This window comes from Helianthus annuus, chromosome 11 (assembly GCF_002127325.2).
Source record: "Helianthus annuus cultivar XRQ/B chromosome 11, HanXRQr2.0-SUNRISE, whole genome shotgun sequence".
Classification (NCBI taxonomy): domain Eukaryota; kingdom Viridiplantae; phylum Streptophyta; class Magnoliopsida; order Asterales; family Asteraceae; genus Helianthus; species Helianthus annuus.
In genome coordinates, this window is record NC_035443.2 from 136,348,584 (window position 1) to 136,420,672 (window position 72,089).

Genomic DNA, 72,089 nt, shown 5'->3' on the forward strand with positions numbered 1-72,089 from the left:
ATATGCTTAATTACCAATTATGTATGAAAAGGGGTATTTTGGTAATTTACCAAAGGCATATAACTACCTATCATGCGACTAATTAAACCTAAGTGACCATAAGGTATAATCTTGAAAGGTTATTCCCTATGCTACTATGGTCACTAAACATGTTTGGTCTTGAAAGGTTATTCCCTATGATACCCTAGAGTAGTTTGGTTACAAAAATACGCATAAACACGCATTTTGGCCGAAACTGCGACTCGTCACTACGCCTAGTCAACGTGGTAATCAGTAGGTATAGTCACAAGGGACTATAACCATCGTGATTACGCTCACGTTGCAAAGTTCAACGGAACTTTGTGTTGACCATTGACTTGGTCCAAGCTGAAAGTCAAAATTGTTTGACTTTCATGCTTGAAATACAAGAACAAGCAAGAAGAGGACTTACAAAGGGTCCAAGAGGGTGTTTTGATTCAAAATTACTCAGGTATGAGGTGTTAAAACCTCAACTTAGAGCAGAGATTGAATCAAGTTGTGAAAAACCCAAATGAGGAATCTTGCTATTTATAGGAAGTTAGGATCAATAGGATGATTCCAAGTGTTTAGAGGGTGAAATCTTGGCCATACATGTGGGTTAATGGAATTAGAATACAATGGGAGTCGAAAACCAGCTCCAGGTATTGCAAATATTACATTAAAACCCCTGAATTTAGCCCAGATTGCTGAATCTGAAGTTTCTGTCTGACAGGCTCTCGCGCCCCGCGTAAGAATTAAGCTTGGCTTACGTGGGCCGCCTGGCCAACTTTGGCAGATTGTCAAAACAGGTCCCTGCACATCAGAAACTTGCATTTCGGCTCATTTTTGACACGTTTAAGCCCCGTGAACCTCATTTCAAGGCTCTAAAATGATGTTAAAGTATAGGGAACTCAAAACATGCTCAAAAATATCTCAGATGTCGGTTTGTTTGGTCGTACGATCGCGTTGTTCGGTTAATTACGACGGGAGTCGTAACGAACGCAAAAACGATCCAAATTAAGCGACGAATGGAATTTTATCATGCCACACACTAAAACATAATATTTTAATGATTACATGAATTTTTGGATGTCCGGATATATTCAGAACGTAAAATATGCGCGAAAATGCAAACTTGTGCACTTTTTGACGCTTTTAGTCCCTATTGATCAATAAAGTTTATTTTAGCATACCGAATCCCTCAAAGCCTATTTCTAAGCTATGTAAAGGATATTTAGGGTATGTTTAACTTATGATCAAGTTCTGGAATGTTCGTTACTATACAAATTGGTATAGTTTCGCAGTTTGACACAAATAGTCCCTGCGATCGAACAAAGTTGATTTTAACAGACCAAACCATCCAGAACTTATTTCTAAGTTATGTGGAGGTTGTTTAAGGTATGTTAAGCCTATGTCACTATTCCAGAATGTTTGTTGCATTATACTGACTGCGTTTACGCACCAGTTCGCATATAACTTTCCAGAAAGCGATTTAAAGCTTGAAATTTGAATCGAATCGAATTGTAAAAATCACCAAACACAAATATACACATAATACATCAAAAAACATATAATAACACCAAAGCACATTGTTTTATTAATAATCAACATTGTTTTACATCGTACAACGATTACAGAGCACAGTTGTCACAGTCTCCCCTACTTCAGGAAATTCGTCCCGAAATTTTAACTAGAGGAAGCTTGTGAAAACAAATGTGGATATTTGGTTATCATTTGGTCCTTACGTTCCCAAGTAAATTCTGGGCCACGTTTGGATTTCCAACGAACTTTAACCAAATGAATATGTTTGTTCTTCAACTGCTTGAATGTACGGTCCACTATCTCCACGGGTTTCTCGACAAAGTGCATCGTTTCATCGATTTGGATCTCGTCGAGAGGTATGTGAAGATCAGCGTCAGCTAAACACTTTTGTAGATTGGACACATGAAAAGTCGGATGAATATTTCCAAGCTCTGGAAGTAGCTCTAGTCGATAGGCAACTTTCCCAATTCTTTCCATAATCTTGAATGGTCCCACATATCGAGGTGCAAGTTTTCCTTTCTTTCCAAATCTCACGACTCCTTTCCAAGGTGAAACCTTGAGCAGGACACGATCTCCGACTTGAAATTCTAAGGGCTTGCGTCGCATATCCGCATAACTCTTTTGACGGCTTCGAGCTGTCACAAGATTATCACGAATTTTCTTGATTTTATCTGTTGTTTCTAGAACGAGCTCAGGTCCAGTATGCTGAGCTTCACCGGTCTCGTTCCAACAGACAGGTGAACGACATTTTCGACCGTAGAGAGCTTCGAATGATGCCATATTGATGCTAGCATGATAACTATTGTTGTAAGAGAATTCGATCATTGGTAGAAGAGAATCCCAATTACCACCAAAGTCTATCACGCATGCTCTAAGCATATCCTCCAAAGTTTGAATCGTCCTCTCGGATTGTCCATCTGTTTAGGGATGATAAGTAGTGCTTAGATTTAGTTGGGTTCCCATAGCAGATTGCATGGTCTCCCAGAAATGAGATGAAAATCGAGCATCACGATCGGAAATGATATCCAAAGGAACACCATGTCTTGAAACAATCTCATCAACATAAATCTTTGCAAGTTTATCCGCAGATAGATCCTCGCGAATCAGAAGAAAATGAGCTGACTTCGTTAATCGATCGATAACAACCCAAATAGCATCGTGACCTTTAGATGTACGCGGTAACTTAGTGATGAGATCCATCGCAAGGCTCTCCCACTTCCAAACCGGTATTTCTGGTTGTACAAGCAAACCAGAAGGTCGTTGATGTTCAGCCTTGACTTTGAGACAAGTTAGGCATTTCGATACACACAAGGCAACATCTTTCTTCATACCAGGCCACCAGAACTTTGTACGAAGATCCTTGTACATTTTATCAGCACCAGGATGGATAGAATATCGAGACTTGTGAGATTCGTCCATCACTAGGGTGCGAAGATCGTCTTGTTTCGGAATCCACAAACGATCCTTGAACTAGAGTAAACCATCGCCTTTCCTTTCGAGCTTAAGCTCAAGTTGAAGCGGTAGCTCATCTTTCAATAAACCCTTGATCACACAGGATCGTTGAGCTTGAAGGATACGAGATTGGATATCGGATAGAGCTTGGATAGAGTGAAGCTTGACTCGCTCTTTTCGACTAAGCGCATCGGCTACGACATTCGCCTTACCAGGATGGTAGCGAATCTCGCAATCGTAATCATTCGAAAGTTCAACCCAACGTCGTTGCCTCATGTTCAGCTCTTTCTGATTAAGAATATGCTGGAGACTTTTGTGGTCTGTGAAAACCACACACTTCGTTCCATAGAGGTAGTGTCTCCAGATTTTAAGCGCGAAAACCACAGCTCCTAACTCAAGATCATGAGTCGTGTAGTTCTTCTCGTAAATTTTCAGCTATCTAGATGCATATGCAATAACTTTACCTCGTTGCATGAGGACGCAACCAAGGCCTAAGTTGGACGCATCGCAATAGACAACAAAATCATCGCTTCCCTCGGGCAAAGATAGAACAGGAGCATTACATAACTTCTGCTTCAGCGTTTGGAACGCTTCTTCTTGCTTGGGTCCCCACTCAAAAGGCTTATTCTTCTGACGCATCAATTCAGGGTCTTGGTTCTGTATTGATACAACGGGATAAAGTCATTGCTTACGCCTCGCGCCAACTTAAGAAACACGAAAGAAACTACACTACGCATGACTTAGAGCTGGGAGCTGTTGTTTTTGCGCTCAAGATATGGAGACATTACCTGTACGGTACCAAGTGCACCATTTACACCGATCACAGGAGTCTCGAGCATATCTTCCAACAGAAGGAATTAAACATGCGGCAACGTCGATGGGTCGAGCTATTGAATGATTACGAATGTGCCATCAAGTACCATCCGGGTAAAGCCAATGTTATGGTCGACGCCCTCAGTCGAAAAGATACCACACCTAAGCGTGTGCGAGCATTACAACTCACCATTCAATCTAGTCTTCCTTCCCAGATACGAGATGCTCAGGTAGAAGCATTGAAACCAGAAAACGTCAGGGCTGAAGCCTTACGCGGCTCAAGGCAGCGGTTAGAACAAAAGGAAGACGGCGCTTACTATGTAATGGGACGTATTTGGGTCCCACTCTATGGAAACTTACGCGAGCTTTTGATGGATGAAGCGCATAAGTCTCGCTACTCCGTACATCCTGGTTCAGATAAGATGTACCACGATCTCAGAACTACATATTGGTGGCCTAGCATGAAAGCACACATAGCAACCTACGTTAGCAAATGTTTGACTTGTGCGAGAGTCAAGATCGAATATCAGAAACCATCGGGCCTACTCCAACAACCAAAAATACCACAATGGAAATGGGAGGAAATTTCCATGGATTTTGTTACTGGCCTGTCTAGATCTCAACGTGGAAATGATACTATTTGGGTGATCATGGATCGACTCACAAAGTCTGCACACTTCTTGGCTATCAAGGAAAAAGACAAGTTCTCTACCTTAGCCGACATATACTTGAAAGAAGTGGTTTCGAGGCACGGGGTGCCAACCTCCATTATTTCTGATCGTGATGCACGTTTTACTTCAGAACTGTGGCAAGCAATGCACAAATCTTTTGGCTCTCGATTAGACATGAGCACAGCTTATCACCCTCAGACGGATGGGCAGTCTGAGTGCACTATTCAAACTCTAAAAGACATGTTGCGTGCATGTGTAATCGATTTTGGCAACGGCTGGGAAAAACATCTCCCTTTGGTGGAGTTTTCGTATAATAACAGTTACCACACCAGCATTCAAGCCGCTCCATTTGAGGCATTGTACAGGCGTAAATGCCGATCACCTCTTTGTTGGGCAGAGGTGGGTGATAGTCAGATCACGGGTCCAGAACTTGTAGTAGACGCAACGGAAAGAATTGCACAGATACGACAACGAATGGCGGCAGCTCGTGACCGTCAGAAAACCTATGCTGATAAGCGCATGAAACCACTCGAATTCCAGGTTGGGGATCATGTGCTACTCAAAGTCTCACCTTGGAAAGGTGTAGTTCGTTTTGGCAAACGAGGCAAACTTAACCCACAATACGTTGGACCTTTCGAAATCACAAAGAAAATAGGCAAAGTAGCCTACAAACTAAACCTACCAGCAGAACTCAGTGGAGTTTACAACGTTTTCCACGTGTCAAATCTGAAGAAGTGACTGTCAGATGAGACCCTCATAGTTCCTTTGAAGGAGCTCACTATCGACGATCAGCTGCGATTCGTCGAGGAACCAGTAGAGATTACGAACTGAGACGTTAAGGTCCTCAAGCACACCAGAATACCCCTTGTTCGAGTCCGTTGGAACTCCCGTCGTGGCCCAGAGTTCACCTGGGAACGCGAAGACCAAATGAAACAAAAGTATCCCCAATTGTTCGCAAACAGTACAACCACTACTGAGGCTGAAGCTACTGCGGAATTTCGGGACGAAATTCCAAACCAACGGGGGAAGGATGTGACACCCCAGGAAAACCAGGAAAACCATTCAACTTAACTAGCTTCCTCAGTGAGTACGTACCAAATTTCGGGACGAAATTTCTTTCAACTTGGGGATAATGTGACAACTCGTAATTCAAACCTCTCTTTGTACTGTGATGTAACCAGTGAGAATGTTATGTGATTATATGAACTTGGTTGATTAATTGAACGTTATGTTATATATTGATGTGTAGCGAATGTATGTATATAAACGAGCCCAAACGCACAACACTTGGCCGATCGCATAAGCCCATTCTGGCCACACTCTTTGTGTCCGAAACCAATGGGCAGCACATGATGGGTTCGGCCCACTCCCTTGTGTTGCATAACCTCATGAGGAGGGGGTATACTCTTCATTGTTTTGCAAAACACTTTACACACAAACCCTATTCCCTCTTTCTCTCCTCTCGAAGCCGATGGCAACACCCCCATCTCTCTCTAAGCTTTTGGTTTGGATCATCCTAGTTCTACTTTCTAATTGGTTAGTGTATTACTTTGATTGTATGATTGTTGATATGTTGGCTTACATGTTTTACATGATGATTTAGGGATGTTAGGTGTTTGATTATGATGTAAACTATTAGGGTTTGGTGTTCATAATAATCGGCTCACATGTGTACTTGATGATATTCATATGATTCGGATTGCATGATCTAGATTTAGAATCGAATATATATAATCGGCTGTTGTGATTTGATAATCGAAGTGGTTGCATGATGGTTAGGATTTGCATATGGATATAAAAGTTCACTAATCTGATGATCCGGATTGAATGTTTGATTATTGTTCATGACTATGATTAATTAGGGTTTATACGAATCACATGATGATTGCTTGATTTGATCGATTATTGGTTTGGATGGAAACTGTTGATTGTGTTGATTGATAAATTGCAAATATGGAAACTGTTAATTTGGTCAAACGAATTGATTGGAACTAGTAACTGACTTTGTTGGACCGTGTTCCAACCCTAAACAGTCAGTTAAGAACGTTCATCTTCACATACAAAGGCGGAATCAATGCACATGAAGTTACACAGCTTTTCCTCTTTAATTTCTTCTCTATTGATGCTTTCTGATTACAATTTGACAGAGTTTCGTTACCACAAGCATGAACTGGTTCCGCTCCAACCATGAGGTATATATAGGACAGCTAGTTTTGCTTATATGGCATGTGACACATAAGCGGAACTACTGCGAAACCTCCATGTGACACATAAGCGGAACTACCTGATAACCATATGAGCAGAACCATATGTACATATAAGCAGAACTACGTCTATCCTATGTACATATACGTGAAACTACAACATTAAGACCTAATTTGACTTTCAAGCTCCTATGTTGACCTATCTTGACCTAAGACTTAATGCAGACGTAGTCAACAGACATTCCACGCATCAACAGACTTGCATGATTTTAGGGAATCACATAACCAATCGCACAAGTTTGTCGGTCGCACAAGACCTGATCTGATCGCACAAGGTGCATCGCACAAGCTGAGTACAATCACATAGAGCACAGTGTACAACCAGGACATGCATGATCGCACAAGACTTGTGGATCGCAAAAGACAGTGCCGATCGCACAAGGCTTGGGCAATGCACAAACATTTGGACTGTTGGGCCTTAAAGCCCAATATCCACTCGTACAACCCAACTGGATCGCACAAGTCGTCCAGATTGCACAAGTCGCCCGGATCGCACAAGGTCACTGTTTGTCATTAATTGGGCCGAGTATGCTGTTGGGCTTCTTAATGGTTGGGCCGGGTTTATGTTGGATCGCACAACATGTTGTGGATCGCACAAGGCTATGCTGAACGCACAACATATTGGGTCGGGTATTATTTTGGGCTTCAGTGGGTGAATCACACAAGGCTCTTGAACTTATGCGAGCCCAACTATTTAAGTCGCACAAGTCCGGAATTTGTTGCATGACTGTTAACATGTTACCATGATCAATACATGTTCATAACCTGCTAGTTCTGTGTAAACTTGTGTGCTCCACTTAAAACCTAGAGCTGACTTGTCCGGTAACCATGTTAGGACGTGGTTGACCACATATAGCTCAAGTAACCTTTTCGTGTATCTGCCGAGCAAACCAAGGTGAGTTCACACTCTTACCAAGGCATGGGATTCCCGGTGGGTTGGGAATGGGATTTGTATGACTACCAGTACTTTCATCACCACTAGACTACTTAACACCGTCCTCGGTTAGGGAAGGACGCCAGTGCTAAAACCTACGCAAAGCCTACGTACTATTATCCTCGGTTAGGGAAGGACGCCAGTGCTAAAACCCACGTAAAGCCTAAGTACTATTGTCCTCGATTTGGGAAGGACACCAGTGTTAGAACCTACGTAAAACCTACGTACTATTGTCCTCGGTTTGGGAAGGACACCAGCGCTAAACCTACATACTCGCTACGTACTACTGTCCTCGGTTAGGGAAGGGCAATTACGTAAAACCTACGTAAACTCATACTTACCACTGTCCTTGGATTGGGAAGGACACCTATAGATTCGACTAATCTAGTACATACAACATGGGAAGCCCCCACTTATTATTGTAAAGATTTGGGAACAGGGGTACTGGGTAACACATGGCTATGAAACGAACTTACGATTTCGGAAACGAACTCATTAACTTAACAATCAACTGTGAACTCGCTCAACTTTGTTGTTGACTCTCTGTTACATGCCTTGCAGGTCGATAGGTACTCATGGAGCTTGCACAAGGAGGCGCGGTCGTTGTGGGGCATGGACAGTGGTGGCCATGTTAAAACATTATAACATTTTAGAACTTAACACTTATGTTTGGGTTTTTACATTTATGCTTCCGCTAAACACTTAACTATGTTTTGTTTTGAACACCTTTTATATTGATGGGTTGAACTTTATTTAATACTTGCAATGTTCAATATGATTGGTGGCTTGATCCTGGTCATGTCACGCCTCCAAGCGGTGATACCCCGCGTGTGGATTTTGGGAGTGTGACACATAGCTTAGAAATAGGCTTTGAGGGGTTCGGTATGCAAAAATAAACTTATTTGATCAAATAGGGACTAAAAGCGTCAAAAAGTGCATAAGTTTGCATTTACGCGCATATCTTACGTTCTGAACATATCCGGACATCCAAAAATTTTTGTAATCATTAAAATATTTTATTTTAGTGATTGGAATTCTAAAATACCATTCGTCGCCCAATTTGGATCGTTTTTCGCATCCGTTCGTGTTTCATCGTAATTAACCGAATAGTGTGACCGTACAACCAAACGAACCGACATCCGTGATATTTTCAAGCATACTTCATGTCCCCTATACTTTGAATTCATTATTGAGCCTTGAAAATGGGTTAACGAGGCTTAAACGCGTTGAAAATCAAATTTTGTGCTTGGAGGGACCTGTTTTGTCAATTCTGGATAGTTGCTCGCGCCACGCGATGGCCTCAGCCTTCTGTGTCGCGCCACGCGACGGCCCTATCTGGGCAGAAACATTGAACCTGCAATCATCAGCTGATTTCTTTGATTTTTCAATGGTTTTAGCATACAATCGACTTGTTTTAGAGCTCCCATGATATCCTAAACTATGTGCCACAAGTGTATGGCCAAGATCAAAGCACTAAACAAGTGGAATGATCCTAACGGTTCTTGAATTTCTATATAAACCCACCAAATTTTCATTTCAACTTGCTCACTTCAGAATTTTCTTCTCTAATCTGCTATTGGGGCTATCCCTTTTTGGTTGAAGGCTCCTTTCATCAGTTTTCTTGTTCTTGATCCAAGCTTGGACCTTTTATAAGCTTTTTTCATGCTTGTTTATGCATTTTAAGCATGAAAGTCAAACAGTGTTTGACTTTATGCTTTGACTAGGTTATGGTCAACACAAAGTTCATTTGAACTTTGCAACGTAAGCGTAATAACGGTGGTTATAGTCCCTTGTGACTATACCTACTGATTACCACGTTTATTAGGCGTAGTGACGAGTCATAGTTTCGGTCAGAATGTCGATTATGCGCATTTTGCGACCAAACTATTTTTGGGTATCAAAACACTTTGTTTTGATATCAAACTTGTTTTCTAACTTAGTTAAACATGTTCTAACATGTTTAACTCGTCACTTTTAGTTTAGTGCTTAATTAGGGTCGTAAGTTAAGCGGTCTAAACAACCGCTTAGACTTTCGAACCTGACCCGTTTGGTCGATCATTAGGATCCGACCAAACATATTTTGTTACCGTAGTTTTATAGGGAATAACTTTCCGAGGTTATACCTTATGGTCACTTAGTTTACTTAGTTGTATGATAGGTAGTTTATATGCCTTAGGAAAATTACCAAAATGCCCTTTTTGAGCATAATTCCATTTTAAGCATATGTAACTTAAATTTTGCCACATAAACTGATTATTAAACATGTTAGGGCATATAATACTTGTAATAGGACTAGTTAGGCTACTCGTTTACGCTTTTGCGCAAATAACGCGTTAAAGTAGCGTAAGCTACCTAAACGGGTCATAACGGGTCATAAGCACTTAGGATAGGTTCCGATTTAGAATGTAGGCTTTGTTAAACCATATCATATGAGTTCCAATACTCATTTGATTTACGAGACCTCATTCTATCCGATCTTCCGATTTAGGTTCGGTTTATTAACGTAGTTACCTATATTAGGTGCCGATTGATTCTGTGATCCTTCAAGCGTTATTTGGTTGTTATCTCAAGACTGTTAAGCATTATCAAGTGAGTACATAGTCCCATCTTTTGCTGTTTTCAAATATTTTGGGGTGATACACATGTTCCTACTTGTTACTTTCGTGCTTTTCATGCTTTCATAACATATACTTGCTATGTTCATTAGTACGCATATAGTACATGATTTCCATTATGCTTTGCTATGTATGTTGACTGAGTATGCTAGCACATTGATTTCATAAACATCTTGTTACATATGTTTACTTAGCATATGAACACATTGATTTGCATTACATTTCTGCTATGTATGTTTACTGAGCATGCTAGCACATTGATTTACATGACATTTCTGCTTCGTATGTTTACTTAGCATACTTAGTACATTGTTTTCACATAACATGCTTACATTTGGTATGACATTTGGTTTGTTTAACGAAACTAAAATACGTTCATTAACACTGATCATGCCGCTCGGTAGTATGTAGTGGTACCATAGGAATTGACAACTCCCATTCCTGGAATCCTAGGTTTGTTTGGACGTAAGGAATGACAGAATCCGAAAACATTTTTAATAAACCTTTGATTTGTTTAAAGATTTATCCTACAGTCTCAAGGCTTGAATGTATGCGTTTAACATTACCGCATAAATTTCCGTATCAATAAAGCAATTATTTTTGCAAAACATACTTTTTTGTTTTAAAAAGACTTTGTTTTGTACATTTTATCTATGGGGTTGAGTAAATACTTTTATTCACCATACATAACAATTGATTATACATTGACATTATACATATGGTTTGAGTAGATACTTTTTATTGCCATACATTACATTTGATTATACAAGACATGATTTACATTGACATTAGACATTGTTCACACATAAACACTTTGACATTTGATTAAACAAGACATTTGGGTGGTTATTTGGTAAGTGATTTAAATAACGAGGCATGTGTAATGTAATAAAAACATGGTGGATACGCCGCTGGTACTTCCTATATATAAGTGCTTTTATGATATTACATATCATTGCGTTATCTTAATCATTTCAACAAGAACATGTTACAATTTATACAAATGACATATTTTCACAAGACATTGATTTACAAACGACATATTGTATACAAACTCATTTTACCTGGTTATTCAGTTAACCTTACACTTTTCCTTAATATCATTTGAATTTCATATCGATTTTCGTATGCTTTGCAAAGGAAAACATTTACAAGATTCATGACTAACTTTTTGTTAAACATTATCTTTTAACTTACAAGTCATGAATCATGCATAAACAAAACCTATGTATCTCACAGACATTTTTATGCTGACGAACCTATTTTCACATGTGATTTCAGGAGCTGATGCATAGGGTTGATCAGGATACACTTAGGCAGACTCGGGCCTTAGTGACATAAAAGAAGCAAGACTAGTTAACATATGTTATGTTTCCTTTGTTTTAAGACAATATAGTCTCTTTTATTCAAATAAAATGAAACTTTAAATACCATGGTTGTGAAACAATAATTCTGTCGCTCCACTCCCCGACGTTTCCGCCGTGGTTTGTTATTTTACGCGGTCGGGGTGTGACACTTGCTAGACTTAAAGTTGGTCAAAGGTTACTCGAGTGGATGACTCGCATCCCAAGTTGCACTGGCTGAGAGCGTAGTCCTAGTTCGAGCCTATTGCCTTGATGTAGTTGACCGGATCATCCTGCAAACGTTGTCCTACTTCGAACTTCATTTCCTTATCGCCAACCCTTAATGTTAGCTTTCTGTCATTCCTATCCACCCTGGCTCGTGCAGTGGCAAGGAATGGTCTCCCTAATATGAGTGGGATCTTGGTGTCTTCTTCCATGTCAAGGATTACAAAGTTGGGCCGAAAAATAAATTCCCCGACCTTAACCAAAAGATTCTCTGTGACACCTTAAGGTTATTTTACCGACCTATCAGCAAGTCAGATGCTCGTCCTTGTAGGATGTGGCTTCCCTAGTCCGAGTTTTTTGAACATGGAGGTGGGCATTAGGTTAATGCTTGCCCCTAGGTCGGCAAGTGCATTGCTTATTGGCGATCCTCCGATGGAGCAAGGAATTGTGAAGCTTCCGGTATCAATCTTCTTTTGGGGGAGTTCATTGAGGAGTGCCGCCGAGCATTCTTCGCTTATATTGACTTGTTGAATTGATACAATCTTCCTTTTGTAGGTGAGGAAGTCTATCAAGAATTTGGAGTATTTTGGCATTTGTGTGAGGACTTCAACAAAAAGAAGATTGATGTTAAGTTGTTTTAGGAGGTTTACAAAGTTGGTGAATTGCTTGTCGGTCTTTTGGTGAAGTAAACGTCTAGGGTAGGGTACCGGTTGTGGTTTGGTTTGTTCAGTGTTTTGGGGTTGAGTATTTTCTTAGTTATTGGCTAAGGGTGTAAGTCCCGAAAACTTGGATCAAACAATGATATCACACAAACACCAAGGATGGGCGGAATCCAAACTTGGTGAGATTCAAGAAAACCGAAAAACAAGAACACGGAAAATACTTTTAACTCACACATGTTTCTATTACTATTGATTAGCAAAAACATCTGGTATGAGTACACCAAAACCACCAAATCGCCTCACTCTCTAATTCTCTAGAACTTGTGTAATATGGAGGTCCAAAACCCTAGATTGTGAAACAAACTAGTTTATATACTCTAGCAAGCCCACTTCCTTACATGGGTTCCCCATGGCCTGCCTGGCCCACATGGCCTTAGGCATGGCCCAAATGACCTATACATGGTCCAAACCTATTATAAACTATCCCTTTAAAGCCTAGTTCGCTAACATAGCTCATTGTGTATATTTGATGTGTCGGTCTCACACTTCTAAATCCTAACAATCTCCCTAGACTGATGCATCAAATTGTCTTCATATAATGAATTCAGCAACACCTTCAACGAAGTCTATGGTTGTCGCTATGCTGTAGGTGTTGTGAAAGTTCTTGACTTCTGAAATCTCAGCACTGGGTCTCTTTCTTCTCTTGTGGTTATCTTCATACTAGGATCAAGATTAGCATCTGTTTGAACATCTTGTCAAAAGGAATGCGAGAGGATGATTCTCAACAGCTCTTTTCTTCTTCGATCTTTTTCTTTCAAGCAGGTTCACAGGTACTTCTTCACATGTACTTTCACTGTCAGATGGAAATTCGTATCCGGTTCTTCTAACTCAGGTACATCTTGTTGTTGTGATGCTTCATGCTTTGTCAGCTGCAAACAACATCTCATTTTTCATCAACCCCTGTTTCTTGATTTAAATCAAGTTCTGCAAAATTCACAGAAATTTGTAAGCAAACATTTCTATGCAACAGAGGAAAGTACCATATGAACACTTAGTACAACCAAGTACTTGTACTCGGATCTCACAATTCAAATTTCTTTCAGTTTTTGATGATCAATCAAATCTTCAAGAACGGTTAATTAATTTTTTTAATAAAACAAATAAAACACTCTATTTTTGGAATTTTTTTCCTTTTTTTTTATTTTATAAAAACAAGACAGTATTTTTGGATTTTTTAATTTTCTAATTTTTTTTAATTTTTTAAATAAATCAGAACAAAAATTGAAACGCAAATAAACAAAGAAACTAAATCAATAGTTACATTATATAATTACAATTGCAATGGGATCAAAATCATTCTCAGGCAGACAAAGGAACATTTTTCGGTGCGAACTTATTCAAACTGGTCTAAGTAATTGCCAATGTGTTTGTCCACTTAAACTTTAACGCTCAACTTTCAATTTTTCAACCTCGTGACATGATTAAGGTAAATTATACTATAATACCCGTGTGTCCCATTCCATGACATACCCCCGCGATCAAGGTAAGCACAACAATTCATCGTAGCAGGTGAGTATACTGAGTTCATCCTTTCGTTTTACAACGTCAGACTATTGTTGAACAGGTCAGTACTTTCGTACAACATAGTGACCAATAAAACGTCCGACGAGGGTTAGGCAAATACCTTTTACGATACGAATCTGGATTTTTAGCTCAATGGAATTCCCTCGAATTGAGTTTATCTAATGTATTGGCCTCTTTTTGGCTCTTTTAAGATATCTAATTGTGCCTAGGTCTGCAAATAGTCTGGATGCATCAGAAGGATAACCATGATATCCCTAGATGACTCAACAACAGAAAGACCTGAAACCTCAGACGTTGGCTATCTGTCAACGCAGGATTTAAGACCATAAAAATCATATGCCAATGGTATGTTACCCACATGATGTATAGTTCGTTATGATAAGATCACTTGGTATCTTTTATCTTTTGAGTGTTAAGCCTACCGATATATCACAATAGATCCTAGTCTTTTCAGCTATAACACCTTGCATGTGTTAGTCAAGCCCCTTTAGGACGAACATTTATTCCATTTCCCATATGATGCATTAAATCTTTTTGGAATTTTTAGTTTTTCAAATGTTTTTGTATTTTTTCTCATTTTCTCCCCCTAAAACAATGCATATATACATATATTATACTCTTCCCCCCTAAATTTGTGCATCCTACTTTATGCGCAAATGTACCTAATAAAGAAACGTATATACAAAGAGATGAAAATGTTTTTGTTGATTTTTTGCTTAACCGTTCCGTCATCAGATTAAAGACTAATCAATATCAAAATTAAAGCACGAAGTTTAAATTCTACCTTTTTGCTGATCTTATCTTACCACCCATATCTCCTCTAAAGGAAGCATATTAACTGTAAAGATATAGAACTTTTCGAAATAGTGAGATGTTACTCGTTATGTCTCTTGAATAACCGCTATCAACGTTCCAAGGATTGTCTACAGCTCCTCCATAGTTGTCCCTGAAAAATAAGGAAATTAGTAAGACATTGGTACCCAGGCCATCGTGGTCTTGGATTTACCTTAAGCATCAAAATAAGACACTTCCTTTAAACATATGCCCCCTTTCGTTTCAAGGATTTATGATGTTGCTGCTTTGCATTTGGGATTCCAAATTTGTTTCGGCTTAACAAACATGTTTGTTGCCTTTGGTTGATCAACTTTAGCTATTTTAGGTTTATTAGTTTTAAAACATATTTTTGTTCCTGAACAGCCTTTCGTTTGTTTTTAGCAACATTCCAATCCCCATCAGATGGTTTAACCTTGGGATTCACGTTATTCATTGCCTTAGGTAATGATACCTTCATTGGCTTGGAATGATAGTTATCCTTTTATGCAACCCTCTGATTTTGCACATAATATGATACATAGGGACAATGTGTGCAGTTTCTACCAATGTGACCCGCAATGCCACAATTGTAGCAAGTTTGTCTTTTCATAGGAAAGACAGTCTGAGCAGCTTGATTTTCTCTTGTAGGTAATGAAGGATAAACCGGATCTTTCTGTGCTTTATTCTTATACACTTCCTTTGCAGACGAAGATGAGTTTGGGTGCTTGTATTTGCTGCTTGTTGAAGTCTTGTTGCTCTGAGCACCATTCTTCGTTTTTATTTCCTATTTAGATTTATCATTCATCTTGCAAAGCTTCTTGTTAGAACAGTTAAAAGTATATTTTTCATTTTTGCCTTTACTGTCAGACTTTTCAAAAACAGGTTTTGAATCACGAGTCTTTTGAAAGCTATTACCTATGTCTTTTATCTGATCATTTCGGATCTTATTGTTTGATCTGAACCTTTATAGCACTAACAGAAGGTTCAGATTGTTCAGTTTGCGTCTTGGAGCCTTGTTCACATCAGTCTTCACTTCATCAGCTTTGATAAAATCAGAGAGTTTTGGTTTATCAGATGAAACACCAGAAACTTCAGCTGAATCATTAGAAGAATCATCAGCATAAGACGGTTCATCATCTTCTTCTGTCCACTCTATAATTATCACTTCTTCTGCACATGAAGTAGAAGCATTAGTATCATTCACACAATTAAACAAGACAACAATCTCAACCACTTTAATTTCAGAGGATTCTAAGGCATTAGATGATGTAATAGTCTCCTCTGGTAAAACATTTTGATCATAATCAGAATTCGAAACCACAAAATCTAAAATATCAGTCTGGGCAACTTTTTCAGAAAAGCTATCAGGAAGACCCTTTGTTTCAGCAAGCATAGATTGAACAAAGTTCCAAACATAAAGAGTCATTCGAATCAACAGTAGCATTCGAATGTTGTTCATTATCCACTTTATACTAATCCTTAACTATGACTGTCTCTGCACATGAACTTGAACAGAATCACAATTTGATACATTTTCTTGATTACCCCCATGTGACCTCTGAACCGGTTCACTTTCAGATTCTGATCTATCGACTGATTCATTCGAAAAACTGTTGAGCCGAATCCATGGTTTTAACAAAATTCATGGGCTTTTGAAAATCAGTGGGTCTAGCATTTGTGAGCACCGTTTCGATCTCATTTATGCTCAGGCCAACTCAATAAAGCTATTCATATCGTGCGGAATCCGATTGAGTAGTAGACAAACACAAGATATCAATGGTTAACATTGATTTCATTCAATAGTGACAAGTACAGACCCTGAAATTAGTTCGGCAGCGCTTCGTCGTCCGAATGCTAAAAGTTCTACTAAGCTCTCACTCACACCCCTATATATAGGCAAGACCCTCCGTGCGAGTGGGCTTGGACGAATGGAACAACCTCCATTCGTGCAACTGGACTTATTCTCTTCGTGCGAAGAACTCCTTCGTACGAAGAGGTATTTACATTACAAACCGACTTTCTAACAAACAAACCTATTATATTAACGACTCGATTCGATGACGTAAGCAACAGAGATCATGTATCAACAATCTCCCTTGGATGTTGTCGGAGTCTTGATCGGTCTCCATTCCCTACAACACTTTAATAACTTTAACATTCTCGCTTTACGAAATTCTTCTTAGATTTTTGACATTTTAGCTCAACAATCTCCCCCTTAAGTTGAGCTTCCTTTTCATTCGTCAACGTTTTATCTAGCTCCCCATTTCTTTCAGCTTCCTATTCATTCAAATAAACATTTTAGATTCAAACTTTGAAATTTTCAAATCAAACTCTTTATCAATTTTTTCAAATTTCAAATTTTAAACATGTTTATCAGTATTAATAACCCTCTCAGATAACCAAGTCCAAGTTAATGAGTTTGGTCACCTGATTTATCTACCAAGTCCAAGTTAATGACATTGGTTGACCATTTTGTGAACAAACTGAAATTTTCTATCAAATTCAAGTTTCAAATTAATGAACTTGTGATCTAAACATTTATCTTTATTTCAGTAATTCTCAAGATTTGTTCAGCGTATTCAGAATTTGAAATTCAGCATCCCATCATCGATTGTCGAAAATAAGATGAAATAAAATCTTTTTGGCTTTTCAAACTTTATGCTAAAACACACTAAAAATCTTTTAAGTTGTTTTTCTGAAATGAAATAACTATGTATAAACATATTTACAGACATATTTTTTCTGAGTTTGTGTAAGAGGATCATATCAGTTCTTGAGACACATCACTAACACCGTTGATCTGATTTAACTCTAAGCTTGAAACAAGTTCACCTAGATTATCAGTATGTTCTTCCACTTAAATTTCTATACAAAGTTCAATTGTTTTAAGCTACGATATTAGATGTCTTAGAACTTACTTAATAGTGTTCCCCACCTCAGAATATACTCCCTTATCAAGATTCCCTAGATTCAGTCTTACAGGTGAATATACCTAATTAATATCAGTCTCTGGGTTGTGCGAGGCCTTGACAGCTCAGGTTAGTACCACCGTACAAACAAAGAGATGAAGGCTCGACTTATAAGTGGTGTTCCATTTTAGAATCTTTTGATTGCAATTGTCATATCTTTGGATATTTTCAATTTTTGTGCAATTTTTGGGTTTAAAGCAAAAGTATTCTAAAAGTTCTAGGCCATTGCTGACGCAAAATCAGAAGAACTTGTATAATACCCTAGATATCAACTAGTTATAAGAACCTAGTATCTTAGAATCAGCCAACCTCTCAAACGAAATTTTGGTGTACTAAGACCATATATCCGAGAGATATTAACCTACTTATTAAGAAGTTTTGTTTTCTTTATTTCTCGAAAACAATTTACTAAATGTGCGAAATCTACTGGCACATCATCAGTGAGACCATTTAACAACTTTTTAGCTTTGCATGTCTCTAGCATGTTGTGATAGTCCACGGATATATACTATCATTTCCTCTTTTTACACAAAAACTCTTTTGTCTCTTTCTAATTTTTTTTACTTTATCAAATTTTAAAATGTTTTTATATTTTTGACCACATTTTCTCCCCCTAAAATCAAAAAACATTTTAAAGAAAGAATTTTGAAAACAAAAATATGAAACACCGATGCAGTTTGCTTCAAATCGCCATCCGTTTCTGCTTCACATTCTTTGTCTATCTTTTACCCCTCATAATGACAAAACCTTGATACTTTTGAATTAAAAACACATTTTCAATTTTGTCGAATCAATTTGTTTTGCTTGTTCCACAGTGAGAGTTCTGTGTTGATTTTTCAATCTTTTTCAAAAATATTTTCAAAAATCATAACAAATTTTTCAATCAAACCCATCATAGACTTTTCTGAATACACAGGCTAGTTCCTCTTCATGTGCCAGGATGATCCTCTATTCAAGATCCACTTTGAACGACCTCGGAAGCCTCTGCACATGCACTAAAACAATCACTTGAACAATGAAACCCAAGCCTTACATGTCTTAGGTAAAACTACGGGTTTTGGTTCGCAAAAACTCACTTTCTTTGAAACAACTTTTCAATTTTCTTAGTTGAACAAGTTAGTTTCTCACCATCATAATCTTCTTTCTTTTTCGTAAGTCCCGAAAACGGATCTTACAATGATATCAAACAACCTATTGATTTTGCGGAAACCAATCAATAGGTGATTCAAGAAAATCACGAAAATATGAAGAACACACCGAAAATCACTTTTAATACTTTCACATGTTCTATTATGATCAAAGCAAAACGTCTGGTACAAGTATCTTTACAACCAAATCGCCTCCTTCTCTCTCTGACTTTAGAATTTGTGTAACAATGAGGCTCAAACCCTAAAACAAGTTGAAAACTTGTTTGTATACTTACTCAAGTCCACTTCCCTACACGGGCTCCCCTTGGGCCTGCTTAGCCCACACGGCCTAAAGCTTGGCCCAAGTGACCTATAAAGGTCCAAAACCTAATATAAACTAACTCGGTAGGGCCCAGTTCGTAACCATAGCCCGTTGTGTTAAGTTGATGCGTCAGGCTCACACTTTAGGGCCTAACAATCTCCCCTAGACCGATGCCATCAAATTGTCTTCATAACATCAATTCATCAACGTCTTCAACGAAGTCTATGGTTGACGCTATGCTGCAGATGTTGTGGAAGTTCTTGACTTCTGAACTTTAGCACTGGGTCTCTTTCTTCAGCTCTTATGGTTAGCTTCATATCAGGTTCACGATCAGCTTTCCTTGAAAATGTTGTTAAAAAGAATGTGAGAGGAGGATTCTCAACAATTCTTTTCTTTTTCGATCTTTTTCTCTTTCAAGTAGGTTCATGGTACTTCTTCAAATGTACTTTCACTGTATGACGACGTTTCGTATCCGGTTCTTCTAACTCAGGTACATCTTGTTGTTGTGATGCTTCATGCTTTTTTATCAGCTAACAGCATCTCAATCTTCAACAACCCCTGTTCTTGATTGAAATCAAGTTCTGCACATGCTTTCAACTTTTCTATGCAACAGAGAATGTACCACATGAACACTAGGTACATCAAATTTCACAATTTAAATTCTTTCAACTTTTGATGATCAGTCAAATCTTCAACAACGGTTACATTTTTAAATTTAACAAAAGACAAATAAACACTCTCTTTTTGGATTTTTGGTTTTATAGAAAGCAAAACACTATTTTTGTATTTTTTTGATTTTTTTAAATTTTTTTAAGAACTAAAAATAAATAAAAACTCAAAATATAAACAACTACCATAATATACAATTACAATTGCAATGGGATCAAAATTCATTCTCAGGCAGACTAAGGAACACTTTTCAGTACGAGCCTAATCAAACTGGTCTATGCGATTGCCAATATATTTGTCCACTTAAATTTTAACGCTCAACTTTCAATTTTTCAACTTCGTGATATGCTTAAGGAAATATTATACTATTATACCCGTGTGTCCCATTCCAAGACATACCTCCGCGATCAAGGTAAGCACAACGATTCATCGTAACAGGTGAGTATACTGATGTCATCCTTTTTGATTTAAAACGTTAGACCATTGGTGTTAGGTGAGTACTTTTGTACACCAGAGCGACTAATGATTGTGTCTAACGAGGGCGAGGCAAATACCATTTTGGTACGAATTTGGCTCTTTGAGCATTGGGAATTTTCTCATTTTGAGATTTGATTCCGTAGGGTTTTTTGTCCTCTTGGGATCTTTTAAGATATCATGACTGTGTCTAGGTCTGCATATAATCTGGATGCAACAGAAGGACAACCATTATATCCCCGGATGAATCAACAATATAAAGACCTAAAACCTCATATGTTGGCTATCAATCAACGCAAGATTTAAGACCATAAAATCATACGCTATTGGTATGTTACCCACATGGTACATAGTTCGTTATGTTTATATCACTTAGTATCTTTTATCATTTTGAGCGTCAAGCCTATCGACATATTGTAGTAGATCCTAGCCTTTTCAGCTATGGCACCTTACATGTGTTAGTCGAACCCTTTAACACGAACATTTATATCAATTCCTATATCATGCAATTTTTCTTTTTGGCTTTTTCATTTTTTAATGTTTTTGTATTTTTCTCATTTTCTCCCCCTAAAACAATGCATATTTACAACAAACTCTTTTTGGATTTTTCTGAGTTTTCTTCACCTAAAATATATATATGTATATATATATCTCTCCCCCTAAATTTGTGCATAAAACTTATGCGCAAATTTACCATTTACCGGAGAAATGACACTTTATGTTACAAAGTAATGAACTAAGAAAAAGAAAAAAATTATTTTTGCTTAACCGTTCTGTCATCATATTGAAGACTAATCAATATCCAAATTAAAGTACTGAATTTAAACTGTACCTTTTGCTAATCATTTCTTACTTCTCTCATCTCCTCCAAAGGAAACATATCATCTGTAAAAAAAATTGAACTTTTTTGCAACGGTGAAATGTTACCTATTTTATCTCTGGAACAACCGCTATCAACATTCCAGAGATTGTCAACAGCTCCTCCTTGGTTGTTCCTGAAAAATAAGGAGATTAGTAAGACATTGGTACCCAGGCCATCGTGGTCCTGAGATTTCCTGAAGCATCAAAGTAAGACACTTCCTTTCATTTTTCGTTTCAAGGATTGGAGATGTTGCCGTTTTGCATTTGGGTTTCCAAATTTGTTTGGCTTAACAAATGCGTTTCTTGCCTTCGGTTGAGCAACTTTAGCTGATTCAGGCTTGTTAGTTTTAGAAACACGTTTTTGTTCCTGAACAGCCTTGTGTTTTTTTAGCAACATTCCAATCCCTATCAGAAGGTTTAACCCTGGGATTCACATTATTCATTGTCTTAGGTGATGATGCCTTGATCGGCTTGGAATGATTGTTATCCTTTGATGTACCCTCTGATTTTGAGCATAATAGGGTTCATAGGGACGATTTGTGCAGTTTCGAGCAATGTGACCAGCAATGCTGCAATTGAAGAATGTTTGTCTCTTCACGTAGAAAGCATTCTGATCAGCTGGATTTGATCTTGAAGGCCCTAAAGGACGAACCAGTCCTTTCTGTACTTTATTCTTGTGCACTTCCTTTGTAGACGAATTTGAATTTGGATGTCTATACTTGTCGTTTGTAGGGGCCTTCTGTGGTGGAGAATTCTTCTGAGTTTTCTTGTTTTGTGTAGACTGCAAGTCTTGTTCAGAAATCTCACCAGTCTTTCCGAAAGCTTTGTTAGCACAATCAAATGCATATCTCTCACATTTGCCATTACTGACTGGCCTAACAAAAGCATTTTTCATATCACGAGCCTTTTGTGGACTATTTCTTCTTGTAAATGATCTCGGAGAGCGTGATTGTCTTTGATGTTGAGTCTTCTCATTTCCTCTCCATCGATTAGCTTGTTTCGACTTCTTTTGCTTGCTCTAGCCCTTTTTATCACAAGTAGTGGGTTCAGACTTCTGAGACTGTGTACTTGGAGCCTTGTTCACATTAGTCTTCACTTCTTCCTTCATGTCATCAGCTTTGATTTCACATGATTTAGAAATTTCATCAACACATGAACCATGTGTGTTCAAAAATGGTTCACTGACAGCTTCGTTTTTCAAAGAAATCTCCTGATCCTTTTGAGAAAACATTTTAGTTGTCCCACTAGATACATCATCAGGGACCTCTGCTGAGACGGATTCAGAAGAGTAATCAGAACAATTTTGATCTTCTTAAGGTGTTTCAGTGGTCCCACTGGATGCATCATCAGGGACATCTGCTGATACAGTTTCAGTAGTTGTTGAACCAGAAACATCACAATCATTATTATTAGTTTCGCCTAAAACATCAGGCCTAAAACCAAACACAGAACCAAAAAACAATTTACAAAGTTTTGCATCAAAACATGGTCTGGATTAGGTTCATTTATTAAATTTTCAAAGGAATCGGACTTTAATTCTTGTTCATTCCTAACTACATCTTCAACTGTTACTTCATCTGTAAGGGAAGACGAAGCATTAGTATCGTTCACAGATGGAGAAATACAAGCGACTGGCTGATCTATTCGTCCTTCAACAGGTTCATTATTGATAGATGTCTCATTAGTCTTTGAACCGTAAGTCATAGTATCCTCCACTGGCTAATTTCTCCACAGTTAAAGGCAAATAGGTGTAGTTGTGATAGAATGGAGGAGGCACTTTATTGTAACCCAAACTGTGACACCCCAGGGAAACCAGTAAATGATACAACTTACCTAGCTTCCTCAGTAACCGCATGCTAAATTTTGGGACGAAATTTCTTTCAAGTAGGGGATAATGTGACAACTCGAGTTTCCAAGATTTCCTATTCGCATTTATTACACGTTGACTGTTTAATTGCTTGACTATTTGACTTGTAACTGTACACGCTGTATTATGATAAAACGTATTATGATTATTGCATGCATTTATGTTTGTTGATATAACTTGAGACTGCTTAGAAAACTTAAACTGTTTAACACATGAAAGGACCCGACGAAACAAAGTGTTTCGCCAAGACCAAACCCGACGAAACAGAAGTCTGTTTCGTCATTCCTATTTTGACGAAAAAGAATGTTTCGTCGGCCCAACCGTTTCGCTGAAGCCCATTAAGGCCCAGTACGCGATTGAACGTATAACTACCCGGGATGACTTCTTTTGTAACACTTTTGGCAAAAGGTTGAAACCCTAGAACTCTCCACTGTGTGACGGCGACAACCATCTTCCACCATCATCTTTCTCTCTCGAATCCTTCCTTATTCATCCCAAATCGGTTAGTGTGTATTAAACAGAATTGATTGCTTGTTATATTGATTAAAAAGTTTGTTTGATGAATGCTTTTGGCTGTGGTTAACGCGTGGGTTGAGATTCATGTAACTAGGGTTCGATAGTTCGTTGTTAATCTAGGAACCGGGTCGAATATTGTGATTGTATTTATGCATGACCCACTGTTCAGAACCTATGTGTTCCCGTTTGATGTTTAATTGGTGTGTCACCCATTGTTATGTACATTTAAGGGATCAATGTTATGATTATGTGATGATATCCTCATTAAAACTATCACTATTGAATTAGGGTTCATGCTAGATATTATGTGCCATGGTGATGATTATGATCTGAGATCGATGATTTGAGGATTGGCTATATGATTGAATGATTTTCCGTATGATGATGACGGTAATTAGGGTTTCTGCACGTAACTGTTTTATGACGTAACTGACTTATTGACGAAACGATACCCTCGGCGAAACAAACATGACGTAACAGATGCGTTTCGCCGAGACCACTTAACGACGAAACGAACACGGCGAATCAAGTGTGTTTCGCCGAGACCTTTTGCGACGAAACAGATGTGACGAAACGGTAGTGATTCGTCGGGAGGGATTCACGGCGAAACAGGGGTGTTTCGCCGAAAGTGTAAACTGCACAGTGATTTAGCTTAATTCTGTTAAAGTTAACTGAGTTAGTTAACTGCTGTTAAGTGATCCGCATGACTTGTATGAATTGGAATACGTGGTTTGTACTACTTTGTGATCATTGATTGTGCTTATACGTGAACTTCGTGAATACAAATTGATTATGTATACGTGCGTACTTTAGGACATGATTGATTAACTGTGAGCACATACTTAGCATACCGATCAAACCAAGGTGAGTTCACACTTTTACCAAGGCATGGAATTCCCGATGGGCAGGGAATGGGATTGAAGGAATGGGATTGGACAATTGCTTGGACTTTCACTATTACTAGACTATCTACCATCGTCCTCGGATGCGAAGGACCCATACGTAAAACCTACGTATACTTGTACTTATCACTGTCCTCAGGTTGCGAAGGACACTTACGTAAAACCTACGTAAACATATACTCACTACTGCCTCGGGTTGTGAAAGGCACCTACGTAAAACCTACGTAACCCCCGCGTACCACTGTCCTCGGGATAAGAAGGACACTTACGTAAAACCTACGTAAACCTCGTACGTACTACTATTCTCGGATTAAGAAGAACACTTATGGTTACCACTAGTCTAGTACATACACACATGGGAAGCCCCCACTAAAAGAACATACAATTGACTTAGTTAATAACGCATGGAGATGCAACATACTTACTATTACGCACTTACTTACTGTGGACTCGCTCAACTAGTTGTTGACTCTCTGTTACATGCCTTGCAGGACCATAGGTACTCATGGAGCTTGCACGGGAGGCGCGATCGTTGTGGGCACATGGACTGTTGAGTTCCATGACATACATTTACATTTTGTGAACTTAAAACTTATGTTGGATTGTTACAATTATGCTTCCGCTGAAACACGTAAACTAAGTTTGGTTTTGAACACCTTTTATATTGCTGGATTGGATTTTACTATTTACTTATATTGTTCAATATGATTGGTGGCTTGATCCTGGTCATGTCACGCCTCCAAGCGGTGGTACTCCGCATGTGGATTTTGGGGGTGTGACACAAACCACACCCTTTCTTGCTTTTGTACTCTAGTTGTATGTCACATATATCTTTGACCAGTTTGCTAGAAGTATCATATTTCTTGATATTGATCTCATTTATTTGATATTTCTGTTTATCTCTTCTAGCTCTTTGGTCAAAGTACTTATGACTTCTCTAGCATAATCGTAATTACAACTCTTAACACTCAGATCTTCTTGAAGTTTTTAATGTCCTTTTGTTGAGCTTCTATTTTTTCTTTATAAAGCCTTTCGTTTTTCGGTAGATAAGAGTTGTGTCTTTTTATGTCATGAAGATCTTGGATCAGTTCGGAGTTGTGTAAACGATAATATGCTACTCTCTTCAACAGTAAATTCTTCCTGAGCCACTACAAGAAAAATGCCGTATAGTGGCACACATTTTTAATGGCATTTAGCCTTTGTGCCACTAATTTGTGTTTTTAGTTGCACTTTGCATATGCCATATGTGATTAGCACACACTTTTAGTGACATATAGCTTTTATGCCACTATTATAGGTTTTTAATGGTACTTTGTGTATGCCTAAGCACATATATTTAGTGGCATTTATATTTTATGCCACCAATTTAAATTTTTAGTGTTGTATGCCATTGAAATTGTAGAGAGCTCGTTTTAGAATTTTTGTCTTTCCATCGTTGAAATTCTTTAATAACAACATTTTCCCTAAAAATCATTCATCCCTCTAAAATTTCTTTCCTCATGTAAGAAATTAACCCTTTTCACTCCCAAAATTTCTTCCTCTCGTGAAACCCTTTTAATAAAACCGTAGCCACACATCTATGTAGTAACCTTTTATTATTAACCTTTGATTTCATTAAAACTTATTAGTAAAATGACACTAATTTATCTAGTTAATTTCTATACATACACACATCCAGTGGCGGACATAAGGCTTACCGGGGGGCAACCTCCGCTACGGCTTGGCGCGGAAAAATTAGTGTAAATTTTAGAAAAAATTGACGTTTTTTCGATTTTGTTACGGCTTATTTATAAAACGTTACGGCTTAGATTCGTTTCTAGATTCGCCACTGCACACATCCACAACTTTTTACATCCATAACTTTTTTATGTAAATAATTAATGAGTAAAAATACCAAATAATAAATATACCAGTTGATTTTTTTTCTAATTCTAAGTCACTCTCGTCTAATAACTTGAAGTTACGATCTAAGTTTAGCCATTCTCCTAATCGTCTAAAATTGTTCAAGTTTCCCCGCCCAATTTTCCCCCCTTCCTCAAAAACCCAAATTTCCCCACGTTCCCAGAATCGAAATCCAAACTGAATCAACATCCTTCTATCCCTCCCTTTTCTCTTTCACTCTCTCAATCTTCCCTACCGCTTCAACTCAGAGGTTGCTTTCACCATTTGAATCGTCTGTTGTGGGGCTGCTCCAGCAGTGTTGCTGTTTAGGGCCGGCTCCGAATGTGAATGAAGTGAATCAGTCGCTTGAGGCTCCCAATTTTTTAGGGTTTTTGAGTTCTTCATAACATTTATACAGAGAAAGGGAAAATAAAGCATCCTTTGGAGGTAAATTTACTAATTTTGTTTGTTTGTTTTTTTTTTTTTCGTTTTTGGCTATTTTTAAGTTAGGTCGTGTGTATTCTTATGGTCTATAATAATGTCCTATTGATATTCTAGATACGTTGCACTTGACAACGCAAATAAGGTGTTTGATGCAATGCCAAAGAAGGATGTGTTGTTTATAATATAATTGTTTAAGTTGTATGCTTAAATTTAAAACAATTCATATAGAGTTTTATGAAAATGTTGATAACCATGTCCTTTTGTTCTGCTGCAAGTAATTTTTCCCAGGTTCTTTGCACACTTGGCTACACATATTTTTTAATTTGACGATATTAATTTGATTATTTATAAGAGTAGTTGTTGTTGCTACTAGTTTCATGGTTGCTATATAATTTTTTAGACAATTTTTTTGTTGGTCATAAGCTTAGTAGTAGCTCTACCTATTTGGTATATTCCATGCATTTGTGCAAGAATTTTGTTTGGCATCTGTGTAGGATTTTTGCTAGGAATTGATGTTGATTTTTGTAAGAAGTTGCAAAGAATATGTTCTTTTTTTTTTTTTTTTTTTTTGTAAAAGAGGGATTAGCTATTGAATTAGATTTGTAGTTCAATCATCAACTTTGATAGAAATGATTTATACGGTCTAGTTACACCTGCTGCGAAGGAGATGAACATTTATATCCTACATATCAAATTTGCTAGGGTTTGTTACATAGTTTTAGAACACATTTCTTGCGAAGCTTTAATCAAATTCATTTTGTGAAGGTGAATAAGTAAAATCATTGTTAATTACGTAGAATTAATGTTTATCTGGTGAAGAGAATATACATTGAGGGTCGTAGGTGCGGTCTCTCTTCATACAATATTTGTAAAAACTTTTAACTCCACATCTTTACTTCAGCAAAAGTCATTCCATAAGAGTGAAACTTTACACTTGATCGAGCAACACTACTTCTTGGACAATTTTTGAGGTATCTTTTGGTTAATTTGTGTTACTAGTACTGTCTACTGGTATTTCTCATTCCTTGATGGAAGGTGCAAAAAATGACATGGTTTTTTTTTTGTGCTGAGCTTCTGTTAATATGGATGAATGATGTTTTTTAATACAAAACAGAGACTTTTGATATCCGCAGCCAAGCTACCAGTGAAACAAAAAGGTGGGATGCAGAGAACAAAATTATTATGGTTCATCATTAGTGGTCTCTGTTCATCGCCTTGAATCGTCAGTTTTGAAGTTCTGTAGATATCCAAACGAACCAAGCTTCATGTTCTGATTTTCAAAAGTCAAAAATCCTATTTTACAATAGTCAGCCATTGAAGGTAATGTTTGTCAATCAACTGTTGGAATTTTGATATTTTGTGTACTCATATCTGATTAACTTTTAATGTGAATTTACATGTAATGGCTGGTTAAAAAAATTACTTAACTTTGGTAACTAGTGGCAGATAACACTCAACTTGCTGTCATAAGCAAAAATCAAAGAATTTTTTCCAAACGGGGTTCAATCTACTTGAAAGCCATGGGCCACTGCTAATCATGGCTCCTTGACCTTGTGGTTCATGGGAGTAAGCCACTACCCTTGTCCATTCGAGCAGCTCTCAAATCCCTAATTGAGCAGGTTCATAATTATAATAAAGTGACATGGTTTTCTTAAAAATGCTCATTTCAAGTTTTTTTTGAACTAAGTTCTTTTTTTTTATCAATGTGGTTTGGTGACGGACCAGATTATTCACACCGGGTGAAAATAGATTTGATTACATTATTTGTGAGTCTAGCTTGTGGCCTTGGGTGCAACTTTCATATGAAAGGTAAAGATAAAAACTTATATCATGCAATCTTATTATTATCAATCATGTTTTTTTGAGAATATACAATCTGCTTGCCATTTTATTTGTAGTGAGCCTTGAATGCCATATCGTCAGCAGATGGTTGACTCTATTGTTCTTTTCCTCAAAACACAAGCCAAAGCGAGAACTCGTGTACTCGCTAACTCAAACACCTTGCAGACGAATGAACCCGCTTTCTGAATTACACCTCAAAGATCTGTCAAAACCGTTTTCACAAACAAATTCTTTTTTTTTTAATTTTTATAAATATATTTTATAACCCCTTTTTAAATACTTATAATTTTAATTAACTAATATATATATATATATTGTATATATAGAATAATCTAATTAATATTATAATTATTATTATTAATAAATTAACTAATGATTAGCTAATGATTGATTAATAATTATATAATGAGGGAAAAGATCAAATAGGAAGTTAATTTTCGTTAGGATTATGACATGTGGCAAATTTTAAAATAAAGAGAAAGGGTATTTTAGTCAATCCAACTCCTTCTTCTTCCTTTTTCAAAACCGAGTAACTTCAAAACCCGCCATTTTCAAAACCCACCATCTTCAACTATTTCTTCACTTTCTATCTCAATAATCACTACATTATAGTGCGATTTTCATCACCAATCAATGATTCAAAACCCGATCAACGTGTTCTTCAGCTTTTTTTTTGAAGAAAACCCAGTTTAATTTCATAAAAAAATCTCGTTTTTTCCGGTGATTTTGGAGATAATCACTCGATTCGTTCGATTCTTCGAGCGTTGATAAGTGTTTCTATCATTCAAATTTCGTCAATTGATGAAGAAATCGGCTTCGATCCATGTAAGAAATTCTTTAATTTCATTTTCACGATCTGCGTTTTTGATTTAGTCATTGCGTTTTACGATCTTTGCGGGGGTCCGGGGGCGGCAGCCCCTGGTAGCGGGGTCCCAGGGGCGGCAGCCCCTGGCGGGGTCCAAGGGGCAGAGCCCCTGGCTGGGGTTGAGCTAAAAACGCATCAGAAAAATTAATTTTCCAGAAATTGGCTCATTTCGAAGACAGTAATTCGTAGACAATTCAGACAGTTCACAGTGACAGACCGTTTTATGTGTCCATTGCGTTTTAGAAATAAGAGAGTTTTATCTGATTTCTGGTTATTGCGTTTTAGAAAAAAACACATTTTTAAGTGTTTTTAGTCATTGCGTTTTAGGTAAAACACATTTTTTAGGTGTTTTCAGTTCATTACGTTTTAGAATGAGTCATTTTTAAGTGTTTTCTAGCCATTGCGTTTTACATATAAGACATTTCTTTGTGTTTTTTGTGCATTGCGTTTTAGGTAAAACACATTTTTATGTGTTTTCTGGCCATTGCGTTTTACAAATAAGACATTTCTGTGTGTTTTCTGGCCATTGCGTTTTACAAATAAGTCATTTCTTTGTGTTTTTAGTGCATTGCGTTTTAGAAAAATGTTATTTTTTAGGTTTTTTTTTTCATTGCGTTTTACGTAATTCATGGTTTTTCTATTGCGTTTTACGCAACTGGGTTTTAAATTTTTTTTTGAGTTAATTGCTCGGATGGTCCCTGTGGTTTTACATTTTTTCATGTTTAGTCCCCACCTTTTGAAAATAGCATGTATGCTCCCTATGGTTTGTCATTTTGTTACTCGGATAGTCCCCCAACATTTACTCTGGGGACTATCCGAGTAACAAAATGACAAACCATAGGGAGTATACCTGCTATTTTCAAACTAACTGACATCTACTCAGGGACTATCCGAGTAACAAAATGACAAACCATAGGGAGCATACCTGCTATTTTCAAAAGGTGGGGACTAAATGTGAAAAAACTTGAAACCACAGGGACCATCCGAGCAATTAACTCTTTTTTTTTTAAATATAGCAATAGTATACTCGTTTTAAAGATAAAAAAACGCTCGTTTTTTTGGTGCAATTTTTATAAAAAAATAATGTCGTATGAAAGAGTTATTAACGTTTAAAAAATGGGAGGAATTGGAGGAGAGAGAAACTATTGGCTTAGATTGACTAGAATGCCCTTAAAAAACTCACGCGCCTCTTTTCTTTTCTTTCAATTTCCCTGATTTAATCTTAGCACTTGACTAAATTAATGGATGGTCAAGATCACTTCCTAGCCAAATAAACTTTCTATTGTATCTCCACCCTATATAATGATTAGTAAACGACAATTCCATACGTTTTCTCGATGCCTTAAACGTCACAAAATGGCAACAATCCTGTACTCTTCTATCTCTATCCCAACACCCAAAACTGTCGCAACAAGTTTTCTTCTTCCCTTTTTCGTTTTTCCCAACACTCCAACCTTACGTTTCAAACAAATCCAGCCGCCACCTTCTAAATCGTTCTCCTCCTTTTCTCGACACACCCTACAAACTTAAAATGTGAAAGTGTTGTTCGTTATAATGGTCATTTAAGATGATGAAGATGAGAAATGATGTTCGGTGAACGATGAGGTGGTATCCGGTGATGATCGAAGGAGGATAGTTCCAGATGGTGATGTGGAGGATACTGAAGATGTATGGCAATGATGATGGAACAATAGACGGCGGTTGTTGCGACTTATAAACTCGAAATTGGACTCGAAAACAGTGGACTCGAAATCGTGGATGTGGTTGCGAGTTGGAACGTCGGATGAACGGAGATGACTCGAAACCAACTGATAACTCGAAACCAGTGATCTTGTTTGAATGTTGATGACGGTTGCGAGTTGGAATCAGATTGCTGTCTGATGGAGAACAAATGAACAAGAGATAGTTGTTGCGAGTCGGAACCTCAAATAATAGAAGATGTTAACTCGAAAACGAAGGTTGATGATGGGCGAAGGTGGTGATTTCGACTCGAGACCTTTTGTGAAGATGATGTCTCGAAACCTATTAATTGAACTCGAAACCAGTTTGACTTTGTCCACTCGAAATCTTTTTGTCTGCAAAATCCTTTCGAGAATGTAACTAAACAGAAATTCAAATATTTTTGGAAAGTGAAATCTTTTTAAACCAAAAAGAATATTTCTTTTAAAATAAAAAAAAAAGAAAACGTAAAATATCTTTAACAGTTTCAAAATGGATTGACACACCAAACTAGTATGATTTTCTTGATGATTATGATGAACAACTGAAGAACACAAAGGAGAACTTGATGTACACCAACCCAAAATCCAGTTTTTCAACATAATTCAGTCAAAACTTGATTCTAAAACATGCAGAAATATGTAAAACACACTAAAATTCAAAGTATAAGAATCAAACCAGTCAAAAATCACCACTTTTCTTCGAAAATCTTGAATCTTTGATATCACACCTAGCCTAGAAACAGGTTCTAATGGCTCTGATATCAATTGTAAGTCCCGAAAACGGATCTTTCAATGATATCAAACAACCTATTGATTGTACAGAAACCAATCAAAATTTGATTCAAGAAAAACATGAAAATATGAAGAACACACCGAAAATCACTTTTAATACTTGCACACGTTCTATTACTATCAATGCAAAACGTTTGGTACAAGTATCTTCACAACCAAATCACCCCCCTCTCTCTCTGACTCTAGAATTTGTGTAACAATGAGGCTCAAACCCTAAGTTGAAAACTTGTTTATATATTTACTCAAGCCCACTCCCCTACATGAACTTCCCTTGGGTCTGCTTGGCCCACATGACCTAAAGCTTGGCCCAAGTGACCTATAAAGGTTCAAAACCTAATATAAACTAACCCGGTAAGACCCAGTTCGTAACTATAGCCCGTTGTGTTAAATTGATGCCTCAGACTCACACTTTAGGGCCTATCATTTATTTTTGGGATTTTTACATATTTCCCCCTCCTAAGCTGGCTAATTACGTATTTCCCCATATAAAAAAAACAATTACATATTTCCCCTCCATAACCCATATATATTACATATTTCCCTTTTTATTAAAAACTCTTAGTAAATGACTGTTTTACCCTTAATGAACTATTAAATGGATATTTACATATTTCCCATTTCTAATACCATCAATCAATTACATATCTCCTCAATTCATGTATTATTTTACCAATTCTCCTACTTGCCACTATTCTCAAACAATACCATAATAATCATAATCATAATCATAATAAAAGTACAAACTTTCAAAAATGTCATCCTTACTTCATCATAATTAAAATTATCTTCAACCCGTTGCAGATGCTTAACCAGGTGCACATATGGTGTTTTTCTATTGAGATGGTGGCAGTGTTTTACAAGGTGTATACCAAATACTTATATGTAACTGGTTTATGCGTTGATGTGTGAGAGTAGATAAAGTAGATAATTGCTAACTCGAAATGCACAGTTCAGAGTCAACTGACCAGTTGTGCTTAATCATTCATACTAAGTAGTGTGCTTTATCACTTTTACTTCATTTCTCTATAGTGGTGTATCCTATATATCTTCTGAACCCTAAAGGTAGTAATGTATATTTATTGGGTTAAATATGAACCATTAATCATTATGCTGAATTTTGAGTCGTCTGATATCAGTTTACCATATGATTACTAGTGGGAAACCCGCGTGTTGCGGCGGAGTCAATAATTTACATCATTATACTCGTCTATTAGTTTATAAATTATTCCGCTTTATGTTAGGTTATGAATGACAACACAACATCGATAACTCGTCTTTCGAGTTTGTTAATTTCCGCTTCCGCCTCGCATGATGTGTGACGGATTGCAACTCCGCTATATGCCACCTGCACATTTGTACAAAAATTTAATTATATGTCTTTAAGACACAGATTCACGCAAGCCACACTTTTAAGTATCTACCCGGTTCGTCGCCGAAATGCACTAACTCGTAACATCGCCACCTGTCTCTCACCATTTCGACCCGACAGGTACCATCTAGTTGTCAGTGTCACTTGTCCCACATCCACTCGACCTTCCTCATTAAGCATTTATCAATCTAAAAACAAAAATGTCGGTTTAATTATAAAAACTAATGGCTAGGTTAACCGAAAAACCATTAAGTAACTAATACCCAATTAATCAACTATATTTGTGAGTTGACAAAGTGTAGTGAAGAATGTTGGTTCGTACCAATAAAAATGATTTAACTTACTTGCTATACTTTTGATTTTCGGTCATAATATCCACATGTTGGTGAATGGAATGGTTAGCTTTCAATTCTGAAGAACCAATCACCACCTGTGTATTTTTCAAAAAACAATGTGTCAACACGATGAAATTTTCTATGTTTTTGGTGTATTGCGTTTTCAATGAAATACAACCCGAGTTGAACCATTTCCATAAAAACGTGTTGAAATTGCTACCTTTAACTTTAACATTTCTAAATTAAATATCTTACTTTGTAAGGGTTAGAAAGCAACTGCCTTGCAAGTTGCTCAACTTTCTTTGGCCATGTAGCACTCCAGTGTTTGACGATCTGGCCGAATCTGAACATAAATCATGAAATGATATGCATTGAACTTTAAGAGAGTAATATTAACATGAACATAACAGAAAGCCCGACATCTAATCCCAAAATGAGTATTTGAGTCATTTTCGGACCATGACATTTTACGAATTAAGTAACATTTGAGTAAAAACAAGTTTACACTAAATTACTTAAGAACAACCATTATATAAAACACTAACACTTAAAAATTAAGACTTAAAACACTAATCACGGCAATAAGAAGAAAGACAACTGATAGAACTAAGAAAGATATTGATATCGGGAAAAACCAGTGATATATCGGTCAATGTCGCCACGGTACCGACATTGGACACCGATATTTTACATGGGGACCGATAACCGATATATCACCGATATTAACTGCATAGTCCCCACCATCTTAGTTTCGAATTTATTTGCCTTGACATCTAATCCCCATTGAGTATTTGAGTCATTTTTGGATTATGGCATTCTACGAATTAAATAGATTTTAAGTAAAAACAAGTTCACGCTAAATTATTTAAGAACGACCATTCATAACTAAGCTCTTAAACTTTCAAATACAATATGAAGATGCATATTTTGGATTTAAAAAGGACTTAATCATGGAAATTGTATCTTAGTTAAATGTTTGGCATTGATAATTATACTTCTAAATAAACTTATGTTACATATTTTCACATAAATCACAAACCTGGGAAACAATTTTCTTCATTTGTGGTTCAAAACCCATGTCTAGCATCCGGTCCGCTTCATCGAGCACGAGATACGTGACCCTTCACAAGTTTGTATGATGAGACTCCAACATATCAATTAACCTTCTAGGTGTAACAATAACAATTTCAACACCTATGAAATAAGGTAGTAACGGTAACTGAGGAAGTATACTTTCTAGGTGGGTTGCTTCAATCTTGTTCTCGCCTTCAGCTTCAGCAATGGTAGCATCTCGTTGGACTGCTTCTGCATTAACAAAAAGTCGCTTGATAAGTTGCCCATAATATATACATGGAAGCTTACCTCGATATCTACGCCGTACTGACCGTATCGACCCGGTTCATCACCGGAAGGCACTAACTCGTAACATCGCCACATGTCTCTCACCGTTTCGACCCGACATGTACCGTCAAACAATGCATTTAGCAGCACTATTTACATAAATCAATCGAATATCAATAAAGTTTTTCAGCAACAAAACTAACCATAATGTAACAAAATAGCATATAACAGTAACACACAGCACCATAAATTTCCATATAAAACAAGATTATCACAGTAAAATGTAATTAAAAAAACATACAGCTATGGAGCTTCTTAATCAAAGCCATAGGCTTCCTCTTCAAACCCTCTCTAGAACCTACAAACACATAAATTACATATAAAAACGACAGATCTATCAAAATTACTATTTTAATCATACAAAATATTGCATATGAATATATATGTATATACCTTCTGCAAGCACGAGCAGTGAAGAGCTTAACAAGCTCATCAGTAGACATATCAAGGAGAGCATCCAGATCAACTCCTCTGAAACTGAACTTCTTGAACGTCCTCTTCTTCGGTGCTCCGGCTGCTGCAACATCGACCTCAACATCCGCCTGAAACAACAATGGATTAATATCAGATCAAATTGTGTATTTGAAAAGAAGAATTGAAGAAAATCACCATTGTTGGTTGCTGAAAGCATCTAGGCACTTCTTATCATGGGTCGGATGGTTAGATCAATTTAGCATACGTACACTGATCAATCAATTGTTAAAGCATAACTAAACAATCTCAAAAGATACAAATGAAAATTATCAAAATTAGGGTTCAAGTTCTTCCAAAATCAACTTCTCAATCAGTCAATTTCACTAACAGATAAATTCAACATATCTAAAGGCTTGTGCCAACCTGATTGACCATATGGGAGCCAAAGAAATCGGAGGCATCAACCCCGGGTGCCGCCAAAAACCTACCAAAAACCACCAGCCGATCCCTATATCTCTCACTCCTGTTTACCTCTCTTTAATGGGAAGGTCTTTAATGGGAAGGGCAAACGGGAACGATGTCGGTTGGGGATTGGGAACGTCGACTTGAATTCTGCATTCAAATGGCAGGTTAATGATATTAATGGCTAATTGATGAAGAGAGGGGTTGTGTAATCAACTGGGTGTTGAAGGGAGAGGAGGGCAGAAAGGGAAAAAATTGTCAAAAATTATGGTTTTTAACTTGCGTTTTGATATCCCATCTTAAAATTTTAAAGAAAATTACTTTTTTGTACATGGGGGATCTATTATATAGTATTATAGATTATAGATATAGATTATAAATTATTGATTCTAGATATAGATATAGATATAGATGCTTGTTATTCACTTATTCTACAGTTCTATCATTCTTATGTGTTCCTTTGTAACTAAATCCATGAGTTCTATCACTTTTTGGCAAAGTAGTAATTAATTTTTTTTATGATAACGCTTACTCCTACTTTATTACATCAATAATTCTATATTACTTACCCTTGCTCATGATTGAAGATGATTTTGATTATAAAGAATTAAGGGGTTACATTTTTGAAAGTTTGTATTTTTATTATGATTATTATGGTATTGTTTGAGAATAGTAGCAAATAGAAGAATTGGTAAAATACTACAAGAATTGGGGAGATATGTAATTAATTGATAGCATTAGAAATCGGAAATATGTAAATATTTATTTAGTAGTTCATTAAGGGTAAAATAGTCATTTAATAAGAGTTTTTAATGAAAAGGGGAAATATGTAATATATATGGGTTAGGGAGAGGAAATATGTAATTGTTTTTTTTTTATTTGGGGAAATACGTAACAAGTCAGCTTAGGAGGTGGAAATATGTAAAAATCCCATCATTTTTAACCACCCATGTTTGACTTTTTAAAATGTGAATGCATTATGTCTATTGCCTCCGTCAATCATATCTATAGTCGTCAATGTTTTGAGTCGTAGTTGATTGTATAGGATTTCGTGTTAGAAATAACGGGTTTGTAATGTATGCATCGTATCGCATGAAAGGGGCATTCGTGCGAAAGGGGCAGCCCAGTCGTTCCAGGCCCCCTCGCTCATAATGTCACAGTCATCCCTAAGAGTTTGGACCAATGGGCAGGCCTATAAATAGAGGTGTTGGGTCTTGTCATTTAGAACTTTTGGTGGACTTGTGAGGGGAAACTCTGTCCATTTGGTTTCACGGTTTTGTACCTTCAGATAATCAATAGAAACCATTTCAATTAGATTGTTCTTGTGTTTGTCAATGACTGATAGCACAAGATACCAGCAGATTCAAGCAAAATTGGATCAGATTTCATCATATTTCTCATCACATCTCTTCTACTCCTATTCTTTCTACTTAAAACTCAAAATTGAAGCTGAATTCAATCACAAATTTTTCAGATCAAAATTCAAACTAATTCATTGAAATCTTGATAAAAACCATGAAAAACACAACTTGAGTTTTGAACAACTAGGCTAGTCGTCCGAGACCATCTTGCACGAATCATTACATCATTTCGGACGAAAGGTTTGGATAAATCTGTTTCTAGAAAAATTGTCCCTCTCGCACGAAAAGGCAATCCCCTTTCGCGCGAAAGAGCTTAGTTGATATCTGATTGTTCAAACTTGATCCACTCACACGAGAGGCATTCCTTCTTGCACAAAAGGAGTTAATTTCTTTCGGTTCAAAGTTGGTTTAACCATTTGTTGAATTTTTTAGGTACTTTTCGAGTAATTCAAAGTTGTTGAACATGGATTCCAAGTTTTATAATGCTTTTTCAACAATGCCCAATTAGTTGGCTCAGACTTTGAAGTCAGAAAACGAACATGGAACGCAACAAAAACCACCCAAATTGATGAATATTGATGAATATAAAAAGTGGTAAGAATGGTTTGCAAACTTGATTCAAGCCTATCATATAGGATGTTGGTATGGAGTCTTAATTGAATATGATGAACTAGTAGGGAAAAACAGTCAAAAAGAAATCACTGATGGAATATGAAGAAGAGGAAAAACTAAAATTCAAGAATGAAAAGAGAATGATAAGTTTTTACAGCAATCAGTGAAAGACAATATTCTATCCCTATTACAACACAATGGAACTGCTTATTCAATCTGCATTACATTGAAACATAAATACGAAGGAAATGAACAGATGATGAAAAGCAAAAGAGCGTTAATGAAAAAGGAATTTGAAAATTTTATAAGTCTAAAAGGTGAAATAATAAAACAATTAATAGAAAGAATTTGTTATCTGATTAAAGAATTGAAGATGTTAGGGATTGAAAAGAATCGAGAAGAGTTGGTAGATAAGCTCGTAGATGCGCTTTCAAATGAAAATATTGGTCTACATTTATTTTTATCATGAAAAATAGTCTAGAATACGAGATTATTGGATTTAACAACTTAATCCAGAAAATGGAAGCACACGAGTTAGAATTGAAAAAAGCAACAAAGATACAGAATGAACATCAAGATGTGAGTCTGTATTACAAAAGTGGTATTTCATCATATACTCAGAGTCAAAAAAGTACATAGGGCTGTAAACGAACCGAACGAACACGAACAAGACCTTGTTCGTGTTCGTTCGTTAAGGAAATAAATGTGTTCACGAACGGTTCATGAACACTTATCGAACGAGATTTTATGTTCGTGTTCGTTCATTAAGGAAATGAGCGTGTTCGCGAACGGTTCACGAACACAAACAAACACAAATAAATTTGGCGAACTCGCCGAAGGATAAAGAAAGATGGCCCAGAGAGCAGTGGCGGATCTTGCCCGTTGAACCTGCCAGGGCCGAAAGACACGGACACTAAAATTAGCACTACGGCCGAAAAACTTGCCAGGGCCGAACATAGTATATATACAAAATTTCGATCGAAATGCGGAAAATTAGCACTACGGCCGAAAAACTTGCCAGGGCCGTGGCCCTGCCACGGCTCCACTAAGATCCGCCCCTGCCAGAGAGTAGCACTCTAACTTGAATCCCTTATTGTGGAACGGAGGTCGATCATATTCGTGGATGTAAATAATGAGAAATGAAAGGGAAATGATCCATAAACAAGGTGAAAGTGGGTTTCCTAGTTTAATTGTTAGGGAAATAAAATAAATAAAAGTTTAATAATATAAAAAGTACAAATAAAATATAAGAAAGTACAAAGATCCTCAATTAAAACACAAACATACGAACATAAAGGAACGTAAATCAACGAATGTTCACGAACACGTTCACGAACACCTTACCGAACGTTCATGAACACAATCGAACGAACAAGACCTCTGTTCATGTTCGTTCATTTAACTAATCGAACGAAATTTCTTGTTCATGTTCGTTCGTTTATTAAACGAACGAACATAAACGAACTTCCCGCCGAACGGTTCACGAACTGTTCGCTGAACGTTCGGTTCGTTTACAGTCCTAAAAGTACATACAACATACAGTGCAGACAGTTCATCAGTGTTTTCTGGTTATTCAACAAACAACAATTCAAGCAGCAGTGGGTTTACAACATTCTCGAGTTATAAATCTAATTCCTCAACTCCAAATTCAAAATCATCACAAGGTTCAAACTCACATTCGAACCAAAGAAATATTTAGTCTCATGTACTACAATGCAATGTTTTAGTAAATCTGAAAAATGCTCAAAGTTTGAATGAATCCACAGATGTCATTTCTAGCATCAGTTCTTGAGTCATATGAAAGTCTAATTGCGGTAAAAATAAAAAAAAAACATAATAAGACAAAAAAGGACTATGATCAGATAGACTCGGAAGAGTTAGAACTGATGGATATCATGTGGAACATGGAGATTATTTTGAGACGAGCACAGAGATTTGCTGAAATTACAGGGAGACAGTGTTTGTTGGTATCAGATACTAAATTGGGTTTTGACAAGTCAAAAGTAACTTGTTTTAGACGCAAACGGAAAGAACATTTTAAAAGAGAATGTACAAATCAAGAAAATCAAGATAACATCAATCCTTTCAGTGATTATAATAAGCAAGCAATATATCACAAGCAGCAAAGGCCACAAATTGAAGCTGGACCTTCAAAATCGAAAAACAAAGCATTAGTCGTCATACAAGAAGATAAGGGTTTTAACTGGAATAATATGTTTTCTCAAAATGATGGACGAGCAATGCTTGCTAAAGTTATTGAAGAACCTCAGCAAATGGTTAAAGACGAAGAGTGTTGTTTCGATAGACTTTCTGAAAATTCTAATGGTTATTATTCTATAGGTGGTGAGATTTATAATCATTTTGTAGAAATGTATTATAGTAGCGTTGGAATTAGCAGGGAGGAGACAGAGAAAGATGTTGAAGAATTTGTCGAGAAATAAAAAATAATGAGAGAAGATCAGGGGATGGCAACTCAGATTGTTGAAGACGATAAAGAAAAGATGATTGATGAGCAAATAAAAAATTTAGAAGGTGGAAAGAAAAGTGAAACTGAGAGTAAGTTTTATACTGGGCCGTGTGAAATATGTGCAGAAAATGAGGAATCTTTTAAACAAAAACACACAGTTCTTGATAAAAAGGAAGATTTTCTAAACAAAACTTACTTAGAAGTTGCTAAAAAGGAAGAATTTCTTGAACAAAAATGCAATGAAGCAATTGAACCTGAAGAGTTTTTCAATCAAACTCACTCAGAGTTTGAGAAAAAGGAATTGTTTCTGGGACAAAAATGCAAAGAACTTCTTGAAAAAGAAAAGGTTTTGAATCAAAAAGAAGATTGTTTGACACAAAAATGCAATGAACTTTAAAAAGAAAATGAAATTTTAAAGCAAAAACGTTTAGAAAAATGTAATGATTGTGTTCAAAAAGACAAAAATTTTCAAGAATTGTAGAAACAAAATGAATTGTTAAAATTAGATTATTCTCAGATGAAAGAAGCTTATGATGAGATGAGTAGGAAAACTAAACAATTTGTTGAATTATGCCATAAAGATGCTAATACTATATGAATGCTTGAAGCTAATTTTAAAGATAAACAAGAGACAATAAATGTCTATCTTGATCATATTACAGTGCTTAAGCAGGAATTGGCTTAAATTGAAAGGGTCAATAAGCAATTAGCAATTGATTAGTTACTCATCTTTATCATATATTCTTGATCGTATTTTTCAAAATCCAATAGAAGAGAATGAATCTAATAAGAAGGTTGTTGGAAATGATAAAAAGGTTGGGTATCATCAGGTTCCACCTCCAATGATGGAAAATTATTGTCAAAGAAAATTTAAGGGGGGTGGAAAAGGCACTAAATATCAAATTAAAATCTGTTTCAAACGAAGTTGATCAGCTGCCTGATGATATTAATGTCACGTATACCAAATCTGATGTTTGTGAGTCAGAACTGGTAAATAATGTTGTTGAAAAAGTTTTTGATGGAGAAAATCAAAATGGTTTCACCAAAAATGAGAATTCTGAATCGCAATTTGTAGATGAAGAAACTTTTCACAAGAATTATCTTAAAAATTCAAAATTTGATTCAAAAATGAATGATGATCCTATAATGTTGATGTGTCAAATGGTTGGATCTGACAAATTATTGTAGATATTGAATTTCCGATTCAAAATGTGATTGTGGAAAAGCTCGAAAAAGTGTTCAAGTTGGTGGAAATCGAGTTATCAGAGGTTGAAAATCTTGCAACTGATGCAAGAAATTGGAAGAAAGAAAAATCTTTTTATAACAAACCAAGAAATTTGCATCATCAAAAGAAAAATGAAATAGCTAGTTTGGGTTATAAAAAGAATAAAAATCAAGATAAAAGTTTTAAAAAGTCTGATTTTCAGAAAAAGGAGAACTTTGTTCACGGAACAAGTTAAGAAACAAGTTCAGAGAAAGTGAAAAATCTCAATTTAGTCGACAGACTAATAAAGAATTCTATACTCGAAAGAAACAACATCTACAGGCTAAAGATATTTCAAAGAAAACATGTTTTAAATGCAAACAAGTTGGACACATTGGTCACAAATGTCCACAAAATCTGAAGCCTGTTTATGTTGAGAAGAAAGACAAATCGTGTCACACCCCCAAAATCCACCTGCGGAGTACCACCGCTTGGAGGCGTGACTGACCAGGATCCAGCCACCAATTATACTGAGCAATTTAATTAATAACATAAGTAATACTCACCAACCGCCAGGTTAGCAAATATCATAGTCAAAGTTCAAAAGTTTTATGTTTAAGTAATAGTTCAGATACGTAGCGGAAGCATAGACAAAATAGTTTAAAACAAGATTCTTAGTTCAAGTTTGTTTAGAACCCATTACACGGGTTAGACGACCACTACACATCCGCAAGCTACAAGCTCCTGAATCACTAGGTACCTGCAAAGCATGCAGTAGGGTATCAACATAATGTTGGCGAGTCCACGAGGTGTCAAGTTTTAGTTTTCGAAAACGTAAGTTGTTTAGATAAAGCATTTATAATCACGTTATGGGGAGCTACCCCATCTGTAAGCTCACTAAACTGTAGTATACCGAAACTGTTGACGGAAAGTTGTTGTGCCCCGAGTCAATGTCTATCGTCATTGACCAAGATGCAAGGTCTACTAGTTCACGCCCGATCCCCCCGGTCACGGTGTGAGGTTGTCAAACCTAATAGCGCTATCAACTAATAACCCGTTCGCCCCCGGCGATTAATTGGTACTGTAAGCAGGGACTTAAGGTGATAGAGTTTCGTTTAGCTTGGCTAGTTGTGATTTATAAATAATATCCAAACGTATCTCCCCCGGAGATATTAAGTACCCATTCGGATTTCCCACGGAAATAATAGTTCAAAAGTATTTTTCCCAAAGTTGGCAGTTTGTCCGTGTCCCTCCCTGGGACGCATGCTTTTAGTGTGTGAACTCACCTTGGGTTGCTCGGCAGATTAGGTTACTTGTCAAGCACGCTGGTCACCACGTCCTAACATGGTTACCAGTATAGGTCAGGTTTGGGTACAGAGAATGTCACGTATATTTTACACATAATCTAACACATAGCGTGCATACAGTTACATGTTGAGTTATTGGGCCTGCTCTACTATTGGATCAGTCAACAGTAACAACTAACACATAGTTCAGTTAAACAGGCAGCCCAAACAAATCACGTTGTGGCCCAATAACTAAAGTGAGCAGCCCAGTCGAGACAAGGTGGTTTCGACTCGAGAACATGCGGTCTCGAGTCGCTACCAGGAGGTCTCGACTTGTAATGGCTGGTCTCGAGTGGTGCAAGCATGACTCGTAACCCCGGAGGTCTCGAGTCCCGTCTCGAGTCGAGACCTTGATGGTCTCGAGTCCCTGAAGTCCGTTTTTGAGTTGCTTGGTCTGGGTCTCGAGTCACAACCGTTGCGGTCTCGAGTTGTAGCTCCATGGTCTCGAGTCGAAACCAGTGGTCTCGACTCGTTTGCCTGCTGATTCTGATGCATCTGCCCGCATTGTACTATCCAACAGAATTTGTTTCCATGATTTTCGTGTACTAACCAATTAAATCACACCAACATGTTTTCTTGTCTAAAACCTTAATCAAATGGATCAAACACAACAATTCAAATCTTCATATCATATTCATATCACATTCATACGGTTCATCTTTTAGGGTTTCAATATTATCAAACATGTTCATCCTACATAACCATGCATTCTATGAACAAAAATAATCTAGATATCAAGATCATCTTGCAAGAAACAAAAGAAACATTTATTTTATAACATTTAACATAATCTGGATGGTCATAAACACTCCTAAACTATCATTCTTTTGCCATTTGAACATCTTAGCAAAACATTATCATATAATAGTTCACACACATTATTCATCATTTAACCATTACAAACTCACTAATCATACAAAAATCATGCAAAAGACCTCTAAACTAGTCATGTTTCTTATTCATTAAGCACACATAACTCTTAACACACATTAAACACTAACCGGTTGATGAAAAGGCACCGAGTCAAGGAAGAAGGTGAGAAAATGAAGTGTCCGAGTGATGATGATAAGCTTGACCGAGGTTCCTTGTTGTTGCCGATTGAATCCGAGAGAGGGAGAAGGAGGTGAGCTTGATTGCTAGGGTTTTAGTGAGAGAGAGTGAAGGAGTGTATGTGTGGGAGTGAGTGTGGGAGAATGATGGAAATGAGGAAATGGTTGGCTTGGGCATGGGTTTTATACTCCCTTCTATGGTGCACCCTAAAGGGGCTTTCGGGTGGACTAAAGGAGGTCCACGGCCCAACCGGCCCACTGTTTACTATTCACTCGAGACCGGGTGGTCTCGAGTCGTGGTCTCGGTTTACTATTATACACATACACATATATATAATACACATACTTAATACAAGGATCACATAGCATAACAAGATAATCACAACTTTCATTTAATAATTCGTACGTACACATTGCTAATACAAGAGGGTTACTCGGGAAAACCTAGAGTGTCACATTATACCCAAGTTTTAAGAACTTTCGTCCTGAAAGTTAAGGCAGCCACTGTCAAGCTAGTATGAGTGCGAACGTTTCAACGGGGTGTCACATCATCCCTCCGTTAGTTTGGAATTTCGTCCCGAAATTCAGTTGTAGCTTCAGTGCTGGGGGTTTCGTTTGGGAACAACTGGGGATACTTGCACTTCATCTAGTCTTCCCGCTCCCAGGTAAACTCTGGGCCACGTCGCGAGTTCCAACGAACTCGCACGAGAGGTATCTGGCTACGTTTGAGGGTTTTGATTTCTCGATCCGTGATCTCAATCGGATCCTCAGTAAAGTGTAGCTGTTCGTCAATAGTGAGTTCCTTGAAGGGGATTATGAGTGTTTCATCTGACAGAGACTTCTTCAGATTAGACACGTGAAAAACATTGTGCACCGCACTCAACTCTTCAGGCAGATTCAATCTATAAGCAACCTTACCGATTCTCTCGGTAATTTCGAATGGTCCAACATATCACAGATTCAGCTTGCCCCGTTTACCAAAACGAACCACACCTTTCCAGGGTGAGACTTTAAGTAGAACCCGGTCCCCGACCTGGAATTCTAGCGGTTTCCTACGCTTATCAGCGTAGCTTTTCTGACGGTCACGAGCTGCCGCCATGCGTTGTCTGATCTGGGCAATCTTCTCCGTTGTGTCTACCACCAGTTCTGGGCCTGTGACCTGGCTGTCACCAACTTCCGCCCAGCAAAGAGGTGATCGACATTTACGACCGTACAATGCCTCAAAGGGTGCTGCCTGAATGCTGGTGTGGTAGCTGTTATTGTAGGAGAATTCCACTAGCGGTTGATGCTTCTCCCAATTCTTGCCAAAATCGATCACACACGCTCTAAGCATGTCTTCCAGGGTTTGGATGGTGCGTTCAGACTGCCCATCCGTTTGTGGGTGATAAGCGGTGCTCATGTCCAAACGTGAGCCAAAGGATTTGTGCATAGCTTGCCACAACTCGGAAGTAAATCGTGCGTCTCGGTCAGAAATAATGGAAGTTGGCACCCCATGCCTCGAAACTACTTCCTTCAAGTAAACCTCCGCAAAGGTAGAAAACTTGTCTGTCTCCTTAATAGCCAAAAAGTGTGCAGACTTGGTCAATCGATCTACTATCACCCAAATAGTGTCATTCCCACGTTGGGATCTAGGTAGGCCAGTGACGAAATCGATGGAAATTTGCTCCCATTTCCATTTCGGGATTTCTGGTTGTTGGAGTAGGCCCTCTGGTTTCTGATACTCAGTCTTGACTCTTGCGCAGGTCAAACATTTGCTGACATATGTTGCTATGTGGGCTTTCATGCCAGGCCACCAATATGTAGTCCTTAAGTCGTGGTACATCTTATCCGAACCAGGATGTACTGAGTAACGGGACTTATGGGCTTCGTCCATCACAAGTTCACGTATATCTCCATAGAGTGGGACCCAAATGCGCCCTGTCACATAGTACGCGCCATCTTCTTTTTGTTCTAATCGCTGCCTCGATCCTCGCAGGGACTCAGCCCTGATGTTCTTCGGTTTCAGAGCTTCAACCTGAGCATTTCGAATCTGAGTAGCGAGGTTAGACTGGATGGTAAGTTGTAGCGCTCGCACGCGCTTGGGCGCAATGTCTTTTCGGTTGTGCCACAACATTGGCCTTGCCCGGATGGTACTTGATTGCGCATTCATAATCATTCAAGAGTTCGACCCATCGACGTTGTCGCATGTTTAATTCCTTTTGCTTGAAGATATGCTTGAGACTCCTGTGATCGGTGTAAATGGTGTACTTGGTACCGTACAGGTAATGTCTCCATATCTTAAGAGCAAAAACCACTGCTCCCAGTTCCAAGTCGTCCGTAGTGTAGTTCCTTTCGTGAGTCTTAAGTTGTCGAGAGGCGTAGGCAATAAGTTTCTCGCGTTGCATTAACACGCAACCGAGCCCGTGAATAGACGCATCGCAGTAAACCACAAAGTCGTCGGTACCTTCAGGTAACGAGAGAATAGGAGCACTACAGAGGTTATCCTTTAGCTTCTGAAATGCGGATTCCTGAGCTTCATTCCATTTGTAAGCAATACCCTTCTGAGTGAGAGCCGTGAGAGGCTGAGCAATCTTCGAGAATCCCGTGATAAATCTACGATAATATCCTGCCAATCCCAAGAATTGGCGAACTTCGGTCGGAGTTTTGGGCGTAGGCCAATTCTTTATAGAGTCAATCTTGGCTGGGTCGACGTGAATTCCGTCCTTATTGACCACGTGCCCAAGGAAATGGACTTCTCAAAGCCAGAAGTCGCATTTCGAGAACTTGGCGTACAGTTGCTCATTGCGAAGGAGTTCGAGGATAAGGCATAGGTGCTGTTCATGCTCTTCTTGACTTTTCGAGTAGATCAGGATGTCGTCGATAAACACAACCACGAATTTGTCGTGGTAAGGCTTGCACACTCGGTTCATGAGGTCCATGAAAACCACAGGCGCGTTAGTCATTCCAAAGGGCATGACAAGGAATTCGTAATGACCATAACGAGTTCTGAATGCAATTTTGGAGATGTCTTCATTACGGACTCTTAGTTGATGATAGCCCGATCGTAGGTCGATCTTAGAGTAGTAGCTCGATCCCTGCAACTGATCGAATAGATCGTCGATACGCGGGAGAGGGTAGCGATTCTTGATGGTAACCTTGTTTAGCTCACGATAGTTGATGCATATTCGGAATGTGCCATCCTTCTTCTTAACAAAGAGCACTGGTGCTCCCCAGGGTGACGAACTAGGGCGGATAAATCCTTTATCCAATAGTTCCTGTAGTTGCGTAGAGAGTTCCTTCAGTTCTGCGGGGGCTAGTCGATAAGGTGCACGAGCTATGGGCGCTGCTCCGGGAGCTAGCTCGATTTGGAATTCGACCTGACGGTGGGGAGGGAGTCCAGGTAGTTCTTCAGGAAACACCTCGGGGTAGTCGCGTACCACTGGAAAATCTTCAATCCTCTTTTCCTTCTCCTGTGTGTTGGTGACAAGTGCTAAGATAGCGGTGTGCCCCTTTCGTAAACACTTCTGGGCTTTCAAGAACGAGATGATGCCTGTGACTTCTCCGCCTTTGTCACCTTGTACGATGAGGGGTTTGCCAGAATGGCGGGGAATGCGAACCATTTTCTCTTGATAGAGGATTTCAGCACGATGCTTGGATAACCAGTCCATACCAATGACGACGTCGAAGCTTCCAAGAACGATAGGGAAAAGATCGACGCTAAATGTCTGACCAGACAATACTAGTTTGCAATCGTTGACGACGTGTGAGGCCTCGATGTTTCTACCATTAGCTAACTCGACGATATGTTTAGAACTTAGTAACGAAGGCGGGTGCTTAAGCTTCTTACTAATACGTAAGGACACATAACTAGCATCGGCTCCGGAATCAAATAATACAGAAACATAACGATCAACGAGTAGGAACTTACCCGCCACGACGTTGGGGTCATTCCTCGCTTCTCCAGCTCCAATCACAAAAGCTCTTCCTCTTGCACCATTCCCAGCATTGTTGTTGTTTTGATCGTTGTTTCCAGCTCCCTGATTGTTGTTGTGGTTCTGGTTCAGTTTAGGGCAATTCCTCTTAATGTGCCCCTCAGCACCACACGGGAAACAACCCATGACGTTCCCACGAAGTGCTGCCGAAGTGCTGTCAAACCTTGTAATTGAGTTGAAGATCAATAAAACAGCAATATTAAAGTGAATACAGCTTCAATAGCACCGAATTATTAGTTTCCGCCTCTTAATTCGGATACGAACTTCTCTGAACGACTTAAACAGGTCGGAGAACGATCCTACACCGTTCGCCCCTGGCGATTAATCGGTACTGTAAGCAGGGACTTAAGGTGATAGAGTTTCGTTTAGCTTGGCTAGTTATGATTTATAAATAATATCCAAACGTATCTCCCCCGGAGATATTAAGTACCCATTCGGATTTCCCCCGGAAATAATAGTTCAAAAGTATTTTTCCCAAACTTGGCAGTTTGTCCGTGTCCCTCCCTGGGACGCATGCTTTTAGTGTGTGAACTCACCTTGGGTTGCTCGGCAGATTAGGTTACTTGTCAAGCACGCTGGTCACCACGTCCTAACATGGTTACCAGTATAGGTCAGGTTTGGGTACAGAGAATGTCACGTATATTTTACACATAATCTAACACATAGCGTGCATACAGTTACATGTTGAGTTATTGGGCCTGCTCTACTATTGGATCAGTCAACAGTAACAACTAACACATAGTTCAGTTAAACAGGCAGCCCAAACAAATCACGTTGTGGCCCAATAACTAAAGTGAGCAGCCTAGTCGAGACAAGGTGGTTTCGACTCGAGAACATGCGGTCTCGAGTCGCTACCAGGAGGTCTCGACTTGTAATGGCTGGTCTCGAGTGGTGCAGGCATGACTCGCAACCCCGGAGGTCTCGAGTCCCGTCTCGAGTCGTCACGATGTGGTCTCGAGTCGAGACCTTGATGGTCTCGAGTCCCTGAAGTCCGTTTTTGAGTTGCTTGGTCTGGGTCTCGAGTCGCAACCATTGCGGTCTCGAGTTGTAGCTCCATGGTCTCGAGTCGAAACCAGTGGTCTCGACTCGTTTGCCTGCTGATTCTGATGCATCTGCCCGCATTGTACTATCCAACAGAATTTGTTTCCATGATTTTCGTGTACTAGCCAATTAAATCACACCAACTTGTTTTCTTGTCTAAAACCTTAATCAAATGGATCAAACACAACAATTCAAATCTTCATATCATATTCATATCACATTCATACGGTTCATCTTTTAGGGTTTCAATATTATCAAACATGTTCATCCTACATAACCATGCATTCTATGAACAAAAATAATCTAGATATCAAGATCATCTTGCAAGAAACAAAAGAAACATTTATTTTATAACATTTAACATAATCCGGATGGTCATAAACACTCCTAAACTATCATTCTTTTGCCATTTGAACATCTTAGCAAAACATTATCATATAATAGTTCACACACATTATTCATCATTTAACCATTACAAACTCACTAATCATACAAAAATCATGCAAAAGACCTCTAAACTAGTCATGCCTCTTATTCATTAAGCACACATAACTCTTAACACACATTAAACACTAACCGGTTGATGAAAAGGCACCGAGTCAAGGAAGAAGGTGAGAAAATGAAGTGTCCGAGTGATGATGATGAGCTTGACCGAGGTTCCTTGTTGTTACCGATTGAATCCGAGAGAGGGAGAAGGAGGTGAGCTTGATTGCTAGGGTTTTAGTGAGAGAGAGTGAAGGAGTGTGTGTGTGGGAGTGAGTGTGGGAGAATGATGGAAATGAGGAAATGGTTGGCTTGGGCATGGGTTTTATACTCCCTTCTATGGTGCACCCTAAAGGGGCTTTCGGGTGGACTAAAGGAGGTCCACGACCCAACTGGCCCTCTGTTTACTGTTCACTCGAGACCAGGTGGTCTCGAGTCGTGGTCTCGGTTCACTATTATACACACACACATATATATAATACACATACTTAATACAAGGATCACATAGCATAACAAGATAATCACAACTTTCATTTAATAATTCATACGTAGACATTGCTAATACAAGAGGGTTACTCGGGAAAACCTAGAGTGTCACAAATCGGAAGTTGATAAACAGAAAACACCCATGTTTGCACCAAAACAAAGTTGGAAACGAAAAGATGAATCTTCAAGAGGAAAAACTCAAAATGATTCAAGATTTTATGTAAAGAGTATTTCTAAAGGTCAAACTTGGGTGGTGAAAAAGAAAGAAAATTCTGACAAAAAGCAGAAACTTGATTCAGCTCAGAAAGTTGAAGTCAAGAAAAATAATATTTTTAAGAAAATTGAAAAAGATTTTCAAAGTCTGTCAGAATCTATTCATGTCAAGTCACCCAAGACAAAGCAAGCTTGAGTTACACGCTATTCAAGTGATTGATTTGGTGCATGTGCAGATGTTTTGAAGGTCAATTCAAGTACAGAATGGACAACGGAGCAGTCTGGCATATGAAGAGAAATCATGTGATAAAAACCTGGAAGTGATTGGTTTATTTGAGAAAATTTTTAAATTTTGAAAAAGAATTTTCTAAACCCTCATGGCTGAACAAACAAAATATGATAAAAAACGAATTGAAAATGGTTTTCAAAATATTAAAATATCAATGTTTTGTTATTATGAGGGGTGAAATAGAAACAAAGAATGTGTAAAGCAGAAACGGATGGCGAGATGGAGCTGTCCACATCGGTTTGTTAAATTTTTCTTGAAAATGTTTTAGAATTTTATGGGGAGTATATAGATTTAATATTTGAAATATTCAAAAATATTTGAAAATTTGAAAATTACAAAAACATAGAAAAGGACATAAAAAGTTAGTTTAAAAAGAGGAAATAATCACGACATGCTAAAGAAATAGAAAGTTAAAAAGTGATAAACGGTCTCACTTATGATATGCTAGTAGGTTTTTACACACTCAGTAGATTGATTTCGAGATATAAACCTAAATCAATTTTTTTTTTTAACTTGTGGGTAACATCTCTCGGATATATGGATTTAGTACTCCGAAATTTCGATTGAGAGATTGCCTAATTCTGAGATATTAGGTCTTTATACTTATTGATATCTCGGGTATTATACAAGATCTTTTGATTTTGCGTCAGCAATGGCCTAGATCTTGTAGAATACTTTTGCGCTTAAATCCCAAAACTGCATAAAAATTGAAAATGTCAAAAAATATCAATTACAGTCAAAAGATTCCTAAGTGGAACACACCTAAGTCCAACCTTCATCTCTTTGTCTAAACAGTGGTCCTAACCTGAGCTCCCAAGGTCTCGCACTAACCCAGAGACAGATTTCAATTAGGTATATTCACCTGTAAGACTGAATCCTGGGAATCTTGATACGGGGGTATATTCTAAGGTAGGACACACAGTTAATTTAGTTCTCGAGACATTAATCTCGTATCTTGAATCAATTGAAGTTTGTGTTAAAATTTAAGTGGATGAGTATATAGACAATCTAAGTGAATTGTTTAGAACATAAAGTTTAAATAGATCAACGATGTTTGTGATTTGTTGAAAGCTGATATGATCCTCTAACACAACTCATAAAAATATGTCTGTAAATATGTTGTTGTTGTTGTTGTTACATTTCCTTACAGTTAAAACCTCAAAAAGATTTTAGGAGTGTTTTAGCATAAATTTTGTAAAATGCAAAATGATTTTATTTCACTTTATGTTTCACCAAACGATGTTCGAAAGCTGAATTTCAAAATTTGAATATGCTGAACATGTCTTAATAGATTAAGAAATTCATTAATTTGAAACTTGTAATTTGAAAATGAAAATTTAAAGGTGTCTAAAATTGTCAACCAAGGTCATTAATTTGGACTTGGTAGATAATTGGATAATCAAGGTCATTAATTTGAACTTCGTTATCTGTGAGGGTTAATGAAGTTAATTGTGCTAAAAGGTCATATATGATGATTAGTCATTTGGAAAGTTTTCTTAAATGAAATTTAAAATGTATATTTGAAAGTAAGAATTTCATGATTTTAAGTTGTTTAATAGGGGGAGCTTGATAAATAGCGTCAAATGGAAATAAAGCTCAAAGACCATGAAAAGTTAGGGGAGCTGAATTGTCAAATGATAGAATATGAAAGAATGCAAAGAGGGAGTTTGAAGAGGGGGGGGGGGTCCGTGATTCAAAAAGTGTCAAACGTTTTAAAGACTTTGAAGAAAATGAAGATTGACTTCGACAAAGCCAAGATTGACTGCGGCAATATCCAAGGGGGAGTCTGTGAATGCATTATGTCTATTGCCTTCGTCAATCATATCTATAGTCGTCAAAGTTTTGAGTCGTAGTTGATTGTATAGGATTTTCGTGTTAGAAATAACGGCTTTGTAATGTATGCATCATATCGCACGAAAGGGGCATTCGTGCGAAAGGGACAGCCCAGTCGTTCCAGGCCCTCTCGCTCATAATGTCCCAATCGTCCCTAACTATTTGGATGAATGGGCGGACCTATAAATAGAGGTGTTTGGTCTTGTCATTTAGAACTTTTGGTGGACTTGAGAGGGGAAACTCTGTCCATTTGGTTTCACGGTTTTGTACCTTCAGATAGTCAATAGAAACCAGTTAAATTAGATTGTTCTTGTGTTTGTCAACTTCATACTCAGATTCCGCACGAGATATGAAGACTTTTTGACTGGTTGGAGCATTCATGAATCCGAAACGATCCTAACATAAAACATTTTGCTTTACATAAAATTTTGAATCTTTTTGTTCATTTCTTTTCGAAGATTCATCATTTTTTTAGTTAAAACATTTGTTTTTACTGGTTTTTCTTTATTGTTAGATTCATTTGTTCTTTTCAAGATTTGTTTTGGTGCAAAGATTGGTGATTTCTGTTTGAAATCTTCTGATTTCTTCTTTTCAACTAAACAGGTTTAGAATTCTGTTGCGGACATAGTCTAGCGATATGTCTAACTTGGCTGCATCTGAAGCACGTTCTGATTGTGGATTCTTCAACCTGTTCACATTATTTCTTTTTTGCAAAGAATTCCTCATTAGTTTTGTCACACCCCGACCACGTAGGACAACAAACCGTGGTGGAAACGTCGGGGAGTGTTGTAACAGAAGCTATTGTTTCATAACCATGGATACAAAAAGTGTTTCGTTTTATTGATAACATTAAATATTAACATTGTCTTATCACATAATAAACAAGTTTCTTATTGACTATCATAGTTATTATGTCACTAAGGCCTTTTCCAGATCCTACGTGACGCATGCATCCTAGAAATCAATCAACCATCAACACCGGAAACATATGTAAAAACTTAGTCAGCAAAGAAATGCTGGCGAGTACATAGGTTTTATAAGAGTATCGGAATCATGGCTCATTTATATGTTGCAGTACTTTATTAGACTACAAGAGTCAAAATACAAACCTTGTTTTGAAAAGTGTATTGCAACATAATTAACCAACTCAAATCAAGTGGGTTATAGTTTATAAAACCTCGTAGCCATGCTTCTTAACCCCAAAAACATTTGTTTTAGAAAACCAACTTGTAAAACATCTTGTAAAAACTCGTTAAAAACTCGTATGGTTTATATTATTTCGAAAACCTCGTTTGTGTGATATTGTTCCAAAATCGTTTACCCAAGTGAACTAAATAACGCCACGGTTTGTAATTTGTTGAAAACACTTATATATAGGAAGTACCAGCGGCGTATCCACCATGTTTTCACCATATCACACCCGTCCCGTTATCTAAACACTAACCAAAAACCAATCGTTTACCCAAATCCTTTAACTTGTTAAAATCGTTTTCCAAATCGTTAACCCGTTCAAATCGTTTAAATCGTCCCCGTTTTAATTGTGAAAAACTATTTGTGGTCGTCTCGCTAACAACATTCAAACCTTCGTGACTCGATCACCTCGCTTCTCGCTTCTCGAATTAACAAACCACCAAAGGGTAAGTTAACAAACATCAGATTCAGTCGCTACCCACAACCCCCACACATAACCATGGGTGTAGTAAAGTAACGGGATTTGTCAGATCCTATGGTACCATAACCTAATACTGGTCGGTTGGGCCAAAATTAATGAATGTCATTTGTTATGTAACTACAACCATCAAGTTTTATTCACATTATTGAAATCGTTATTAGTTTAGTAAAAATCGTTTTAATCGTTTTTGAAATCATAGTTTAAACCTTGAACACATTTCGTACATATGAATCACTCCAAAACATTTAAAAACAGTAAAATAGGGGAACTATGTACTCACATGAAGTGCAAAGTATCCTCAATCAATAGAACTTCAACAAACTCGAGCAAACCAGAGAAATCAAACAACAACTAGTAATCGAATCACTAGTCAACAATAGACACCTAAATCGGAAGATCGGATAGAATGAGGCATTGTAAACCAATTGAGTGTTGGAACTCATGTGATATGGTTTAACAAAGCCTACATCCTAAATCGGAACCTAACCTAAGTGCTTTCGACCCATTGCGACCCATTAGGGTAGCTTACGCTACTTTAACGCGTCGTGTGCGCAATGCGCATTCGAGACGTCTAATTAGTACTATGACAAGTATTATATGCCCATTCATGTTTAATTATGTTACATAATCAGTTACGTGACCAAAGTTTAGGTTACATATGCTTAATTACCAATTATGTATGAAAAGGGTATTTTGGTAATTTACCAAGGGCATATAAACTACCTATCATGCGACTAATTAAACCTAGGTGACCATAAGGCATAACCTCGGAAGGTTATTCCCTATGCTATTATGGTCACTTAACAGGTTTGGTCGGATCCTAACGATCGACTAAACGGGTCGTGTTCGAAAGTCTAAGCGGGTGTTTAGTCCGCTTGACTTACGACTCTACACAAGCACTAAACTAAAAAGTGACGAGCTAAACATGTTAAAACATGCTTAACTAAATTAGAAAACAAGTTTGGTATCAAAACAAATGGTTTTGATACCTAAGAGTAGTTTGGTTACAAAATACGCGTAAATGCGTATTTTGGCCGAAACTACGACTCGTCACTGAGCCTAGATAACGTGGTAATCAGTAGGTATAGTCACTAGGGGCTATAACCATCGTGATTACACTCACGTTATGAAGTTTAAACGAACTTTACATTGACAATAAATTGGTCAATGCAGAAAGTCAAACGCAGTTTGACTTTAACGCTAAAACGAATGAAAAGAACGAAAGAACACTTACAGAAGGTCCCCGCAAGATTTGATTCCGATTTTTCTCTCAGGTAGGAAGCACATACTTCCACTTAGAGAGCATAAATCAGATTTCAAATTGTGGGTTTTGAAGTGAAATGGATGGGGTATATATAGGATTTCTAGAACCGTTAAGATCGTTCCTCGAAAACTGAGCTTTGATCTGGACGTTACATGTGTGCCCATGGTTTTCTAAAACCATGAGAGCCCCTAATATGGACTATGTTCATTGAATACCAGTCCATGGTTTTGCAAAACCACGGGTGAAAACCATCACACTTCAAAATGGACTAGGTTCATTGAATCTGCCAGAAATTTCAAAAATGGTCCCTGCACTTGTAAAACTTGATTTTTTGGCACTTTTAAGCCCCGTTAACCCCATTTCAAGGCTCTAAAATAAAGCTAGAGTATAGGGAACTTAAAATATGTGACAACTCGAACTTTAGACATGCTTTGATGTAACGTTACGTGCTCATGAGAACTGAATTATATGATTTTAAATGAATAATTGTTTACGTGTGTTGTGTATGTATGAATGTTATGTGTTGCACGAGCCCAAACTACACAAACCGGCCACACAAAGCCCTTTGGGCCACTCCTTGTGCACGCGGACCATTAGACAACCAAGTGGGTTCGGCCCACTCCCCACTCGCAACACACACAAAACCGAGTTAGGGGTTTTGTTTTACCACTTTTGCAAATCACAAACACACACACACAAACCCTAGAAGTTTTGCTCTCTCTCTCTCTCTCGTTTACTTGGAACCCGACGGCGAACAACACTTCTCGGCTCACCCTCTCTTTGATTCCAACCGGTTAGTGTACATTGTTATTTGATTGTATGTGATGATATTGTGATCTATGCGTTTACATGATGATTTTATATGATTCTTGAAGATTACATGATGTAATTCGGATGATGCTAGTATGGTTGATTGTGATAGAACCGGTTTACATGTGTGCTTTGTTATAAATCAAATGTTAATATGTGTTTCGGATTGTTAACATGTTCATACGGATCGGATGAAACTCGATGAAATCTGTTATTATGCTATAGGATTCGGATGTTAACTTGTGGATATGCTAAGTTTTGGGCTAGGTAATTAGTCACGGTTACATGTTCATAGAAATAGATTGTTGTTCATATGAATGCAGTTCACGTTGATTCGATGTTCTTGAATGGTTATGAATATGCATGAAATCTAAATCAACTGTTGATGAATTTCTGTGATTGATCTGATTTCGAAACTGCCGTAGATGTTTGCTAGAATCACGGGATAGTCAATGCAGGAATTATGGAAACCAGTTACACACGCGGTTGCGACTCGGCATCACTCGTTGCGAGTCGGAACCCCACTCGAGACCACAAACAGCACCAGCCGAAACAACGGTTGCGAGTCCCGTTGCGACTCGTAACCAGACCATGATGAACCGAGATCTCCATTGCGACTCGCAACCAGCCGTTGCGACTCGAGATCTCCGTTGCGACTCGAGATCTCCATTTACACGCACACTGTTGGGCCTTCACTGTCACGGGCCCAATGATTTGAAATTGTGGACTGTTTGTTAATGGACTTGTATGTGTTTGCTATTTGGGCCGATTGAGAATCTGGACTGTTTTGTTATTGGGCTGCTTATGTCATTGGGCCAGGTATGATTGGACTTAGAACAATTGGATCCTCACATGCTATGTCTTATCTGCTTACGTGCGTACATGTTTGCCATGTCTATACGTGATTACTATATACGTGCTATATACGAACCTGACTCGTATAATAACCATGATAGGACGTGAGTGATCATTTACTTGCTACTTGTACTTTCTGTGTATCTGCCGAGCAAACCAAGGTGAGTTCACACAGCCAAGGCATGGGATTCCCGGGTTGGGAATTGGGTTGGATATGATGGATATGGAATGATTACTCGTACTTACGCATATACCAGACTATAGACCATCGTCCTCAGGTTAGTCAGGACACGTTACGTAAAGCCTACGTAACCCAGTATACTTGCCATATGTCTCCCGGGTCGGGAGGACACGTTACGTAAAGCCTACGTAACCCAATACCATCTACTGGCTTCCAGGTCGGAAGGCCACGCTGCGTAAAGCCTACGTAGCCCCCACGCGTACCACTGTCCTCGGGGAAGGGCACGTCACGTAAAGCCTACGTGACCCTGTACGTTTTCCTGTTCTCGGTAAAGAAGAACACATGGTCGGAAGTTAGTCTAGTAAGTACCGTTAATGAGAAGCCCTCATTAGCCAGGATGAACATGGGAAACCCCCACCTTTAGTACACACTAGTATGGGAAGCCCCCACTAGCTATACTTATGCATTACATTATGAACTTACTTTCTGTGAACTCGCTCAACTAGTTTGTTGATTACTTGCTGCATGCCTTGCAGGACCTTAGGTATACTGGAGCTTGCACAGGGAGGAGCAGGTCGTTGTGGGATACGGATCGTGAACTATTTATGAACTTATTACTCGTATAACTATTTTGAGATTACTTACTATGCTTCCGCTACTTAAACGATGTTGGTTTTGAAACATCAATCATGTCATGATGATTTACATTGTTTACTTTTATATTAAATGCTATGTTTGATATGATTGATGGCTTGATCCTGGTCAGTCACGCTCCCAAGCGGTGGTATTCCGCGGGTGGATTTTGGGGGTGTGACAGATTGGTATCAGAGCCATTGGTTATAGAGAACTTGGTTTTAATATGGGGAAAACGTTTTTATTAAAACCGGACTATAACCAGTACAGTGCTCTCAACGATCCACAACGACGCTTCGCTCCACGTGCAAGACTCGACATCCTAGGTAATAAGGTTTATGATTTTTGCCTGTTTGCTAGAACTGCTTAGAACTTTGCTCGCATTACGCTTAGATACACATGCTTTGATTTCATGAGAACACCTATATGCCTACGCTTTTCTGTCATCGCCCTACTCGCGAACCATTCTTACGTATGCTACTTATTACTATGAAGATCATGTCTGGAAGAATCAACATGACACAAGCCCAGCTAGAGGCTCTCATTCAAGCTCAAGTTGTTGCGGCAGTTGCAGCAGCTCAAGCAGGTAGTATATCCTGCAGTATAGGCACACACTAGGATCTTTAGATCCTACATTAACGCTCGTATTTAACCCTCGTCCTATTCGTACACAATAGGTCAACACGCGCAGCAGCCTGTCTGCACGTTCAAGAATTTCATGGACTGTCGTCCAAACTCTTTCAGCGGCACAGAGGGGGCAGTGGGACTCCTCCACTGGTTCGAGAAGCTAGAATCAGTATTCGAAATGTGCGAGTGCCCTGAGGCTCGCAAGGTCAAGTTTGCCACCGGTACTTTGGAAGGGATAGCACTGACTTGGTGGAACGCCCAAGTCCAGATCTTAGGGTTGGCAGCTGCTAACGCCACCCCATGGAACGATTTCAAGGAACTCATCAAGCGTGAGTACTGTACGCGTGAAGATATTCACAAGCTGGAAGACGAACTGTACAATCTGAAAATGGTTGGATCGGAAATCGAAGCATATACCAAACGGTCTAACGAGCTGGCCGTTCTGTGTCCTACTATGGTGGACCCTCCATACAAGCGCATTGAGTTGTATCTCAAGGGATTGGCGCCAGAAATTCAGAGCCACGTGACGTCGGCTAATCTCGAAAACATCCAGGAAATCCAACGCCTAGCTCATCGCATCACTGATCAGGCAGTGGATCAGAATAAACTGCCCAAGCGTGTTAATGCTACTGCTAACGTCACCACCTCAGTTACTCCTGCTACAACTGGTGACAGTAAAAGAAAGTGGGATGGGGATTCTAGCAAAGGTTCAGCATCTGTTCAGCCACAAGCTCAGCAGCAGAAGATCGATCACTATCAGAGTCCCAGTCAGCAATCCTCTAGTGGTCACAGGCAGAGGAGATATCAGGGTAGTCAACCTAGGTGCCACAACTGCAACAGGCATCACCACGGCCCATGTAACAAGGGTCGTTGTCAAAGGTGTCTTAAGATGGGTCACGAGGCCAAAGACTGTAGGAGTCCACGGCCTGCGAATCAGAACCAGCAGCCTCAGCAACCAGCTCCACAGAACCAGCAGCAGCAACAGCAGCCACAGCGTGGAAACCGGGGATGTTTCCAGTGTGGGGCTGAAGGTCACTTCAAACGCGATTGCCCTCAGTTGAACCAGAACCGCAACAACAACAATAACAACCAGGGCAACGGCAACAACAACGGCGGGAACAACAACAATAATGGCAACGAGGCAAGAGGTCGAGCTTTCGTTTTGGGAAGAGGAGACGCAGTGAACGATCCCAACGTTGTTATGGGTAAGTTTCTCCTCGACAATATTTACGTTACTGTTTTATTTGATTCGGGTGCGGATACAAGCTATATGTCTGTGAAAATGTGTCAACTGCTAAAACGTGCACCAACACTTTTACCCACCAAACATGTAGTAGAGTTAGCTAACGGTAAAAGTCTAGAAGCCACGCACGTAGTTCAAGGTTGTAATCTTATCCTAGCTGGTCAAGCTTTCACTATTGACCTCATTCCCATAGTTTTGGGTAGTTTCGACGTCGTGATTGGGATGGATTGGTTATCCCAACACCAGGCAGAAATCTTATGCAGCGAAAAGGTTATTCGCATTCCTCGTTCTGGTCAGGAACCTCTAGAAGTGCAAGGTGACAAGAGTGGTGCTGTGGTTGGCATCATCTCTTTCTTGAAGGCTCAGAAATGCTTACGTAAGGGGCATACTGCCATTCTGGCACTCGTTACAGACGCATCAGCAAAGGAAAAGAAATTGGAAGATATTCCAATTGTACGTGATTACCCTCAGGTGTTTCCTGAAGACTTACCTGGCTTACCGCCTCATCGTCAGGTCGAATTTCAGATCGAGCTCGCTCCAGGAGCAGCACCCATAGCTCGCGCACCATATCGCCTAGCTCCATCGGAATTGGAGGAATTGTCAAAGCAATTACAAGAGCTCTTGGAAAAGGGTTTCATTCGTCCAAGCTCTTCGCCTTGGGGAGCTCCAGTACTCTTTGTGAAAAAGAAAGACGGTACGTTCAGGATGTGTATAGACTACCGTGAACTCAACAAGGTGACGGTGAAGAACCGTTATCCTCTTCCGCGCATAGATGACTTATTCGACCAGTTGCAAGGGTCGTGTTACTATTCGAAGATAGACTTGAGGTCTGGTTACCATCAGCTGAGAGTCCGGGATGAGGACGTCTCCAAGACTGCATTCAGAACTCGTTACGGTCACTACGAGTTTCTCGTCATGCCATTTGGGTTAACGAACGCGCCTGCTGTATTTATGGATCTTATGAACAGGGTGTGCAAACCCTATCTCGACAAGTTCGTCATAGTATTTATCGACGACATTCTGATTTACTCCAAGAGTCGGGAGGAACACGAGCAGCATCTTCGTCTTATTTTGGAACTCCTTCGGAAGGAACAGTTGTACGCCAAGCTTTCTAAATGCGACTTCTGGCTTCGTGAAGTCCACTTCTTAGGCCACGTAGTGAACAAGGATGGGATACATGTCGATCCATCCAAGGTAGATTCGATCAGGAACTGGCCTGCACCGCGTACACCGACAGAGATACGCCAATTCTTGGGTCTGGCAGGTTACTACAGACGGTTTATTAGAGACTTTTCGAAGATTGCTCAGCCGCTTACGCTACTGACACAGAAGGGTGTTACCTATCGCTGGGGAGAGCCCCAGGAGACTGCTTTTCAGCACCTAAAGGATAGACTTTGCAGTGCACCTATCCTCTCATTGCCAGAGGGCACAGATGACTTCGTAGTATATTGTGATGCATCCATTCGGGGACTTGGATGTGTGTTAATGCAGCGCGACAAGGTTATTGCTTACGCCTCTCGTCAACTCAAGATTCACGAACGCAACTACACGACGCACGATTTGGAGCTGGGAGCTGTTGTTTTCGCGCTTAAGATATGGCGACACTACCTGTACGGTACCAGGTGCACGATTTACACCGATCACAGGAGTCTCGAGCATATTCTTAAGCAGAAGGATTTGAACATGCGTCAACGACGATGGGTCGAGTTACTAAACGATTACGAATGCGCTATCAAGTATCATCCAGGCAAAGCCAATGATGTGGCTGATGCCCTTAGTCGAAAGGACACTTTACCACGGCGCGTGCGAGCGCTACAACTTACGATTCAGTCTAGTCTTCCTGTTCAGATACGAGCTGCTCAGACAGAAGCACTGAAGCCCGAAAACGTCAAAGCTGAAGCCTTACGCGGCTCACGACAGCAGATGGAACAGAAGGCAGACGGCGCCTACTATGTAACGGGCCGGATTTGGGTCCCTCTTTATGGCGGTTTACGCAAACTTGTGATGGATGAAGCACACAAGTCTCGCTATTCGGTACATCCAGGGTCGGATAAAATGTACCACGACATCAGCACTACCTATTGGTGGCCTAGTATGAAGGCCCACATTGCTACGTATGTTGGAAAATGCTTGACCTGTGCGAGAGTCAAGGTCGAATATCAGAAACCAGCTGGCCTACTTCAGCAGCCTAAGATACCTCAGTGGAAATGGGAAGAAATTTCCATGGATTTCGTTACAGGCTTACCCAGATCCCAGCGTGGAAACGATACAATATGGGTCATAGTTGATCGACTCACCAAGTCTGCACACTTCCTACCGATTAAGGAAACGGACAAGTTCTCCACTCTCGCAGACGTCTATCTTAAAGAAGTTGTCTCGAGGCACGGGGTGCCCACGTCTATCATTTCGGATCGCGATGCACGATTCACGTCAGAACTTTGGCAAGCAATGCACAAATCTTTTGGCTCAAGGTTAGACATGAGCACAGCATACCACCCTCAGACGGATGGGCAGTCTGAGCGAACGATTCAAACCCTTGAAGACATGCTTCGGGCATGCGTCATCGATTTCGGCAACGGCTGGGAAAAGCACCTCCCTCTGGTGGAGTTTTCTTACAATAACAGTTATCACACCAGCATTCAAGCCGCTCCATTTGAGGCATTGTACGGGCGTAAATGCCGGTCACCACTCTGCTGGGCAGAGGTGGGAGATAGTCAGATCACGGGTCCAGAGATTGTTGTGGACGCCACAGAAAAGATAGCTCAGATACGACAACGCATGGCGGCAGCACGCGACCGTCAGAAAGCCTACGCGGATAAGCGTAGAAAGCCATTGGAATTCGAGGTCGGGGACCGGGTTTTATTGAAAGTTTCACCCTGGAAGGGTGTGGTTCGTTTTGGCAAACGGGGTAAACTGAATCCGCGATACGTCGGACCATTCGAAATTATAGAAAAGATTGGCAAGGTAGCCTACAGGTTGAACCTACCAGCTGAACTCGGGGCAGTTCACAATGTCTTTCATGTATCGAACCTAAAGAAGTGCCTATCAGATGAAAATCTTATCATTCCTTTTAAGGAACTCACTATCGACGAGCGGTTGCAGTTCGTTGAGGAACCAGTTGAAATCACGGACCGGGATGTGAAGGTCCTAAACACAAGAGAATCCCTCTTGTCCGAGTTCGTTGGAACTCCAAACGTGGCCCAGAGTACACCTGGGAACGCGAAGACAGGATGACAGAAAAGTACCCCCAGTTATTCGGGAACAAGGCAACCACTACTGAGGCTGAAGCTACTACTTCGGAATTTCGGGACGAAATTCCAGATCAACGGGGGGAGGATGTGACACCCCAGGAAAACCAGTGAACAGTACAGTTTACCTAGCTTCCTCAGTGAGTGCATACCAAATTTCGGGACGAAATTTCCAATTAGTTGGGGATAATGTGACAACTCGAACTTTAGACATGCTTTGATGTAACGTTACGTGCTCATGAGAACTGAATTATATGATTTTAAATGAATAATTGTTTACGTGTGTTGTGTATGTATGAATGTTATGTGTTGCACGAGCCCAAACTACACAAACCGGCCACACAAAGCCCTTTGGGCCACTCCTTGTGCACGCGGACCATTAGACAACCAAGTGGGTTCGGCCCACTCCCCACTCGCAACACACACAAAACCGAGTTAGGGGTTTTGTTTTACCACTTTTGCAAATCACAAACACACACACACAAACCCTAGAAGTTTTGCTCTCTCTCTCTCTCTCGTTTACTTGGAACCCGACGGCGAACAACACTTCTCGGCTCACCCTCTCTTTGATTCCAACCGGTTAGTGTACATTGTTATTTGATTGTATGTGATGATATTGTGATCTATGCGTTTACATGATGATTTTATATGATTCTTGAAGATTACATGATGTAATTCGGATGATGCTAGTATGGTTGATTGTGATAGAACCGGTTTACATGTGTGCTTTGTTATAAATCAAATGTTAATATGTGTTTCGGATTGTTAACATGTTCATACGGATCGGATGAAACTCGATGAAATCTGTTATTATGCTATAGGATTCGGATGTTAACTTGTGGATATGCTAAGTTTTGGGCTAGGTAATTAGTCACGGTTACATGTTCATAGAAATAGATTGTTGTTCATATGAATGCAGTTCACGTTGATTCGATGTTCTTGAATGGTTATGAATATGCATGAAATCTAAATCAACTGTTGATGAATTTCTGTGATTGATCTGATTTCGAAACTGCCGTAGATGTTTGCTAGAATCACGGGATAGTCAATGCAGGAATTATGGAAACCAGTTACACACGCGGTTGCGACTCGGCATCACTCGTTGCGAGTCGGAACCCCACTCGAGACCACAAACAGCACCAGCCGAAACAACGGTTGCGAGTCCCGTTGCGACTCGTAACCAGACCATGATGAACCGAGATCTCCATTGCGACTCGCAACCAGCCGTTGCGACTCGAGATCTCCGTTGCGACTCGAGATCTCCATTTACACGCACACTGTTGGGCCTTCACTGTCACGGGCCCAATGATTTGAAATTGTGGACTGTTTGTTAATGGACTTGTATGTGTTTGCTATTTGGGCCGATTGAGAATCTGGACTGTTTTGTTATTGGGCTGCTTATGTCATTGGGCCAGGTATGATTGGACTTAGAACAATTGGATCCTCACATGCTATGTCTTATCTGCTTACGTGCGTACATGTTTGCCATGTCTATACGTGATTACTATATACGTGCTATATACGAACCTGACTCGTATAATAACCATGATAGGACGTGAGTGATCATTTACTTGCTACTTGTACTTTCTGTGTATCTGCCGAGCAAACCAAGGTGAGTTCACACAGCCAAGGCATGGGATTCCCGGGTTGGGAATTGGGTTGGATATGATGGATATGGAATGATTACTCGTACTTACGCATATACCAGACTATAGACCATCGTCCTCAGGTTAGTCAGGACACGTTACGTAAAGCCTACGTAACCCAGTATACTTGCCATATGTCTCCCGGGTCGGGAGGACACGTTACGTAAAGCCTACGTAACCCAATACCATCTACTGGCTTCCAGGTCGGAAGGCCACGCTGCGTAAAGCCTACGTAGCCCCCACGCGTACCACTGTCCTCGGGGAAGGGCACGTCACGTAAAGCCTACGTGACCCTGTACGTTTTCCTGTTCTCGGTAAAGAAGAACACATGGTCGGAAGTTAGTCTAGTAAGTACCGTTAATGAGAAGCCCTCATTAGCCAGGATGAACATGGGAAACCCCCACCTTTAGTACACACTAGTATGGGAAGCCCCCACTAGCTATACTTATGCATTACATTATGAACTTACTTTCTGTGAACTCGCTCAACTAGTTTGTTGATTACTTGCTGCATGCCTTGCAGGACCTTAGGTATACTGGAGCTTGCACAGGGAGGAGCAGGTCGTTGTGGGATACGGATCGTGAACTATTTATGAACTTATTACTCGTATAACTATTTTGAGATTACTTACTATGCTTCCGCTACTTAAACGATGTTGGTTTTGAAACATCAATCATGTCATGATGATTTACATTGTTTACTTTTATATTAAATGCTATGTTTGATATGATTGATGGCTTGATCCTGGTCAGTCACGCTCCCAAGCGGTGGTATTCCGCGGGTGGATTTTGGGGGTGTGACAAAATATGCTCAAAAACATCTCGGATGTCGGTTCGTTTGGTCGTATGGTTGCGTTATTTGCTTAATTACGACGGAAGTCGTAACGAACGCAAAAACGATCCAAGTTAAGCGACGAATGGAATTTTATCATGCCAAACACTAAAATAAAATAATTTAATGCTTACATAAATTTTTTTGGATGTCCGGATGTATTCAGAACGTAAGTTATGCGCGAAAATGCAAACTTATGCACTTTTTGACGCTTTTGGTCCCTGAATGAGCATAAAGTTTATTTTAGCATACCGAACCCCTCAAAGCCTATTTCTAAGCTATGTAAAGGTTATTTAGGGTATGTTTAACTTATGATCAAGTTCCGGAATGTTCTTTGCTATACAAATCGGCATAGTTTCACAGTTTGACACAAATAGTCCCTTCGATCGAACAAAGTTGATTTTAACACACCAAACCATCCAAAACTTATTTCTATGTTATGTGGAGGTTATTTTAGGTATGTTAAGCCTATGTCACTATTCCGGAGTGTTTGTTGCATTAAACTGGTTATATTTACGCATTGGCGCGCATGTAACCTTCCAGAAAGCGATTTAGAGTTTGAAATCGGAATCGAATCGAATTGAAAACTTACCAAACATAAATACACACATAATAACACAAAAACATATATAATAACACCAAAGCACATTGTTTTATTAATAATCAACATTGTTTTACATTGAACCACGACTACTGAACACAGTTGTCACAGTCTCCCCTACTTCAGTTTCGTCCCGAAATTTAACTAGAGGAAGCTTATGAAAACAAATGCGGATATTTCGCCTTCATGGTCCTCACGTTCCCAAGTAAACTCTGGGCCATGTTTGGACTCCCAACGAACTTTGACTAATCGAATTCGTTTGTTCTTCAACTGTTTGAAAGGACGTTCCACAATCTCCATGGGTTTCTCGACAAAGTGCATCGTTTCATCGATTCGGATCTCGTCGAGAGGAATGTGAAGATCAACGTCAGCTAAACACTTTCGCAGATTGGACACGTGAAAAGTCGGGTGAATATTACCAAGCTCTGGAGGCAGCTCTAGTCGATAGGCAACCTTCCCAATTCTTTCCGCAATCTTGAATGGTCCCACATATCGAGGTGCAAGTTTTCCTTTCTTTCCAAATCTCACGACTCCTTTCCAAGGTGAAACCTTGAGTAGGACACGATCTCCGACTTGAAATTCTAAGGGCTTGCGTCGCATATCCGCATAACTCTTTTGACGACTTTGAGCTGTCACAAGATTATCGCAGATTTTCTTGATTTTGTCTGTTGTTTCCAGAACGAGCTCAGGTCCAGTAAGCGAAGCTTCCCCGATCTCAATCCAACAGACAGGTGAACGACATTTTCGACCGAAGAGAGCTTCGAATGGCGCCATATTAATGCTAGCATGATAGCTATTGTTGTAAGAGAATTCTATCAATGGCAGATGAGAATCCCAATTACCACCAAAGTCTATCACGCATGCTCTAAGAATATCCTCCAAAGTTTGAATCGTTCTCTCAGATTGACCATCTGTTTGGGGATGATAAGCAGTGCTTAGATTTAGTTGGGTTCCCATAGCAGATTGCATGGTCTTCCAGAAATGAGATGAAAATCGGGCATCACGATCAGAGATGATATCCAAAGGAACACCATGTCGTGTCACAATCTCATCAACATAAATCTTTGCAAGTTTATCAGCAGATAGGTCCTCGCGAATTGGAATAAAATGAGCTGATTTCGTTAATCGATTGATAACAACCCAAATAGCATCATGACCTTTAGACGTACGCGGTAACTTAGTGATGAGATCCATCGCAATGTTCTCCCACTTCCAAACCGGTATCTCTGGTTGTACAAGCAACCCAGAAGGTCGTTGATGTTCAGCCTTAACTTTGAGAAAAGTTAGGCATTTCGATACGTACAAGGCAACATCCTTCTTCATACCAGGCCACCAGCACTGAGTACGAAGATCCTTATACATTTTATCAGCACCAGGATGGATAGAATATCGAGACTTATGAGATTCGTTCATCACCAAAGTGCGAAGATCGTCTTGTTTTGGGATCCACAAACGATCCTTAAAATAGAGAAGACCATCGTCTTTCGCTTCGAGTTTAAGCTCACGCTGACGTGGTAATTTCTTACCCATCAAATTTTGTGAAACACAAAATTGCTGAGCTTGAAGAACATGAGTTTGAAGATCAGATAAAGTTCAAACAAAATGATGCTTGACTCGCTCCTTTCGACTAAGCGCATCGGCTACGACATTCGCCTTACCAGGGTGGTAGCGAATCACGCAATCATAATCGCTCAAGAGCTCGTCCCAACGTCGTTGCCTCATGTTCAGCTCTTTCTGATTAAGAATATGCTGGAGACTTTTGTGGTCTGTAAAAACCACACACTTCGTTCCATAGAGGTAGTGTCTCCAGATTTTCAGCGCGAAAACCACAGCTCCTAACTCAAGATCATGAGTCGTGTAGTTCTTCTCATGAATTTTCAGCTGTCTAGATGCATATGCAATAACTTTACCTCGTTGCATGAGGACGCAACCAAGGCCTAAGTTGGACGCATCGCAATAGACAACGAAATCATCGCTTCCCTCCAGCAGAGATAGAACAGGAGCATTACAAAGTTTCTGCTTCAGCGTTTGGAACGCTTCTTCTTGCTTGGGTCCCTACTCAAAAGGCTTATTCTTCTGAGTCAAAGCAGTAAGTGGAACCGCAATCTTCGAGAAATTTGAAATGAATCGACGATAATAACCAGCAAGACCATGAAAAGATCGAATCTCTGTCGGCGTAGTCGGTGTATTCCACTCCTTAATAGTAGCAATCTTGGATGGATCCACATGAATACCCTGCTCGTTGACTATATGACCCAAGAATTGAACTTCTTTAAGCCAGAATTCACACTTGGAGAATTTAGCAAAAAGTTGTTCCTTCTTCAGGAGTTCCAAAGTCAAACAAAGGTGTTGCTCGTGCTCGGCTCGAGACTTCGAATAGACAAGAATATCGTCGATGAACACAATAATGAACTTGTCTAAATAAGGTTTACAGACCGTATTAATTAAGTCCATGAAGATGGCTGGAGCATTTGTCAAACCAAAAGGTGTCACACCCCGACCACGTAAAACAACAAAATGTGGCGGAAACGTCGGGGAGTGTTGTAACAGAATCATTGTTTCACAACCATGGATTAAACAATTTCGCTTTATTGAATTAAATGTATTACAATGTCTTAACAACAAAGAAAATATAACATAGTTAACTAGTCTTGCATCTTTTAATGTCACTAAGGCCTCGTCCAATCCTACGTGAGCATGCATCAATATCATCATCAAATATCATCAGCTATTGTACCTGAAACACATGTGAAAATACATCAGCATAAAAATGCCGGCGAGTACATAGGTTTTGTGAAAATAGGATTCATGACTTAGGTTTAAGAAAATGTTTAATGAAAACTTGTCATGAATCCAGTTTAAGTGTTTGCTTTTATAAAACGTTTGAAAAGCGATAATAAGGTAGATGATATGTAAAAGAGTAATGTAAGGTTAAATGAATAACCAAGTAAAAATGAGTTTGTATAAAATAAGTTGTTTGTAAAACAATGTCTTGTGAAAAATATGTTATATGTCTAAATTGAAATGATTTAAACAACGCTGCGATATGTAATATCATACAAACACTTATATATAGGAAGTACCAGCGGCGTATCCACCATGCTTGTATCATATTACACACATCTCGTTACTTAAATCACTTACCCAAACAAACCACCAATGTAAAATGTCTATGTTTAAACCAATTGCCAAATGTATTGAATAATATGTCAAACGTTTATGTCAAAATGTAAATCATGTAATGTATAACCAATGTCAAAAATGTTTACGTGTCAATTGTAAATCAATAGATACAAACGGTTCACATAATTCAATGGTTACAAACGGTTCACATAGTCAAGTAGTTACAACGGTTCAAAATGTAGTTCAATGTGTCCATATGCTGGATGAGCATGTGCAGCAAAATGTAATGTAAACAATGTACTAAGTATGTGCTAAATGAACATACATAACATAAAATGTCATGTAAAACGATGTACTAAGTATGAACATAATGGATATACATAGCAAAAACATAATGAAATCATGTACTAATAGTGTACTAATGAACATAGCAAGTATATGATATGAAAAACATGAAAAGCAAGAAAGTAACAAGTAGGCACATGTGTTTCACCCCAAAATGTTTGAAAAACAGTAAAAGAGGGGACTATGTACCCACTTGAGGGTGCTTAGGAGTCTTGAACAACAACCAAGCAAAGCTAGAGAGATCACGGAATCAAACGACACCCTATATAGATAACTACATAAATAACCTGACCTAAATCGGGGAATTGGATAGTATGAGGTTTCGTTGTGACAACTCGAGTTTTCGACTTTCACTTACACATTTATTGCGCGTTGACTTTGATTGTGTAGTTGTTTGACTTGTTTGACTTGTAACTGTGCACGTCATGTTATAATGAAACGTATTGTGGATATTGCATGTTATGTGTTAATGATATAATGTGAACCTGTTAGTACACACTCGAGCTAGCTAAGTCTTGTATAACTTTCCCGAATCTCGACGAATCAGAAGCTTGATCCGTCAACCCAATCTCGACGAAACAGGAAATCTGTTTTGTCAACATCTTCTCGACGAAACAAGTGTTTCGCCGGCCCATCAGTTTCGCCAAGGCCCAGTTCGGGCCCACTATACTTTTGCACGTATAAGTCTTACGGAACCACCCCATTCGTCACACTTTAGCAAAATCAGAGAAACCCTAGAGCTCTCTTAGTGTGACGGCAGCCTTGTGTACCCCCAAGCCCTCGTGAACGATCAAACCCTCGTACCCTTTACTGCGGTTAGTTGCGTGCTTGTTTAATCGGTTTCATTGATGCTTTGATTATTGTTACATGTTGTGTCTGTTTAATTTCTGGTAAGGATATGATTAGATAACCAACATGATTTCTTGGTATGCTCTTGGTATGATTAACAGTGAATGGTTATGATCTTGACGAATTGATTAAGGTTAGGCATGATGTATGTTATTGCTAAACTACATTGACTGACTTAATAAATAAAATGATGCTGAATCCAATACTGTAATTGTATGTGAACGGGTTGAGGTTGTTGTCGGTGGTGGGCTATGTATGGGAACCGTGTTTCCGACTCAATGATTATTTTGTATGCTGTATAATGATTCTGTTAGGTGATGATTGTATGTTGAGCGATTTCTGTATGATTACTGATTGATGTGGTAACGGCTGTTCATGATCATTAGGGTTTCTGTGTTGATACTGTAACTGATCGGCATGATTGACGTAATTGATATTTGACGTAACTAGCATTTGACGTAACTGACTTGTTTGGCGAAACAGAACTCTCGACGAAATAGACTTGTGTTTCGCCAAGGGTTATCAATGAAACAGAAACTTGTTTCGCCAAAGGGTGATTGACGAAACAGAGTATGTTTCGTCAACCTGTGTTTCGCCGACTTGAATACTTTGCACAGTAACCTGACTTAACTCTGTTAGAAATTAACTGAGATATTTAACTGCTGTTATGTATAAAACAGTGCTTGTATGACTACGAATACGTGCTATGTGATACTTGGTGATTTCTGATGCGATGTCTACTATGAATATACTTACGTGCCAACTTCATGAATACAAACTGATTATGTATACATGCGTACTCTAGGACTTGATTGATAAACTGTGAGCGCATACTTAGCATACCGAGCAAACCAAGGTGAGTTCACACAGCCAAGGCATGGGGTTCCCAGGGTGGGAAATGGGTTTTGGATTATTTACTCGTACTTACTCAGATGATAGAATTTAATGATATGGTCCTCAGGGTGAGGAAGGGTAATGATGAGATACGACTAGACTAGTATACTAATTGAACTGATCTTCGCACACACGCCAGGGGTTGGCCGCGATATTATGACTATCATTCGCACACATGCCTAGGAAGGCCGCGAACTATGTACTAAAACTTCGCACACATGCCAGGGTAGCCGCAATACGAATATACATAGTCTAGAATACTTGAGAATTTTCCCTAATCTTCGCATACATGCCTAGAGGGCTGCGATACGAACTAATATGATACATGACTTAATGAACAAACGCAATACTTACTATACCATTACTATTACTGAACTATTCACTGTGAACTCGCTCAACTAGTTGTTGACTCTCTGCTGCATGCCTTGCAGGACCTTAGGTACATATGGAGCTTGCACAAGGAGGAGCAGGTCGTTGTGGGCACGGATCGTGAATGTTTCGTTAAAACACTTTATGACACCTCGTACTTTATTATGTTGGGTTTTATTTATACGCTTCCGCTAAACAGTGATAACATACTTATATTCTGAACACCTTTCATATTGGTGGTTGAATGACATTTAATTTTACTTATTAATTACATGTTCAATATGATTGGTGGCTTGATCCTGGTCATGTCACGCCTCCAAGCGGTGGTACTCCGCAGGTGGATTTTTGGGGGTGTGACAGATTGGTATCAGAGCCATTGGTTATAGAGAACTTGG

The 72,089-nt window shown here is 38.9% G+C and overlaps 2 long non-coding RNA genes and 1 other non-coding gene across 6 annotated transcripts; 1 reads left to right on the top strand and 2 right to left on the bottom strand.

The window, feature by feature from the left end:
- Positions 1-19,226: 19,226 nt before the first annotated feature.
- LOC110890282 lies at positions 19,227-36,282 on the bottom strand. 2 transcript variants are annotated; one of them, XR_004873476.1, is made up of 5 exons: positions 36,110-36,282; positions 35,882-35,956; positions 35,666-35,814; positions 32,180-32,182; positions 19,227-19,240 (listed from the first exon to the last, which is right to left on the bottom strand). It is a non-coding gene; the product is annotated as an uncharacterized LOC110890282 (transcript). The 2 variants fall into 2 exon arrangements; XR_004873477.1 differs by lacking the exons at positions 19,227-19,240; positions 32,180-32,182 and adding an exon at positions 35,520-35,570.
- Positions 26,590-33,154, top strand: LOC110890283. 3 transcript variants are annotated; one of them, XR_002564389.2, is made up of 3 exons: positions 26,590-26,950; positions 27,849-27,918; positions 28,062-28,383. It is a non-coding gene; the product is annotated as an uncharacterized LOC110890283 (long non-coding RNA). The 3 variants fall into 3 exon arrangements; XR_002564388.2 differs by lacking the exon at positions 27,849-27,918 and adding an exon at positions 32,969-33,154 and having other exon boundaries at positions 26,593-26,950; positions 28,062-28,267; XR_002564387.2 differs by lacking the exon at positions 27,849-27,918 and having other exon boundaries at positions 26,593-26,950.
- Positions 33,312-35,323, bottom strand: LOC118484367. Its single transcript, XR_004873478.1, has 7 exons — positions 35,257-35,323; positions 35,105-35,176; positions 34,911-34,992; positions 34,127-34,214; positions 33,881-33,966; positions 33,589-33,724; positions 33,312-33,512 (listed from the first exon to the last, which is right to left on the bottom strand). It is a non-coding gene; the product is annotated as an uncharacterized LOC118484367 (long non-coding RNA).
- Positions 36,283-72,089: the final 35,807 nt, after the last annotated feature.